At 60.8% G+C, this 69,101-nt stretch overlaps 2 protein-coding genes across 2 annotated transcripts; both read left to right on the top strand.

Annotated features, from left to right (window-relative positions):
• Nucleotides 1-1,467: 1,467 nt before the first annotated feature.
• LOC135974428 (basic salivary proline-rich protein 1-like) lies at nt 1,468-2,559 on the top strand. The gene has a single exon (XM_065562300.1). The coding sequence runs from the start codon at nt 1,468-1,470 to the stop codon at nt 2,557-2,559; it is 1,092 nt and encodes a 363-aa protein (XP_065418372.1).
• Nucleotides 2,560-25,711: 23,152 nt separating this feature from the next.
• Nucleotides 25,712-51,751, top strand: WNT6 (Wnt family member 6). Its single transcript, XM_008167745.4, has 4 exons — nt 25,712-25,966; nt 44,205-44,425; nt 49,395-49,696; nt 50,943-51,751. The coding sequence occupies exons 1-4, from the start codon at nt 25,749-25,751 to the stop codon at nt 51,402-51,404; spliced, it is 1,203 nt and encodes a 400-aa protein (XP_008165967.2). The 5' UTR covers nt 25,712-25,748; the 3' UTR covers nt 51,405-51,751.
• Nucleotides 51,752-69,101: the final 17,350 nt, after the last annotated feature.

Genomic DNA, 69,101 nt, shown 5'->3' with positions numbered 1-69,101 from the left:
AAAATTGTGAAATTACCACAATATTACTTACCAAAACAAAACAAACAAACATAAACCACACTACACTGCACAAACTCCTATATCATTCAGAGTTTGGTTTAACAGAACAAGATCTGCATCTTATGTTTTTAACCCACTCTGGGCCAGAGGGAGAGACGCTAAGCTTCCCTCTGTGGTTCATACACCAATTATACAAATCCTTCCCCGGATTAGATCCTTCCCCGGATCAGAGTGAGAAACACTAAGTTCTCCTCTTTAGCTCAGCCTTCCTACGGCTGAGGGTGTATGTACCTCTACAACACACTTTAAACCTAAACTCCTATATCCTTCAGAGTTTGGTTAATCCTTCCCCGGATCAGAGTGAGAAACACTAAGTTTTCCTCTTTAGCTCAGTCATGAACACAATTTAAACCTAAACTCCTATATCCTTCAGAGTTTGGTTAATTAACTGAAAGTTTACACTCTTTTTCCTCTAGTGCCAGGCTTGCTAAAGCTGGCGGTGTGCACACCAGTTTTATAATAACTGTGGGTTCTATGCTTGCTCCCCCTTTCGCATTCTCCACCAAAATGTTGTACTTAAAGTACTGCACAGGATCTTTTCAGGGGGAATAAGGCAAAATGCCACATTTATTAGTAATACATGTATTCATTAACACTGTATTATATGCATATAATATATTACACTTACACTCACACACACACACACACACACAAACCCATTCCGTCTTGTTGTTACCAATTAGTTGCTCCCCTTAACTTCACTGGCCAGGTGAGTTAGATGGGGGAGGGGGTGGAGCCGGGCTTCTGCCGATCCGGATCGATGCTCCCATGTTGACAAGACGAGACCCGGGGTCCTCTGCTAGACACCTCACTTTTATAGCAGCTTTCCTCTTATGCAAATCTATACCAGATTCAAACTCTGTGTCTGTGTCCATTGGTCCTTTGTGCTGCTTTCTTTTGAGTGTTGTCCCAATGCTGCAAAGAGGGTGTTTCCAAAAGAAGGTGCTTGCTTCTAAGCCCCGAGGCTGTCAGTATGTCTGCTTGTCTTTAATGAGCCCACTTGACACGTTTTATTGTCCTTGGGTCTGGCTCCCAGCCCCTCTCCAACAATTGAGGCTGTCTGCCTTCCATGCCTTGCTCATCCACACCTCATTCATTCAACAGGGCAATTGATTAAGAGGGGGGGGGGGGAAGAGCTCTTGTTCTACTGCTAGCAAAAAGAAATGTTTCTTCTATCTTATTCTATCCATAGGGGCTATAATATTATACCAAGGGCAATGCAAAGTTTCTAAATGAGGCTTTGATACAAAGTTCCATGAAAACAGAGGTCACACGTGGGTAGACCCACCACAAGGTTATATGAAGAGGCACAATGTAAAGTCATATGAAAATTATCAGACATTGATCTACAGAACTCAGCCACCGGAGAGGCCAGATGCCTGTGGTGTAGCTCCCAATTGAGAGACCATGGCAATCGGTGGCCGGCCCGAGGACTGGCCAGACCACCCAACGCCTGATGCTAGCCCGAGCCCAGAGACACTGCCCAGCCTGCCGCTCACCTGTTACCCCGAGGAGCCGCCAGGCCAACCGCGCACCAGTTACCCCGAGGAGCCGCCAAGCCAACCGCGCGCCAGTCACCCCGAGGAGCCGCCAGACCAACCGCGCACCAGTCACCCCGAGGAGCCGCCAGGCCAACCGCGCGCCAGTTACCCCGAGGAGCCGCCAGGCCAACCGCGCGCCAGTTACCCCCAGGAGCCGCCAGGCCAACCGCGCGCCAGTTACCCCGAGAAGCCGCCAGGCCAACCGCGCGCCAGTCACCCCGAGGAGCCGCCAGGCCAACCGCGCGCCAGTTACCCCAAGGAGCCGCCAGGCCAACCACGCGCCAGTTACCCCGAGGAGCCGCCAGGCCAACCGCGCGCCAGTTACCCCGAGGAGCCGCCAGCCCAACCGCGCGCCAGTTACCCCGAGGAGCCGCCAGCCCAACCGCGCGCCAGTTACCCCGAGGAGCCGCCAGACCAACCGCGCGCCAGTCACCCCGAGGAGCCGCCAGGCCGACCGCGCGCCAGTCACCCCGAGGAGCCGCCAGGCCGACCGCGCGCCAGTTACCCCGAGGAGCCGCCAGGCCGACCGCGCGCCAGTTACCCCGAGGAGCCGCCAGGCCAACCGCGCGCCAGTTACCCCGAGGAGCCGCCAGGCCAACCGCGCGCCAGTTACCCCGAGGAGCCGCCAGACCAACCGCGCGCCAGTTACCCCGAGGAGCCGCCAGACCAACCGCGCGCCAGTTACCCCGAGGAGCCGCCAGACCAACCGCGCGCCAGTTACCCCGAGGAGCCGCCAGGCCGACCGCGCGCCAGTCACCCCGAGGAGCCGCCAGACCAACCGCGCGCCAGTTACCCCCAGGAGCCGCCAGGCCAACCGCGCGCCAGTTACCCCGAGGAGCCGCCAGACCAACCGCGCGCCAGTTACCCCGAGGAGCCGCCAGTCCAACCGCGCGCCAGTCACCCCGAGGAGCCGCCAGGCCGACCGCGCGCCAGTCACCCCGAGGAGCCGCCAGGCTGACCGCGCGCCAGTTACCCCCAGGAGCCGCCAGACCAACCGCGCGCCAGTTACCCTGAGGAGCCGCCAGGCCAACCGCGCGCCAGTTACCCCGAGGAGCCGCCCGGCCAACCGCGCGCCAGTTACCCCGAGGAGCCGCCAGGCCGACCGCGCGCCAGTTACCCCGAGGAGCCGCCAGGCCAACCGCGCGCCAGTTACCCCGAGGAGCCGCCAGACCAACCGCGCGCCAGTTACCCCCAGGAGCCGCCAGGCCGACCGCGCGCCAGTTACCCCGAGGAGCCGCCAGTCCAACCGCGCGCCAGTCACCCCGAGGAGTCCATGATGTGTGACCCCATGGAGGACGCCGTCCGGACCCAGGCACCTCCAGAGGGGGAGTTGGGAAGTAGCCCAGGGGCAGCCGACCCGAGTCTGGCTGCAGCACTGCCAGAGCCCATGTCAGCGTGTTGTGGCCAGGTTCCCCACTGACGCAGCACCCTGCCACCCACCTCGCAGCTGGCCATCTCCCCCTCTCCCAGGCCGCTCGGAGCCTGGGGTTTGCTGTTCAACTGTTTGCTAAGCCCCTGCCTGAGGGCCTGAGCTGCCGACGGTTTGCCGTACAGCCAGGCTAGTTCCCCAACAACCCTAACCGAAGTAGCCAGGCGGTCTGGTTCCCCGCCGCCCTGGGGGGGGATGAGCCCCGGCCGAACTGCCCTACCCTTTTGGGTCGGGACCCCCCAGTTTGAGAAACACTGTGTACTTTTGTATACTAGTATGGGGTAAAAGTACACAAAGGACCAGCTTTCACCGAGGAGACCAGATTTCACGGCCGTGAATTTGGTAGGGCCCTAGGAGTGTCCAGAGCCGGTCATTCTCTAGTGGGATGTGGGGGTCTGTAGCAGACGCCAGCTAGGGCCCTATCCTGTTCTGTGTCCGGTAGGCCACTGCTCCATGAGCATGCAAGATCATTTGCTTCCGAGTTGTCAGTGACTCGGACGCAGGTCATGCCATTTGTGACACCGAGTGCCCCTCCCCTCCCCCTTTGCCCACTCGATCCCTCCTAAACAGGTCCTAACCAGGGGGTTTACCATGCCAACAACACGCGTCTTCCCACCAGGGCTCTGTAATGCCCACCAGATCAAACTGAGGGGAGTTTGGGTCCCCTGCTACGGAGATGGGGCCAGCCGCCCTAGACAGGCCCCTCTTCCCACAGAGGACAGATCAGGGTTCCTCCAAGCACAGAGCCCTCTGCTCTACACCACTTACCCAATTCACTCCCACGCGGGACAGGAAGGATCTCCGAGATCCCTTGGCCGTTCCTCTCTTTCAGCGCCCTGCCAAGTTCCCTGGAGTCCCGTATAATCTTTGCGCTGGCCCGTGCAGCAGCATTTCGCTCCTCAAGTTCCCCCTTTCGAATGCGGGTGTCAGGAAGTAAAAGGAGCCAGGTGCCCCTGTAGCACTGATAGAATCCAGGGACTGCGATAATATGACCCTGATGCTGCCCACTGCCCTGGAACCCACTAGCTGACTGCTTCAGCTTTCCCTTGGGGACCAGCTGGGGGCCAGCTCTCCATGCAGCCCGAAGACGCTCTGCTGAGTCCGCGGTTGACCAGTCCTGTCTCCATTTCCTTGTGCGCCCCTGTGAAGTGGGAATTCCTGGTAACGTTTTTCTGAAGCTGGTGTGTGCCTCAGTTTCCCTCTCTACTTTGCATGGCTACCCAGGATTACATTTGCTCTCAGGGCAGACTAAGTGACATGGCGGGGGCGGGAGGTGTCGCCTCCCTGCCTGGGTGGAAGGAATAAAGTCGATAAGGGACTGGTTGAGACCGACCCAGTTCAACAACGGAACAGGGACTCGTGAATCCACACTCGGCTGAGCACAGACAGCAGCTCGAGCCCGAAGAACCGAGACCGAGACTGCCGTGGGGCTTTCGGGAAGAGCCTGGGCTGACGGAGGAAGTCCGAGAGAGACAGGGCCTGGAATTGGAGTCACTGCGGCGTGGCTGGTGCATGACGCTGGGCTGAGCAGAACGGATCATGTTTTAACCTTCATCGCTCGGTGCTGACCTCAGCGCTTCCCCAGCTGACTCATAAATCCTCTGGATTCAAGCTGCTGCTCGGATGTCACTGCTGGGCCGAGGAGTGGACTGGTCTCTGAGCAGGCGTTCGGCTCAGCTGGCCTCGCAGGGCAGAGCTCCCGGGGTGACGCAGGGGGGCTGGCGGCCAGGAGCTCAGTTAACAGGCTGTGAGCCCCGGAGGAAGAGTGGGACCCCTTTGGGGTCTGGCCCACTCAAGGCGTTCCTCCCAGAGAGCTGGGTCAGGACAGCCCCCCCGCTGTCTTGATCCGGCGTCTCTTCGATTGGAAGGGCTTTGTGCTGTTTGTTCAGCACCTACCGTGAGGGGGCCCTGAGCCAGGACTGGGGCTCCTAGATGCTCTGGTAAGACAACAAATAATTATCCCCTCCCCCGGGTCAGGGGGAAACTGAGGCACGGAGCAGGGCAGTGACTCACCAACAGACTGTAGACCCAAGTGTCCTAGCTCCCATCCTTGTGTGCGAACCGGGAGCCTTTGGAATCTGCACTAGATTCCCCAGAGCAACGCGGGAACAAAAGCAAAGCTCTCCCCAGCCCCGCCAGGAGGCAGCTGCAAGGATCAGCATCTCCGGATATCAGAGGCTCTGTCCAGCCCCCGAACGCCCGCTTGGCACCGGTGGGGAGAAGGTGCCAGGCAGGTGGGAGAACTGGCTGGGAGCAGAGAAGTGGGTTTGTTCCTGCCACTCGCCTGGCAGCTCTGGGCCCACCAGGTGGCACTGTGACACAGCGTCTGGCGTCTGGCTGGAACGGACGGTGCTCAGATGGGCGTGCGTGCAAGGGACTGGGCCACTTCCCGAGAGAGCCCACCCAAGCAGCCTCCACCCTAGGTGGCATTGAGGGACCAAGCCAGCAGGGCCAGCCAAGGCGGGGGCAAAGTCTGGGGTCCCTCCTCGCACAAGACACCGCTCGTGCAAAGGTGTGAAAATGGTGCCCGCTCACCCCTGGCTCCAAGACTGTTCTCTCCCGGGCAGGACAGAGGCAGCACGTGGCCCTCAGCCCTAGGGCCCGGGGCCCAGAGCAGAATCTGAGCCAGGCAGATGGGATCAGGCTGGGGAGGGACCCAGGTGGGGTCAGTAGGGGCTGCCCAGGTGCCCAGCTAACAGCCCTGCCGCTGCTCACACAGCCAGGTGGGTCTGAGGCTGGGCACCTCTTGTGATGGCAGGTGGGAGTCACAGAATGAGCCCCAGGACTGCAGATCATCACGTCAGGCCAGAGTCCGAGTCCAGAAGCCATGCTCTGCACAGAGCTCAAAGCTGGGCCAAGGGCAGCCTCCCATTCAACAGCTGGGGAAACTGAGGCACGGCGCCTCACCCAAGGTCACACAGCCGAGCCATGAGTAGACCCCACAATTCCTGACTCACTGCCCTCCCAAATCAAGGCAAGAACCCAGGAGTCCTGACCCCCCCAGCCCAAGCCACTAAACCCCACTGCCCTCCCAGTACCAGGAAAAGAACCCAGGAGTCCTGACCCTCCAGCCGGGAATAGAACCCAGGCATTCTCACTCCTAGTCCCCATGGCCGATTCTCCTGTCAGAGCACAGAGGAGAGTGCAGGAGTCCTTCCTCCCACTCCTCTCTGCTTAACCACTAGGTGGAGCTGAGACAATAACGTCAAGACAGGACAAAGGGGGAGAGGGAAGGGGACATATAGGAGCCGGAGCCTGCTTCCTTACCCCCATGGATTCCAGTGAGCTCAGGATCAGGCCCTAAGGTGCAGCACTAGGAGGACGGGGCCGATCGGCCGTAGCTTCCCCTTCTGCAGCCACTAGGGCTGCACATTGCAGATGCAGGGCCCGATCCTGCAAGGTGTCCCCCTGCCTCCCTAAATGCCTTTGCCATACCGAACTCAGCCAGTCTGGGAAAGGTCCCAGGAGCGACAGATTCTGAGCAGCCCTGTAGCTGAGAATCAGTGAGACATGCGAATCCTCCGGCTCCCCCGGGGGCTGCTCCCAGCAACGGCCAAGCCTGCTGTGTACCGCTGCTGGAGCTGGGTAGTGCGGGGTAGTGCTTAGAGCTGGGGGACCACAGCAGGGATATTCTTGTGGGTACAAGCTGCTGGTCTGGGGACCCCTGGGCGTCACATGGCCCTGGACATTCGCAGGAGAGTTTTCCGCTCTGTGTATATCACGTGTGCTTTGGGTGTGGGAGGCCTCGCTTTCTCAATCTCGGGGGTGGGGGCGGGGGCTGCATTTCTGCCCCGAAAGGCCTGCCGGCGCTGATGGGCAGGGGCACGCTGCGCCGTTCGGCACGGGCGGCGAGAGCCGAGAGGGGCAGCTGCAGAATGAGTCACCAGGGCTGGAGCTGGGGCGGGGACTGGGAACAAGAGAAGCGGCTCGGGCTGCGTGGGGGGTCTGTGCAGGGCTGGCCACAGCCAGCCAGTGCTGATAACGGGGGGCGGAAGGGATGGGGGCCGGTGACTCAGCACGCAGGGGAGGGGCTGGGGAGTTCCCAGAGGAAGTGGCTGACATGCCTGGGCAATGACACATCTCCAGTGAGCGCAGAGACACCAGACCTGGACGCTGAGTGACCTAGCTCCGGATGCCCCCCCGGTCTGGCAGCGGGAGCAGACTCACCGACACGGTCCAGCCACTAGAGGGTGACAAGGAGCCACACGGTGTTAGTGTAGCCGACAGCCACCCCAAGCGTTTGCCACTTCCTTTGCCCGTCTCGCTCACGGGCCCATCCCCATGGCGTCGGGCTCCAGAGGAGTCTCCTGGGAACTGGCTCTGGCTCCAGTACGGGACCCAGGACAGCCGTGTTTGTACCAAGCTGCAGCTGGGTTCCTGTCAGAGGCAAAGGTACCAGCGGCCGGGGCAGCTGAGCTGGCCGGAGTGGGCGGCTCCGAGAGGAAAGGAGGCGACGGAGCGTCCCCCACGAGGAACCTGGGCTGAGGCGTCTGCCAGCCAGGGAGCTACGCAGCCTCCTGGGTCCCGGAGCTCGCGGGGTCACGACAACCAAGGGCCCAGGGACGGTCCCTGCGTTTGGCAGCCTCCAGCACAGGGAGCTGGAGTCCTGTGGGAACTCAGCTAGGTGTAACCCCGCCCCCCTGCGCCGGGCTCGCCAGTGGGGATCGAACCTGCGACCTGCCCATCCAAGCTCACAAGACTAAGGCCTGAGTTAGCGCAATGGCTGCGACAGACTCACAAGCCAAGAGTGGTCAGGCCACTAGAGCGGGACAGAGCGTCACCCTGAGAGCACAGGTAGCATGGGAAGGAAGGGGTTAACACGGGAGGTGCCCCAACGGGACCGGGTTATGGATCACATGGCGTTTATTTCACACACACACACACACACACACACACCGGTTTCCGTTTCACAGCGCCCCAGATGTTTGTGCTGGCAACGCACAGCGGCCTCGTCGGGGCGGGTGGGGGAGAAACCGGGGGGCTGGCGGCTGGATAGGGGGCGGTTGGGGCTTTGGAGCCTGGGGGTGGGGGCGGGTTGGATCTATCTGCTCTCAAGATCAGCAAAGGGATAGTTACCACTGGGGACACTGACAGGGTCACCTTTAGGCTTCAGAGCTACCGTCCCTTGCAGACGAACGGGGCAGCTGACACCGGTCTCCGCTATAGTGCCAGCCCTGTGCAGACTCAAGCAGCGATCCCTGTGCCAGTTACACTCCGGTCACGGGGATCGTCACAACAACGAGGGCGTGCGGCTTCCGTTCTGGGCCCAACCTCACGCCCAGGATTGTGTAGCAAACCGAATGGCTAGCAGAGCTAGGGCCGGGCTAGGAAAGCACTTGTTGGTGAATTAACAAATCGAGGGAGTGAATTGTACTGAGCAGGAGAATTAAAATCTACCAGGGGGGAAGGTGGGGATCCCCAAGGTGCTCTGACTACAGCACCACGGCCGGCGGCTTCTCTGGAGACAGAGAACACAAGGAGTAAGGAGGGCCACCGGCTACAGCCCAGGAGAGGCTGGAATCCGAGATTAAAACCCACCCGAGACTGGAAACAGAAAAGGGACGAAGCAGCGGCAGGGCTAGTCAGAGCTCTCTGAGGCTACAGGGGAAAGAGAAGAGCAGGGGCCAGTGACAGGACACTGGGGACGGCGTGCTAGGGACAAGCAGCCCCCCAAGCGAATTAGGAAGAGAATGGAATTAACGAGGATTTAAAAATGGACCAGATCCTGTACTCAGGCCCCATACAGCAAGCCCCTGTGCCACGGCAGAACAGACCGATGGGCCACGCCCTCTGCTTCCTCGTCCCTGGCACCTCCCAGCACCAAAGGCTTCAGAGGACAGTGCTCAACAACCACATGTAACTGGCCAGCACAGTGCACCCATATGCCACGGGGCTGGGATTTCTTCCTGACCCCAGCTGCGGATCACTCCATGCCCTGAAGCATGAAGGTTGGTAAACCTGATTCTCCTCTCGCCTACAGCGGGTCTACCCCGGTGGAATTCCCTTGGCTTCAGGTGTCACTCCTGATTTATAGTGGTGTGAGGGAGAGACAAACTCACGTTTTCACTAGTGAATGTGACTGCAGCTGCCCCTTCTCTTCCAGGCCGGGTCCAGACCGGTTGCCTCCACTGTCTTCTAACAGTATTTATAAAAACCATGTTAAAAGAAGATAATTAAGGTTGCAAAGTCGAGCACTCGTGAGCTAGGGAATGCCAGAATGAAGGTTGTGGCGATCTGGCCCCCTCGGGCGTCTGCATTAGGAGACAGCCTGTCATTACAGGTTCACACAGTGTTTTCTCCACAGGACCCCGGCTTCATTCAGTGCAGGGAGGGACATGCTCGCTAAATGAGCAGCCCTCTGTGCATGGCCCTATGACCTGTTCACGGCACGCGATTCAACCCCTGCTCTGAGGACAGAATGATTTTTTCTCTGGCGCTTTATCACTGTCGTCTCGGCAAGTTTCACACACACTGATTAATTTACTTCCACAACACCCCTGGGAAAGGAGGGGGTGGAGTCACCTCCGGCTTACGCGTCGCAAGCCAAAACGCAGAGAGACGAAAAAGGGAAAAAGCTCCCACTCATTTTCGGGGCCCCGTTGGAGACCCCAGGCCCTGATTTTTCAGAGCCCTGAGCCTTCCCCAGCTCGCACTGGCTTCGGCTGTCACCGGCAATGCTCAGCGTTTCCGCTGGGCAGCCAGAAAACAAGGGGCACGCAAGGAAAAGCTGGTGTAGGAGCCTTGCCCAGGGACTGTGTGGCAGAGGCAGGGCTGGAATCCAGTTCCCCCGGGCAGCAGCCAACCGTCTCCTCCTGCCAGCGTCTGCGGCAAATGAGGCAGGGCCCCTACAGGGAGCCGCCACCTTCACTGCATGGCCCTGATTCATCCCAGAGCAGGTCTGTGAGGCAGGGTCCCGTGGAAAGAACGGAATGTGATTCTGTAATTAACGACTGTGTCATTATAGAAAACTGGAAATTCTAGTAGGTGGCATCGTACTGGCACCCAGCAGGGTAGGAACCCTTCGATTCACCGCACAGGCCTCTGCCACTTGAGCTAACGGAGTAACTGACAGCAGTAGTAGGTTGTTATCCTCTGTATGGACCAGCCCTAGATGGGGAGGAGACGCACACTTTGGCAGTGGGTTTCTCAGATGTCTGCTGACAGCAGAGGAATGGTGAGGTCCAGCCCAGGCTCTGGAAGGGAATGTGCTCTATGGGGCACAGACCCTTCTGCCCCATCTCCTCTAGCCTGCCCTGGCCCACACCTGGCGCCTTGCCCAGCCAGCCCTAGTCCTTCCTTCTTGGCTGACTACCCCAGACCCAGTTTCGCCCCAGCTCCTTGTCTCTCCCCCACTCCCCACGCCCAGTCCTTGTTCTGCCCCCACAGCCCAGCTTCTCCGATGGGTCTGTCCTCTCCCCTGTGCCTACCCCCGGAACAGGATCCACTCTAGTTCAAACAGGAATGAAGTCAGGGCGGCCCTGTGCCATGCAGGGGATCAGACCAGATGTTCACAGTGGTCCCTTCTGGTCCTGGAATCTATTAATTGACTGGTCCAGGCCCCCCCCCATGCTCCCCCAGTTCCTGATCTGATCTCTGTGGTCCCCCATTCCGAGCCAACTGGCTCCCAGTCCCCCAGTTTCCCTCCCTGGCTCCCCATCTCCCTCCCCTCCCAGTCCCAGTCTTGCTGCCTGGCCAGTCCCAGCCTCCCACCTGGTTCACAGTCCCAGAGTCCTTGCCCAGCCAGCCTCAGTTTCCCTTCCCTTTCCAGCCCCCGTCCCAGCAGACTCCTTGTCCCAGTCTACCCGTTTCTCTCCCCCGGCCTGGCTCTTGGGAGCCTCCTCCTCCCCGCTGCGTGGGCCCTGGTGGGTGGTGAGTCCCGGACCTGCTCTCCAGCCCGGGATGGCAAACGCTGCCGTTCTGCTCTGGTTCACTCTCGCTTTGCAGGAGTGCAACGGGGCCCCAGGGGATTCAGCCCGCCCGTCATCACAGGCAGAATCCCAACCCAGAGCCATCTTCCTCTCCAGCGGCACTTCAAGGGGCTGCGGAGTTATTCTAAGTCAAGTAGGAGAGATTGCCAGCTCCTAATCTCGGCGGCTCTGCTCCCAGCCAGGCCTTCCTCCCTGCCCCCCTGCCCCAGAGATGAGCCCTTAGCCAGGAAGCCACAAGTCAGCTCCCCAGAAGGCTACCCTGGAGCTGGGGGCCGGTGTGGGCCGGCGGCAGGGAAAGCTCCCGGGTCAGGCCCCTGGGGTTCCTCTCTCGGTTCCGAACATGCAAGGGGGGAAAGAAGGGGGAGAGGGAGTCCCTAGCCGTAGCCAGCCCCATGGCGTCCCTGCCCCGGCTGCACATGGCTGTTTACCGTCAGCCCAAAGCAAACCAGATTTTATCTCCCCACTCCAGGCGGAGTTGGCTGCCGTCCCTTGCAGATGCCTCCTACGCAGACGGGGCGCGTGATGCACAGCCGCGGCCCCGGGGAGACAGAGCAAGCCGTTTGTACGCCCGCCTGCATGAGCTCATGTTCACGGCCCTTCCGGGGGCCGCGGCCGCCCCTCGCCATGGCAAACGGCTCCTGGCTTTTCTATGCGATAACAGCCCTGTCCCCGACATCCTGCCCTGCCTGCTGGGGACCAAGAATGCCCAGTACCTCTCTCCCGGCACCCTCAAAGCGCTTCCTACGGGGTGCTGGGTGTCATTAGCCTGGTGATACAGTTGGGGAAACTGAGGCATGAGACGGGACAGGATTTGCCCAAGGGCACACAGGGAGCCAGGCACAGATCTGAGATCACCTGCCTCCCAGTGCTGCACGCCTGGCCATGCGGCTTCCCTTCGCCCCTGCTGGCTTCCCCCAGGAAGCTACTGAGATCCAGCATTTTGCAAGCAGCACCGACAAGGGCCGCAGGGGAAACTCATCTGAGCAGCCCTGGGACTTGGGAGACCTGGTTCAAGTCTACCCCAGACTCCCTGTGTGACCATGGATTAGCCTATCCGTGCCTCAGTTTCCCCTCTGTACAAGGGAGGTGACAGCCCTGTCCTGCCTCCCAGGGATACTTTGGGGATAGCGACATTGTGAGGTGCCCAGATACTTGGGGTGGGGGCAGAGCCACACTGTAGGTAGAACCCCCTGAGATGGCACAAAGGGGAATGTTTTCAGGGGTCACTGAGATGTTTTGCATTTTGGGACAAGAGGACAATTTTCCAGCCCGGGACGAAGTCGCGCGAATTCCCCTGGAGCGGGGCAGAATCTGCTCTGTTCTCCCCATGTCACACCGGGTCTGCTGGGTGGAGAAAGTGACGGGAAAGCAGCGTGAGCTCTGTGGTTTGCACAGACGCCGCCTGGGCGAATGTGTCTCTGCAGGGCTAGCGCACCCGCCACGGGGAAGCTGAGGCACGGAGTCTGTTAATAGATGTTACCTGGCAGGCGCCCAGACACCACGGTGACGGGCAGCTGATAGATGGCAGGTTTCATGCGGCGAGTCCCCACCGAGCAGTACAAACCAGGGGCATTGCTTTGGCAGTAGCCACACGATGCCCAAACCAGCCCCCCGAGGCAGCTGCAAGCACCCAGCCAGCAGGAGACAGATCGGGGCATTGCTGGGGCTCTCTGGCTATGTTCACACGGCCCGTTTTAGCTCCGTACCCCAGCCTGGCGAGCCCCGGCCAGCTGCTCCGGGCTCTGAGACTCAGTGTGTGTGTGGGGGGGGCTTATCACAGTGTGGACGTACTCTCAGGTTCTTGGTAATCCTCAACTGGGATTGGGCCTCGTGATCTACCAAGGGGCAGCAACCCCGGGATTAGCTGGCCCTGCCCAGCGTGGGGGGTTTCTGCCTAGGGAAAACTCCAGCAACGAGCCCCAACCCCGAGGGCCCAATCCTATGCACCCAGAGCTGCCCTCGGTGCAAATGGGCCCGATCCTGGCCCCAGCATGCAGGATCAGGCCCTTTAAGAATGACACGAATTAGGGAGAGTGGAGAACTGCCTGCAGAACCCAAACCTGGGATCCCAATCCAACCCGACCCCCATCTCTGTAATGGGCCGAACCAAAACCCCAGAGCCAGATCCACACCCCCCCATCTCTGTAATGGGCTGAACCAAACCCCCAGATCTGGCTCCACACTCCCCCTTCCACACCCGCCTGCAACGGGCCAAACCAAAACCCTGTATCCAGATCCTCAACCCTATTTCTATAATGGGCTGAATCAAAACCCTGGTTCCGCATCCACACCCCCATCTCTATAATGGACCGAACCAAAACTGTGGCGCCAGATCCACTCCCCCATCTCTGTGATGGGTCAAACCAAAACCCTGACTCTGGATTTCCACCCCACCCCGCATCTCTATAATGGGCTGAGCCAAAACCCCAGATCCAGATCCACCCCCTCATCTCTGAAATGGGCCAAACCAAAACCCTGGATCCGGATCAACCCCCCCATCTCTGTAATGGGCCAAACCAAAACCCTGGATCCGGATCAACCCCCCCATCTCTGTAATGGGCCAAACCAAAACCCTGGATCCGGATCAACCCCCCCATCTCTGTAATGGGCCGAACCAAAACCCTGGATCCGGATCAACCCCCCCATCTCTGTAATGGGCCAAACCAAAGCCCTGGATCCGGATCAACCCCCCGCCCCACAATCCTTTGACATCCTAGATTGGAACCCACCTGCTGTGGGGCTTTGAGGCCTGCGCCTGAGCCCCCCCCGCCCCAGCCCTCGGGTGTCTGGAGCTGGGCCCAGCCTGCAGTCTGGGACCCGAGGTCAGATCTGGAGCTAGGGATTTGCATTAGCCCCATCAGTTATTTTGTCTTTATTCCAAATGAGTTTGACCTCCCCGGGGAGCCACATCTGCTCAGTGGGGGTCCAGCAGGATGCAAGGGGCTAAAACCCCAGTCACTGTCCCTCCCTGGGCCTCTCTCGGGCAGATGGCCTGGCTCGCTGGGTGGTGGGAACCTAGGTCGGCAAGCCGCGGGCTGGCGCCCCAGCTGGTATGAACTGCAGTCGATGGAGCTGCACCGATTGACAGAGCTGTCTAGGCCAGTGCCACGCCGACCTCAGTGGTTTAGGAGCCAAACGAGCCATCAGGGTTACCCCAGAGAGCCACAGCGGTGTGAATTCATTGCTTCATTGACGACAGCACGAGTCGCTTTTACCCAGCAGGACGGGAAACGTTTAGTTTATTTCTCTCTAATGATTCTCACGGCAATTATAAGTTAATAACTTCTCGCAAGGTGATGACTTAATTGGTTAATAACACCCTACAAGCATCCGGATTGGTTAATAAGGTAGATTGGCTAGTCATTAAATCGCACGGTATTTTATGGCAGGCGACACACTGCAGAGCCGGGGGTGACTGGGGAGCCGCAATCGATCACCGCTCCAGGCGAAGGGGGGCCCGTGGGCTGTGGCTGGGGTAGAGGGAGCCACCACGGGGCGCTGGGGCGGGGAATGGCAACAGGGTCCCTCCGGCAGCGGCTGGGTGAGTGACAGGATTTGGGGGTGGAGCAGGCTCGGGTCCCGTTGGGGAAAGGCAGGGGGCACACAGGTATTTAATGCGGGGTTAAGTCACCCCTGCACTGTAGTCTCTCAGCACAGCACCCCCCGCAGCCGCTCACTCCAGCCTCCCTTCTGGGCCATGGCTTGTGGGTGGAGGTGACACAAAACCCTTCGCGGGCAGAGCTCAGCTGGAGCGCCCGGTGTCGGGGGTCCTAGCCGAGGTCCTGTCTCCCGCCCCAGCAGCTGGCCACATGGCAGCTTCGTTCAGCTGCCAGCGGGAGAATGGCTGCGTGGCCCTCTTCTGGGAGGGCTGAAGGGGGGGTGGGCTGGGGGTTGTGCAGGGCTGTGTGACCGGTGGGGAGAGTTTGATGGGGAATGTGTGGGGCTGGGTGATGGACAGTGTGTGCGTGAGTGTAATGAGGGGGGTGTATGTCCGGAGAGCCAGGCCAGGTGTGCACAGGTGAATGGGTGGGTGTATAGAGGTGTGCGTGGGGTGGTTGTGGGGTGTCTGTGCCTGGCAGTGGGGCTGCGTGTGGTGGTTGTGGGGTGTCTGTGCAGCAGTGGGGCTGTGTGTGGTGGTTGTGGGGTGTCTGTGTGGGGCTGCGTGTGGGGTGTCTGTGTGGGGCTGCGTGTGGTGGTTATGGGGTGCTGGTATGGTGTGTGTCCCGGGGCAGAGGACATGGGGTGAGGGGCGAGGGTGGGGCCTAGGGACACAGTCTGGGGACACGGCCTTGTCTAATTCCGGAAGCTTCCCCGTCGGCGCTGGGCGGCCGCTGTGATCTGGAGCCAGGCCCTTGTCTCCCAGATCAAGTCACCTCCCGCCGAGAGCGCTGCCCGCCTGGCCCCACACGGCCGGGCTCGGGCCCCTGAGAAGCCCAGCTGCAGATGATCGCAGTGGCTGGCCCGGCGCTGCCCTGGGGAGAGAGGAGACGCCGTCTGGCCCTCGCCGCTCTGTGCCGATCCCTGGGCTGGGGGGAGCCCAGCTGGCCCCGTCCCCCTCCCGTATGGAGCAAATGACCCAGCCAATGGTGCCAGCCCTGCCTTGTTCCTGAGCTCCGCCAGCGCCACCTTTAGAACGTGCCCCCAGCTCCCTGCCATGGGGCTGCCCCATGCTGTGCCGCTGGCTTCTCCTGGACCCTGCTGCACCGGGGGTTCCTGGCGTCCGGGTTAGTAGGAGAAGCCTAATGCTGAGTCCCTCCCTGCCCTGGACAATCTGGCAGCCAGACCCTGGCCCTGGGTGGACTTAGCATTACCAACTCTCAGTTCCTCAGGGTCAGCATCCCCATGGCAGCGAGGGGGAAACTGAGGCACAGAGAGGGGGCTGGAACTTGCTCAAGATCACCCCTAGGAGAGCTGGGAATGGAACCCAGGAGTCCTGACTCTCCAGCTCGTACTTTTGCCACCCCCCCTCTTCCTGTCTATCGCGATTTCCCTTCCCACGATGGTCACTGACCATCCCCTCCCTTAGGATCCAATCCTGCAGGCACCCGTCGGGCCCAGTTCCACTCTGACACTGAATTTATTGATCCCATATTCGTGCCACTGGCCTCGCTGAGTCTTGAGTCACGCCGGCGTCAGAGCGGGCCCGAGATCAGTCTTCTTTGTAGCCTGCCTGGAGAGGAACCTTCCCATCCCCACAGCTCCCCTCTCGTCTCTGCAATGTTGCTTTCCTTAATGCAGCCCGGTACACCCCGGCAATACCGTTGCTGCACCTCCATGGGAAGGTGGCGATTTCCCCAAGAGTCTCGGGCAAAAGCCAGAGGCTAGCTGCGGGAGGGTAGTGGGGGCAAAAGACATATCTGGCTTCAGGACGAAGCTTGAGAAGTTTATGGAGGGGATGGTATGATGGGATAGCCTCATTTTGGCAATTAATTAATCTTTGATTATTAGCAGTAAACATGCCCAATGGCTGTGATGGGATGTTAGATGGGGTGGGATCTGAGTTACTACAGAGAATTCTTTCCTGGGTGTCTGGCTGGTGAGTCTTGCCCACATGCTCAGGGTTTAGCTGATCGCAATATTTGGGGTCGGGAAGGAATTTTCCTCCAGGGCAGATTGGCAGAGGCCCTGGAGGTTTTTCACCTTCCTCTGCAGCGTGGGGCACGGGTCACTTGCTGGAGGATTCTCTGCACCTTGAGGTCTTTAAACCACGATTTGAGGACTTCAATAGCTCAGACATAGGTTAGGGGTTTGATACAGGAGTGGGTGGGGGAGATTCGGTGGCCTGCGTTGTGCAGGAGGTCAGACTAGATGATCATAATGGTCCCTTCTGATCTGAAAGTCCATGAGTCTATGACTGGGCCTGTGTTATTTAAAGCCACGTTAAAGCAAGAGCCATCAGTCCGTATTAGGTGCCAATTCACCAGAATTCACTGCTTGAAAGGGCTGGATCAGCAGGAGGGGGAAACGGGCTCTCACCGTGGGAGGACGGGGGACAAATCGCTGGTGTGTGCAGAGCAAAATCCACCCAAGAGGTCAAAAATCTCAAGCCAGCATCCCCCGCCCCCCCCCCCATCATGGAATTGGCTTTAAAACATCATAAGTTTTTTTAGAAAATAAACATGGGGTCTTCTTTGTCCTCTGGTTTTTGAGCTCATAGGGGGCTTATTTTCCAGCTTTGCTCTGCAGCCAGCAAGGCTGCAAACGTTGAGTTTTCTTTTCAAACGAGAGCGGAGCGTCTCCCTGCTGGGAACTGGGGCTTTAGGAAACAGCCCAGATCCGGCGACAGGGCCGGGCCCCAGAGCTAACATGCTGGGAGGCTCTTCCCCAGAACAGTCCGGGTCTGCAAGCTATCTCTGGAAGGGGCAGGAAGCACAAGCCGGACTCCGAACCACCGGCCCGACTGGCAGCCAGCAGCGGGGAGGAGAGATTCGTCCTACTCTGGCGTCCAAGGCATGCAGGAGAGAGAGACAAAGGTACAGCCACAAATGGCCGGAAGTGACCCAGGCTTTCCAGTGAGAAGGGATGAGAAAAAACTGCCTCTTCCTAGGAGTGCGACAGCGGGGCCTGGCATCCTGGGGGCAGCCACTGGGTGAACTGGGGCGCGTGTCTGCCCCCCAGACTCTCCCCCTTAGGCGGAGGCAGCGTTTTGCCTTGGAATGCCCCGGCTGCTACTTCTCCACGCTGCCTGCCTCGGGCTCCTGTTGTTTTAATAAGATCATTCTCCTCCTGCCGGGAGGGCCGCAACCCCATGCTGATGACATCACAGCGCGCTGCCATGGAGACGGCGGGGATGTCACAAACACGGCTCTATGACCTCACTGCAGGGGCAGGCAGCGGGGCAGTGATGGGGCCACCCGGGGTTTAATCACCAGCGGCCGTGGTAATAAAGGAGAGATGAATGATGGGAAAGTATGTGCCTGCGGAGCGGCCGCTGTTTGGGTTGGATCTCGCCGCGCTTTCCCCCAGCGGGGATGGCCCGTTTCCCTTCCTCCCTCTGGCTGCCGAGCCGTTGCAAGGCGGGCGATTCCCTGCAAACAGCCAGACCACCTTGGGCTACGGCCTGGGCGGCTCTCGCAAGCTAAGCTGGGTGGTGGTGGGAAAACGTGCGTGGGACACTGCTGGCCAACTGGGGCAGTGCACTGGGGATCCTTTAGGAGGCGCGGTCCTCTCTGGGTCCATGCAGACCCCAGAGCGGTGCTAGGGGGCTCTGTGCTGCTGGGAGCAGTGGGGGGGACCCCGGGCTAACTGCACGGGGGTGCTGGTGACTCTGTGGAGGGTGCTGTCTGGAGGTGCTGGAGCTAGGGGTTCCTGGGGGTGCTGCCATGCCCCCTGGCTTGAAGTGGTTTCCAGCAGTGGTTTTCAAACGTTTTTTCTGGCAACCCAGCTGAAGAAAATTGTGGATGCCTGCGACCCAATGGAGCTGGGGATGAAGGGGTTGGGGTGTGGGAGGGACTCAGGGCTGGGGCAGAGGGTTGGAGTGTGGGGGTGAGGGCTGCGGGGTGGGGCTGGGGATGAGGGGTTTGGAATGAAGGAGGGGGCTCCGGGTTTGAGGGGAGCTCAGGGCTGGGGTGCAGGAGGGGGTAGGGCTCTGGACTGGGAGTGCAGGCTCTGGGGTGAGCCAAGGATGATGGGTTTGGGGTACAGAAGGGGGATCTGGGTTTGGGAGGGCCCAGGGCTGTGGCAGGGGGTTGGGGTGCAGGAGGGGGTCAGGGCTCTGGGCAGGGGTGCAGGCTCTGGGGTAGGGTCAGGGATGAGGGGTTTGAGGTACAGAAAGGGGCTCCGGGTTTGAGGGGAGCTCGGGGCTGGGGTGTGGACTTACCTCGGGCAGCTCCCGGTCAGCAGTGCAGCTGGGGTGCAGAGGCAGGCTTCCTGTCCGTCCTGGCACCACGGACCACGCTGCACCCGAGAAGCAGCCAGCAGTAGGTCCAGCTCCTAGGTGGAGGCGTGCAAGTGGCTCCCCGTGGCTCTCGCCCACAGGCGCCGCCCCCCCCAGCTCCCATTGGCCTGTTCCCTGCCAATGGAAGTTTGGAGCCAATGCTCGGGGCGGGGGCAGCGCACGGAGTCCCATGGCCCCCCTACCTAGGAGCCGGACCTGCTGCTGGCCACTTCCGGGGTGCAGTGTGGTGTCAGGACACGTAGGGACTAGCCTGCCTTAGCCGCCTACGGGACTTTTAACGGCTGGTCGGTGGTGGTGACCAGAGTGCCCTCCATTCCGCGACCCTGTACCGGGTCACAACCCGCCGTTTGAAAACTACCGATATCCAGGGGTTACAGTTTGGTTCAATGGCTCTCAGCACCCCACTATACAAATTGTTCCAGCACCCCTGGAGCTGTCTCCGTAAAGTGAGCATGAAAACCAGTCCCACGGCGGGTGGGCGGGCAGGGCTGTACTTCTGAGAAGATTTAAAACCAAGGTCCCAACCTTTTGGGGTCTTGTTTTGCAAGACGAGGATATTTACATTCTTAAATGCTCCCTGAATTTTCAACGGGGGATTCATCTTCACTTCCTGTCCCAAACTGTGTTAACCAGCTGCCACGTCCCACCCAAGAAATGGCTGCATTTAAGGGTTGTGATCCCTCCCAGCTTACTTCGCTCATCGGCATAACAATAACACCAAACACTTTTCCAACACTTCACTGTGCTTTGTGCAAACCATAACTCAAGTAATAGCTGATAACTCGCTAAGAGCCCAGCAGCTCCTCTGCCTCTGAGCTCTGTGGCCAAAGTATCATGCAGATTAAGCGTCTCCGTTGGGGAAACGCTTTACCAAGACAGAGACAAATCTGGAAGTCCCCTGTCCTAGGGGTCGTCAAGCCTTGTAGGTAATCGGGGCCTGCGAGCAGAAGAAAACTGCTCGGTCATTCATTTCCCTCAGCGGGTGCGGCCGGTCCTCACTTTGCAGGGGCGACTTAGGAACAGGGCGCTCTCCCCGATAGCAAAAATAAATACATTAAAATTCTTGCAGAAGGCAAAAGAATGCGGGACGGCAGGACAAAATTGTTTTATAATTTGCAATAACACAAAAGACGGGGGGAAGAGGGCTGGGAGGGGAGAGACAGGAACCAGCCAGAGACAAAGGACTGGATCTGCTCAGTCGGTGCTGTGGGTGGATGGCAAATGACTGGTCTCTCTCCACACCACTTTGCCCCCCCCCCCCAGTCTATGGCCAGGTCCTCCGCTGGCAGCAGTGAGCGGAGCTCCAGGGACGGAGGGGTGGCGACCCATGGCAGATAAGGATCTTGTTCTGTTTTAGAAAGGCTGGCCTTAAATGCACAGGGCTGGGACCCAGGAGATATGGTCTCTGTTCCAGACTGTGGGTGAGTCCCTGATTCTCTATGCCTCAGTTTCCCCATCTGCAGAATAGGGATAATGACCCCGCCCTGCCTCACAGGGCTGTGGTGAGGCTATGTTCATTCATAGGAGGGGCTCAGGTCTGATGTGGCGGAGAGACACAAACACTCATGAATAAATAAATATAACCCCCTGGTGATCCCATTCACCCCTCCCCCGCGCTCCTGCGACATGCCGGCGTCCCCCAGTGCATTTCTGTCTTTCAGTAGCAATCCCGCTCCCCCCTTTAATCCCAGAGCGGAGGTTGATAGTTCCCTGCTGTTTCACACCAAACTGGAATCCCAAGATACGCTCCAGTCACTTGATACCATTCCCCGGGGATATCTGGGGGCTGCCCAGGCACGGGTGCTGCAGGGAGGGGGGCCTGGGCTGATCCCCCCCATTAATGCAGACATGATGGATTGCGTTTTTGCAATCGGACGCACCTGCTGCTCTGCTGAACAGGCTTTGGCTCTTTTCCCCTTTGAACTCCCCCCCGTGGAAGGAATCAAAGGGATTTTTCTGCCATTAGTACATCAGATAAACGGTTTTCACCTGCCCCGTGGTCCCTTTATGGCAGATACTAAAATGGCTTAGAATGCCAAGAGCTGGGGGGAGCTTTTTGGCATGAGACGTGGCTCATATTTCAGCCCTCCTGGGCCTCCCCCTCTGTCCGGGGAACCTGAAAGCAAAGCCCCCGTGTGATGAGCGCTACCATGCCACAGCCCTGCGAACCCCCCTCCCATGCCCCTGCCCCTTCCGTCCTGGCCTTGGCCCAGTGCCTGATTCAGCTCTGGGGTGGATGCAGAAACTCAGAGGGCTAGATGCCTTCTGGTGGGGGTTAACCGAACCATGCTGGGTGAGGTTGCAGATCTACCTGTCTCTTGAGCCCCCCCCGGTCATTCTCCTGCTGCTCTGAGTTTGGATAATGAGCCCCAGAAACGTGGCGACAGAGAAAACCGCCCAGACGTCCCAGCAAAGACTCCCAGGGCGTCTGGGGCCTTTGCGGTTTGGCTCTGAGGTGGGTGCACATTTTAAAAGCGCAGCGACAGCCCCGTGCCCCTGGGGAAGAAGTTGCAGACAAAGAGCAGGTAAAGGCATGCGGGGAAGCCGGGAACGTGGCGAGAGCCTCTGGCGAGGAGGGGGACGTCGGAGTCCTACAAGCGGAGAGGAGTTAGCGAAGCCCGACACGGTCGGGGGACTAGACATCAGTATATCAGGGGCTTTGCCTTATGCAACTATACCCCCTCCCTGAAAAGAAAAGCCCCCGATTTGTCACACTTGCTCTCTGGTCACCCTAGCCAACGCTCTGGACTGGGGGCGGCCGTGGGAGCCCGGAGTAAAGCAGAGGTCCTGCTGCTGTTCAAACAAGGGACAGGAAAGAGACCCCAGCCATGGCTTCTGTGGCAGTCTAACTTTTAACCCCAGTCACACAACAGGGCAAGGATTAGGGGAGCAAACCTCACCTGAGCTGGTGGGGCCAGATGGGCAGCCAGGCGGCGAACGCAGCGGAGCCGCAGGCCCTGGCTTCAGGGCTGGGTTTAGTTCTCAAGTCAAGTCAGTCCAGGCAAGCAGCTGATCTCTGGCCTCTCACCCATCACCTGGCAGGCAGCTAACTAGCCACAGGAGGTGAGGCTAAGCCCAACTCCTCTTAAAGGGCCAGCGCTCCCGTGACACGCTGTAGGCCGACGGGCTCATCTGCCTGCCTCGCGGACCCCAAACCACCCACCTAGCATCCAGGCCCACCCAGCTCTGAGCAGGGATGCAGTGCTGCCCCAGCGGCCCAGAGCGTCAGTGGGGACCCTGAAATCCAGGACGGAGCTCTGCGCCCGCCCTTCAGAAAGCTACACTCCGGCAGTTCTGCCTGGCCATTGGCAGAGCCGCCCTATGCACGTGCCCTGTGTCTGGGGGCACCAGGGCTGGGGAGAGGGCGTGGCATCGGGGGGAGAAGCTGTGCTAGCCCCATTTGTCATTGCCTGGCTACCCACAAGTTGGGGCCCACCCAAATTTCCACTTCTAGCTACACCACTGCCCCACAGTCCAACCCATTTCAGTCTGAGTGCTGGGGGGAGGAGAGCAGTGACCCCAGGTGCACTGAAGTCAATGTGCGTCTTTATATTGCTGGATTGGGCCCCGGGGGGGGGGGAAGCGAGGGAGAAGAAATAAGGAGTACGGGGCGGCCGGGGCCCCTTCTGAGCATGGGCCCGGCCCCATGGCACCATTGGCTCCTTTGTAGACCCGGTACGGGGGGCTGGGAAGAGTCAGGCCCCCTCAGACCAACTCGCCTGTTTGGCTGGGGACAGGATCGCCAAAGGGAATTGCTGATGGGACACAGTGGAGTTTAGGGGGACACGTGGGATCCTGTTCTCCAGACGGATTCCGATCGGGCGGCTGGGCGCTGACACCTGGCCAAGAGAGGGGGAGGAAAGGGTAGCAGCGAAGGAGGAGGTATTGGGATGAGAAAGGGGCCTGCAGGGGCCCTGCTAGGCCAGGGCTTCTCATGGATGGGGAACCAGAATGGTCCCCAAATGTGCAGAGGGCACTAAATGGGGAGGAGAGAGCTGTACTGGGACCCAGCGAGGTTAGAAAGCCGGGCCGGAAAGAACAACGTGGGATTTGCCTGGGAAAACACAGGGAAAGCGGAGAGGTAGGCAGGGGCTGGTACTGACGTATTCTCACCCCACCCAGCTGGGCACCTTCCAATGGCGCACTGCGTGGCGTGACCGACAGCTGTAAAGTTGTGGTTCATCCTGTCCCCGCGGGGAGAGCCGGGCATGCAAGGGACTGGTTTGTCCTGGCAGGATTTGGTTGTTTTAATGCTCATGTCGCGTGGTGTTTCTGGCCGAAGAGGCTGAGGGGAGAATGGGGCTGGGATGGACCTTGGTTCCTAGGGGAGCTTGTTCCGCAGTCTGGGACTGGCCCCCAAGGACCCTCTGTCTTCTGCCCAGATGGCAGAACGTCCCCCGGGGCCAGAGGAGTGAAGCTGTCATCCATGGGCCCCATCCGATGCCAGGTGCCCAGCCCCACAAGGTATAATGCTCAACCTCTCCATCCCCCACATAGCGTGCATCCTGCCCCCCGCCCCCATGGCTAGGTGCCTGTGCCCTGGTTCCCCAGCCCCCGGGGTGCCCACCTCCCTGACTGCCTGAGTGCTCCATGGTGCTGGAAGAGTGGAGCTGTCAACAATGAGCTGGGTTGGATCCCGGGAATCCTGGCCACTGAGTGCTTGAAGATAAGGACCAAGACCTTGACCTTGATCTGGCAGCAAAAGAGTCTACACTGCCTGGAGCAGAGATACACACCCCCGGCGGTTCCCAGGGTGAACTCCGGCGAGGACTCCTCCAGCAACGGACGAGCAGCTCGCTTCACTTCGCTTCAGCTCAGTGCTCTTCAGCCCCGGGGCCCTCCGACGATGGGTCCGCAAATGAAAAAAGGTGGAAACCCCTGGTTGAGTTTACACCTGGTCTGAAACTAAACTTAAGCCAGAGCGTCCACACCGCCTGGGGCCCTGCATTGTGTCCATTTAAAATCACACCCACATGAAATTGGCCCAACTCTGTGAGGGAGATCTGGGGCATCATCCTGGACTGGGCTGCCTCCCTGTTGGGTCCCCTCCACGCCTGAGACGGGATCGGCTCATTCCTGGGAGCTCCCTGGGCTTTCCGGACAAGGATCCTGCCCCCTCCCCATTCACCCCCTGCCCCGTCCTCTGCTCCAGTCCCTTTCCCTTTCTTCCTCGCACTCTTGCTTTTTCCCACCTTCCGCTCTTCTCCCTCCTTTCCCGTTCTAGCCCTGTGTGTGTGGGGAGCTCCAGGGATATCCCGCTGGGAGGGGAGCAGGGACGCTGGGAGCCAGGAAAATCTCTGGTCAGTGTCTTAGAGGATGGGGGGATTTAGGGGGCGTATCACCTCTGAAGCACCCTGCGGGCCGGCCAGCAGCTCAGGACACCAGGGCTGGTTCTGCCCTGAAGGCCTTGGCTTGGCTGTGCTGTCAATGGTTCAGGCAGGCTTGGCTCAGCTGGGCTGCGAATGGCTGGCCGGCCTATCAGAGCTCACAGGGAGTAACTCCACAGGGCTGGGCGCTAAAGGGGGCATGGGGCTGGCCACTGCTCTGCCAGGCTGGGGCCGGGGGGCCGGGCAAGGCTCTGCCAGGCTGGGGCTGGGGGGCTGGGCAGTGCTCTGCCGGGCTGGGTCCCCGTGGCCGGGCACCGCTCTGCCATGCTGGGTCCCTGGGGCCGGGCACCGCTCTGCCGGGCTGGGTCCCTGGGGCCGGGCACCGCTCTGCCGGGCTGGGTCCCCGGAGCCGGGCACCGCTCTGCCGGGCTGGGTCCCTGGGGCCGGGCACCGCTCTGCCACGCTGGGTCCCCGGAGCCGGGCACCGCTCTGCCGGGCTGGGTCCCCGGGGCCGGGCACCGCTCTGCCACGCTGGGTCCCTGGAGCCGGGCACCGCTCTGCCGGGCTGGGTCCCCGGGGCCGGGCACCGCTCTGCCGGGCTGGGTCCCCGGGGCCGGGCACCGCTCTGCCAGGCTGGGTCCCTGGAGCCGGGCACCGCTCTGCCGGGCTGGGTCCCCGGGGCCGGGCACCGCTCTGCCGGGCTGGGTCCCCGGGGCCGGGCACCGCTCTGCCAGGCTGGGGGGCCGGGCACCGCTCTGCCAGGCTGGGTCCCTGGGGCCGGGCACCGCTCTGCCGGGCTGGGTCCCTGGGGCCGGGCACCGCTCTGCCGGGCTGGGTCCCCGGAGCCGGGCACCGCTCTGCCGGGCTGGGTCCCCGGGGCCGGGCACCGCTCTGCCACGCTGGGTCCCCGGAGCCGGGCACCGCTCTGCCGGGCTGGGTCCCCGGAGCCGGGCTCCGCTCTGCCGGGCTGGGTCCCCGGGGCCGGGCACCGCTCTGCCAGGCTGGGTCCCCGGGGCCGGGCACCGCTCTGCCGGGCTGGGGGGCCAGGCACCGCTCTGCCAGGCTGGGTCCCCGGGGCCGGGCACCGCTCTGCCACGCTGGGTCCCTGGGGCCGGGCACCGCTCTGCCGGGCTGGGTCCCCGGGGCCGGGCACCGCTCTGCCGGGCTGGGTCCCCGGGGCCGGGCACCGCTCTGCCAGGCTGGGTCCCCGGGGCCGGGCACCGCTCTGCCAGGCTGGGTCCCTGGAGCCGGGCACCGCTCTGCCGGGCTGGGTCCCCGGGGCCGGGCACCGCTCTGCCAGGCTGGGGCCCGGGGGCTGGGCACCGCTCTGCCGGGCTGGGTCCCCGGGGCCGGGCACCGCTCTGCCGGGCTGGGTCCCCGGGGCTGGGCACCGCTCTGCCGGGCTGGGTCCCCGGGGCCGGGCGCTCCCTCCGCCCGGCGCGGCTCGGAGCCCCGGGCTCTGGCTGCAGGCGGCCGATCCCAATCGCTGCGCTCCCGGAATTGGCGCTCGCCATCCCGCCCCCCCCGCCCCGTCCCCTCGGGCTCCGGTTTCCTTGGCGGAGGCAGATGCTTTCGCAGCCCGGTCCCTCCTCCTCCGGAGCCGCCTGCGAGCCTGCCCCAGCCCCTGGCTCCGCGCCGCCCCGGACAAGGCAGCCGGGGACCGCGGGTGGCAGGTCGCTGCGCCCTACCTGCGCCCGCCGCCCCAGGATGCTGCCCCCGTCCCGCACCCAGATGGGGCTGTTCTTCATCCTGCTCTGCCCCGCCAACATCATCGGGCTCTGGTGGTGAGTAGCCGGGACCCGGGGGGGACGGGACGGCGGCAGCGCGGGGTCCCCTCCGCCCCAGCCCCTGGCCATCCGCCCGGAGCCCCGTGGCCAAGGAGCGCTGGGAGCGGAGACTCCCAGCCCGAGACCTGCCGGCTTCTGCCCTCAGCCGCGCCGGTGTCAATCCGGAGTCAGACCCGCTGGAATCCGGGGAGCTAGGTGAGGCTTACCCCGCGACGAATCGGCGGAGTTTACACGCAGGGGCATCGGTTCAGGGACATTGTTCGGGAGAGGAGGAGGGAAAGTCGTGTGAGCACATCCAGTTTTACAGCGGATTAAATCATATCCTGCAAAATCGGAAAGGGGGGGGGGGAGTGGCGCATATAAACCTGTGAAAAGTCGGGGGGGGGGGTAATTGCCTCGCTTGCCCCATAGCCCCCGCTTGCACAGCTGCTGGGGGCATTACTCGGGCGTTGGGGTGCTACAGGAGGGTTGGTGGAGTTTCTCAGCGTTTATCCAGTTGCTGGGTGTCGGGGCAGTTACTCGGGTGTTGGGGGAGTTACTCAGGGTTCACACAGCTGGTGGGGAGTTACTTGGGTGTTGAGGGAGTTACTCGGGTGTTGGGGGAGTTACTCAGGGTTCACACAGCTGGTGGGGGAGTTACTCAGGCGTTGAGGGAGTTACTCAGGGTTCACACAGCTGGTGGGGAGTTACTTGTGTGTTGAGGGAGTTACTCTGATGTTGGGGGAGTTACTCAGGGTTCACACAGCTGGTGGGGAGTTACTTGGGTGTTGAGGGAGTTACTCAGGTGTTGAGGGGGTTACTCTGGTGTTGGGGGAGTAACTCGGATGTTGGCGGAGTTACTCGGGTGTTGGCAGAGTTATTTGGGTGTTGGCGGAGTTACTCAGGGTTCACACAGCTAGTGGGGGAGTTACTCGGGTGTTGGGGCAGTTACTCAGGGTTTACACAGCTGGTGGGGAAGTTACTCGGGTGTTGGTGGAGTTACTCAGGGTTCACACAGCTGGTGGGGGAGTTACTTGGGCATTGAGGGAGGTGCTCAGGGTTCACTCAGCTGGTGGGGGAGTTACTCTGGTGTTAGGGGAGTTACTCGGGTGTTAGGGGAGTTACTCAGGCGTTGGGGGAGTTACTCGGGCATTGGGGGAGGTGCTCAGGGTTCACTCAGCTGGTGGGGGAGTTACTCTGGTGTTAGGGGAGTTACTCAGGCATTGGGGGAGTTACTCGGGCATTGGGGGAGGTGCTCAGGGTTCACTCAGCTGGTGGGGGAGTTACTCGGGCATTGGGGGAGGTGCTCAGGGTTCACTCAGCTGGTGGGGGAGTTACTCGGGCGTTGGGGGAGTTACTCGGGCGTTGGGGGAGGTGCTCAAGGTTCACTCAGCTGGTGGGGGAGCTACTCGGGCGTTGGGGGAGGTGCTCAGGGTTCACTCAGCTGGTGGGGGAGTTACTTGGGCGTTGGGGGAGTTACTCGGGCGTTGGGGGAGTTACTCGGGCATTGGGGGAGGTGCTCAGGGTTCACTCAGCTGGTGGGGGAGTTACTTGGGTGTTGGGGGAGTTACTCGGGCGTTGGGGGAGTTACTCGGGCATTGGGGGAGGTGCTCAGGGTTTATACCAGTGGAGTTGGGATCAGTCCACAGGCAGGTGGAGTCAGTGGGCTGAGCAGGGTATGAGGAACAGCTGTGCAAGGATTTCAGGGTTTGCCCCCCTGGATCGGCGCCGTCACGGAGTCCCCTCCCCTCCCTGCCTGCTCCTGTCTTCCCCCCAATAAGTCCACTTTAATTAAAAGGCGGGGGCTAGCGTGAGGCGACCCCCCCAAGGCCGCCCCTGGGCCGGAGCAGCAGGGACACCCCCCCTCCCAGTTTGTAATGGTGCCTGCATCCAAGGCGCAGGCTGCGAGACAGGATCCTGGCGGGGGTGGGGGATTCGTGACAGAGCTGCAGCCGGGACCCAGCCTTGGAAAGTCCAGGGATCTGTCGAAACATGAACTATTTCAATCTCGGAAGAATTTTGCCGAGCCCGTCTTTATCCGCTTTTAAGTGCTTGGATTCCAGCCCCCGCCATGCGGCCCGGGCCATAATTCATGCTCGGAGGCGATTCATCTCCACATTGTCACTGTCCTGACCCCGAACATAACCCTCGCCTCCCCCTCGCCCTGCCCGCCCGGCCAGGGATGCCTTAGCCCGCCGCTGGGTCCCCTTCGCCAGGAAAGGGCAGGTCGCAGCCCAGACGGTGGCAGGACAGTTTGGGAGAAACAGATCCTGGTTTAGAGCAGCACTGAAGGATCTGGGCCTTGACTCTGTAACATTTCAGTAGGACCTACTGTATTTGGCGACCGGGGAAGGAGGCGTTCAAGGGACAGGGAGATGCAGTTGCATTGGAATTTTGCTGCAGGGGCTGGTGTACGGGGCATATAGGTATCCGTGAGCATTTATAAGGGCAGGGTGTACACAGATCCCAGGTATGCAACGCAAACATTTATTTTCCTGGAGGCAGCCTCCCATGGTGACTGACAGATTTACCTTTTTTCCTCCTGGCTAGTTCTCCGTCTGTTGCTTAACGCATCGCTCTATCGCTTGATCTCGGCTTCCTCTCATCATCCTAAGCCTAGCAATGCTAGACTTCAGGAGCGCGGGGGAGGGATAGCTCAGTGGTTTGAGCATTGGCCTGCTAAACCCAGGCTTGTGAGTTCAATCCTTGAGGGGGCCACTTAGGGATCTGGGCCAAAAATCAGTACTTGGTCCTGCTAGTGAAGGCAGGGGGCTGGACTCAATGACCTTTCAGGGTCCCTTCCAGCTCTAGGAGATGGGATATCTCCATGTATTTAGAGCCCCTTGAGCTAGCAATGGCAAACGCAAAGCACGCTGGTGCAGCCAGCTCTGGGGAGGAGCACAGCAGCCAGGCAGAGTATTTAGATAAGAAATCCTGCATGCCATCCAAACGGCATGAGGGATAAAGTGGACAGGGGGTGGAACGGAGGCCCCTTTTCAATGAATGGGCGTTTACCCAGAAGACGATTACTCCAGTTGGAATTTGGCCAGGACATCAGCCTTAGCCCCCACTCTCCGAGAGAGCGCCACAGGGGCTTGGACAGTAGCGGGGTGTGGGTTTTGCGTCTCATCTAAAAGATGGCTCGTATCATTGCGAGGGGTCGTGCTGTGTGTGTTGGCAGTGCCGGCGCGGGGAGAGCAGGGGAGACTGGAGATCAGGCGAAGGATCAGCCAATGTTGTTTTTCGTTGCTTTAAAAAAAAATTAATATAAAAAACTAATCCAGTGGCAAACAACGTGACCCAACGAAACCCCTCAGCGTACAGAGCCCAGTCCGCGGCCCGCCCTGGGTACTCACTCAGCACTGCAAGGGGGAATTCGTCGCAGCAAACAGCCGTTGGGTGTGAGTCCGGATGCTAGAATACAACAACACGGGCCAGACCCTCAGCGAGCGGACATCAATCTGGCCCCCCAGGGAAGAACCTGCCCCCCCATCGACACTCTGCCCGCGCTCGGACGAAGCTCAGACTGAGAAGAGCTTTTCGTGTGACTCGTCCCCCCATGATCACCCAGTCTCAGCCCCCGGGGCCCAGAGACCCAGAACGCTACGACATCCTTACTCCCCCCACCGACCGGGAGAAGGTCGCGGTTCCAGCCGTGGATCTCAGCCTGGATGCTCAGAGGAACACCTGGGTTATCCTCCTCCAATGGCTGTTGAGTTTCCAAGGGCCAGGTCTATGCTGGGATGTTCCCCCCCAAACTCTGGACTCCAGCTTGAACCACTGAAGTCTGTGGCGGTCAGGTGATTAGTGCCCCGGGGCGGGAGGGCAGGTTCAGGGTTTGGCAGAGCAGGACGCCAGCCGGCAGCGCATGTGCCAGGTGTGTGGCCATGGTGATGCTCTCGGGGCTGAGTTTTATACTCTGGACTGATTGATAGCACTTTGCGGAAAGGCAGCGTGGTCCAGTGGGTAGAGCCGGTGGCCTATTTCTGCTTCTGCGCCAGACCTGCGCGAGCCCCCGCCCCACTCTGTGTGTCTGTTTCTCCTTCCACCTTTTATCTGCCCAGGGTATTTCAAATAGAATCCCTTCAGGGCGGGGACTGTCTCTGATGCCCGTCTGTCCAGCCCCTAGCACGGGGGCACTGATCTTGGCTGGCTACTGTAATCGTGGACCAGGCTTTAGCCAGGCCAGAAAATGAATGCCCCGGGGCTTTTCTTCCACTGCCAAGCGGCCTGCCCCACTCCCCCCTGGCTAATTCCATTGGCTGATGAAACACAGGGGGAAAGGGGACCATGACCTTCCCCCCACCCCGCAAGACGCAGCTTGATTTCACGACAGTGGGAGAGGCCACTCAATGAAATCACCATGGGCTGAGCCAGTCGTCACACAGGTGCTGTCCGGGACAGTGTTTCCCTAGGTGCAGCTACCCCCGGCTTGAAGCGGTTCCCATCACATGCAGGGTTCGCGGTTTGGTTCGGTGGCTCTCAGCACCCCTACGATACCAAGTGTGCCAGCGAGCAGGCGTGGAATTGCACGCTGAGCGACAGCCAATTCGCCAGAGACTCGTACCCCACCTTCTTTGAAAGAGGTGTTTTACCTTCAGTAGCCCCCCTGCTCCGGGCTCTTGTTCGCGGGGAGGCTGCAGGGACGTCCCAAGGATGTGCAAGGCTTTGGGAAAGCTGGAGATGAGCGGTCGGGCAGGTTTCTCCTGACAAAATGAAGCAAATCACTCTGGGTTACTCAGAATAACTAGGCCAGGTCCCCCGGCGAGAAGGCAGGCGGTGTGGGGAAAAGGTTCCCCTTGTTCTCCGGCTTACTTCCCCCTCCTTCCCTTTAATGTCTATTTCTTCGGGTCCCTCTCCCTGGCAGGGAGGGAGAGCGGCACCTCCCTGACCGCTGCAGGTCACAGAGAGGTCAGTCATGAGGGGGTTAATTATAGGTGCTCCCAGGTGCGGGAGCCGGACTGCTCCGAATAATCTCCTGTACAGTGAGAACAGCAGGAAACCTTTCACGGTCCGGAACATTTCAACCCCTCTGCCTTTTTACCTGGCTTTTGTGTCCCCCTCTCCTTTCTCACCCTTGCTGAATCCTCTCCTCCTGTAAACCAGCCCCTTCATTTCTCGCTCTCCCCCCTTGGTTCTCTTCGGCCCCTTGCTCCACCGCACACTGGACTGGATTCCGCGCCGTCCCCCCAGTGTAAACCCAAAGGCGCGACTTCAATCAGCGTGGTCGCTGCGGATCGGTGGCCCCCCATGGAACATCCCGACACCATCGCCGGGTCATTTGGACACATGCTCTGTCCTGTCCCTGCTGTTTGCACGGCCGGGTCCGCCTGCGTGCGAGGCTGTATTGGGTTCTGGAGATCCCTAGGAAGGGCGGGGTCACAGGGAAACTCACAGGAAAAGCAAACTCGGAAAGGTTCAGTTTGGGCTTAGGGCAAGATTCAGATCAGTTCTTATTTTATCCAAGCCCCTTTGCCTGGCCCGTAATGTACATGTCAAATACCTGTGTTCACGTACACGCCTTCTACACGCTAACACAGTCACCTGTCTCAGATAAGCACCGATACATTTGTTTCACCTGCACACGTTCCCCCAGCTCCCATATTTCTTGTCTCTCACACGCAGATTCTCACTCAGATCCACTTACGCGCCCTCTGCAGACAGACAAACACAGGTGTACACATCAGAGCTGCAACCCTCTAGTTAAAGCTGCCCCAAGTGTGCTTGGTCCAAATTCGTCTCTCGTTTACATGAGGATAAATCGGGAGCAGGTCCACTGGAGTGAATTCTGATCTGGCTCTGGAGCAATGCAGCACCATCTGCACCCAGTGTAGTCACTCGTAACTTTACAGCACTTTCAACGTCGGGCTGAGATTTTCCAGGCCTGCTCTTAGCCTGGGGGTGAAGTTTTGGGGAAATGTTGATTCTGTGAAAGAAACACGCTTCCCATTGGATCAGAAAATCCTGGTGATCTGCTTTTAAACAGCTCTGCTAATAGGAGGATTGTGTTCGGGCCTTCACTGTGCTGGGCGCTGCACAGCCCCGGAATAACTGCCGGGGCTTGCAGCAAGTTGGCTGGGGCTGAAATTAGTCCTGGGAAAAGCTTTGGAGTGTTGTGGTTCACTCCGGTCGTGATGTACAAGCGTGTGTTGAGAACTAGGCAAACCGCGCTTTTGCCGCTCCAAAAGAGGGCAGAGTTAAGGTTATACTCAGCAATGTCAGCGTTTCCTATCTTCCGTGCTAATTGATGTCGTCCCAGCATAGCGTCGGTGTGTGTCGCCTACCTGTGGCCATGACTTAGCTGTGAGAACCAACAGGGCCACGTGACAGGGTTTACTACATCCTTTCCCAGCGTGTCAATTCCCTGGAACTCACCGACACTTTGCCCACTAATCTGCCTCAGCTGGGACCACTTTCAACACGCCGGAGCTCTGTGCAGCGGCGGATCTCGCCCTCGCGACTTGGTGATCCTGCTGGGCTGGAAAGGGAGCTTGAGACCACTGGGAGAGGGACGCTCCTGGCTTCGCAGTGGGACGCATGGGCTTGCTTCTAGCCCTGCAAGTCCCAAGCAAGAAGGCCCGGCAGTCTAGAAAAGCTACCGAGGCAGTGATGGCTCTTCGAGGCCCTGCACAGCTGGGCTCAAGGCAGCTAAGGCGCCGTATTGATTATTTATATTCCGGTAGCGCCTGGAGCCCCCAAACAAGGCCAAGCTGCCGCTGTACTGGGCGCTGCACGTACATCTAGTAAGGCCCCGAGAGCGTCCAGGCGAGACAGGCAAAGGGCATGGGGAGAAAGAAGGACTTCTCCCCATTTCACAGGTCGGGTCATGGGCAGACTGAGGCCTGGCGTGCCAGTCTGCTGCCTGAGCCGTGAGCCATGCCTTCCTCTCCCCTGCCCGTGCAGCAGAGCGACACAGACAAAAGAGCCCCGCTAACCTTGGCAAATGTTGGCGCTATTGTGCATGGGCCTCTCTGTGAGTGGCATGGCCGGGCACCTGTCACATGGCACGGGAGGTCAAGGCCAGAAGGGACCATGCGGAGCTGCTCGCCTGGCCTCCTGCACAGACACCCCCCATCCCCACTGGAGGGGTCCTAGTGTCATGGGGAGTGGGGGGCTGGTATATACGGACTCTCACTTGCTCCAGCAGGTCCAGTTAAGAACACCACCATCATCAAACTCACAGACCCGATACCACAGTGACGGGCAGCTTAATAAACCCCCTAGCTGGAGACAGGCCACCTCGGAGACCTCGCTACAAACCGGCAGGGAAACCCTTTCCCGAGGCAGGGCACAGCGGAGGAGGCGATCCCAGGCGGGCGGCCCCAGTGGGTGAATTCCACCGTAGCCGTACTAGCTAAGGGTTGGGAGGGTTGCCGCCGGGTGGGTCCTGGCGTACAGCCGTACTCCACACACAGTCCCTAGAGGCACCCGGCCTGGCCCCGAGTGTCCATCCCGCTGCGGGCTGATGATCTTGCAGGTTAGCGCGCCGGGTGGCAGAGCGGGCGAGGGCAGATCAGCGCCGCAAGGAGGGGGATTCGAACGGGGACGGACGCGGCGTGATGCCGAGGGGGCAGGAGGGCATGTTGTCCCTTTTCTTGGGTCCAGCCGTGACAAACCCCGTGCCTTGTGCCCCCTGGACTAATGCCGCTCCCGGCTTATGCCAAGCTTCCGCACACAGAGCACGGCCATCACCTTCGCCCTCTCCTCTGGGCACGGCCCATCGGAGGCGCAAGATGTGTGTTGCCCAACCTGAATCACCGGGCGACTCCTGGCTTCTGCTTCCTCACCCCCTGCTCCTTATTAGTCTCTTACTCTCCACGTGGCATCGTCTCTCCCGTTGCCACACACGCTTGTCAGGGCGGGGCTGCTGGCTTGGCACCTGGGCTGTACGTGCCCAGCGCACGGGCGGGTGCTGAATAAATACCCAGTGGAATTGCCCCCCGGCCATCGCGCAGCCGAGCTCCCCGGACTCAGCTCCTTTTGCCTCTCCTCCGGAGGCAGCCTCTCAAAGCCCAGCTTGGCAGGAGCTCTGGGGTGACGGCGTGCCGAGTGGGGAGGATCGGACGCCAGCCAGAGACTCCGCAGGGCCCTGTACGGAGCGGCTGTGCATCTCCCGTAGCCATCTGAAAGTCCAGGGGCCGACGTGAACCTGGCCAAGCTGGGGCCAGCTAAGGACTCCAACTCTTGGGGAAAGTGGGGCCCTGCAACCCCGTTCATCTAGGAGGAGGGGAAGATTGTGATCATTGGCATATGGTTGGGGACGAGGCTTGGGAGGATGGACTGTCACCGTCACCATGGGCTTCTGTATCCCCGTCAGCCAGCCGGGCGCGAGGCAGGCGTCTCTATGTCCCATTACTCGCTTGCACGTGTCCTCCTGGTTTGCACGAGCAACCAGGGTCCACGTGCACCATGCTCTCGTGGTGGTGTTTTGTGAGCGTGACTCGGCACCCAGAACCTGGCGGAGAGCAGGAAAACAGATGGGATCAGAGAAGGGTCCATCCACCCCCGTGCCCTGTCTCAGACGTGGCCAGCCCCAGCTGGGTCACAGCAACAGGCCCTCTACTGCCCCCTTCTGGAACAAACTGCCTGTGGGGGCAGGTTCCTCCTAAACCCATAAAATGGGGGACTCACGACTGACGCTGGAGGGACTGTCCCACTGGTCATCGGTCTCATCTCATCTGACGTAACCATCCGCGTTTGGATCTGCTCTTGAATCCCGCTAAGCCCTTGGCTTCCGTGATAACCTGTGGAACTCACTGCCACTAGGTAAGCACCAGTGTGAGAATATCAACCCTTTTATCCACTTTGAATTTGGTGCCTCTCGCGTTCATTGCATGTTCCCTTGTTCTCTCAGGAGAGAGCGTGAATAGCAGCCCCTGATCGACCTTTTCTAGCATCTAGAAGATGCATGCTCTAGTGAGTTTGAGCGGGGGAGCCTGTGAGCCAGGACTCCGAGTTCTAGCCCTTGCTTAGGGTGAAGGTATTCTTCCCAGGGCGCTTAATCCATAGGATTAGGAGCCCTGATTGTACCTTAGACTTGCTGTGTGATTTTATTCAAATCACTAAAATTGCCCCGTGCCTCAGTTTCCCCCTCCATAAAATGGGGGCAATAATACTCACGCCACAGGGGTGAAGTGATGACTATTGGTAAAGAGCTTCAAGCGTCTCCGCTGGAAGGCGCTATTGGCAGGAGCTGCTGGAGTTTAGTCCAAGTGATGATCTGCCAGTGGGATGAGTCACCCAGCCACGTGACTTTTCAGCCAGTTGTGTAAGCGCGCGCACGTGACCTGCAGTGAGCCATGTTCCAGTTAGCTGCTTCCCCCCAGCTGCCTTGCGTGTAGCGTCTAAAGAAATGCAGCTGACAGGGCGGTCCCAGCACATGGGAGCGAGTCGCAGTAATTCCAGAGGGCTCCTTGCAGGCCTGTGGGGTTTCTGAACCGCCGGACGCAACCCAGGGGACGATGGAGCCAACCCAGCCTGCTGTGATGCCAGTTCGGGCAACAGCGTCGAGGCTGCGTTGGGCTCCCCAGGCTCCTCCCACATCTCAATGCAATTAGAGACGTCGGCCACGCACCTCTCTCCTCCCTCGTCCGGCGCTATGAGCAGAGGGGGCTAGGCTGGGCTAGGAGACCCAGCAGGGATCTGATGCCGGGAGCTGACCGGAGTCTCGGCGCTGCAAGCCTCGCTGCTGCTTCTCCACAAGATGAGACTGTGCAATCCGCCCCCAGACGTCTTTGGGTCCCCCCTTGACTCCACCCCCCCGTCCAGTCCCTAGGAGCTGCACCTGGTAGGGGCCCGGGCTGGGCAGAAGCCCTTCAGCACGAGTCCTTTGCTGATTCAAGGCCAGGATCGCCTCCCTCCCCCAGCACTGCAGCCACATGGCCTCCCCCTTCAAACCCCTTCACTGGCTCCCCCATCTCACAGTGATGTATACCCGCCCCCCACCCCCTCCAGCCTCGCTCAGCTATTCATCCGCTTCTCCACCACCACCCCAGGCCTTGTCCCTGGTGACCCCTCCCTGCCTGAACGTGGCACCTCTCCCCTCGCCTAGACTCACGTCTGCCATGTGTCCACAAGCCGTTAGCCAGCTGCTCTTGCCACGGGTAGATTGTCCGCAGACCTGGCAGCAGCACCAAGAGCGCCGGTTGCCGGCCACTTGCATTTTCAGACCCTGCCGTCAGTTGCTTATCACTCTGCCAGATTTTACCAAGTCCGGCTGGAAGTTCTCCACACTGGGCGTCTGCTTCCGGCTGAACATTTGGGGGACGTTTTAGCAAGAAATGACTCAGCTGGTGCCAAGAACAAGCTCAGAGGGTTAGACTAAGATTGCCCCATTTCACAGACAGGCTGTAGTCCACGAAAGCTTATGCTCTAATAAATTTGTTAGTCTCTAAGGTGCCACAAGTCCTCCTGTTCTTCTTTTTGCGGATACAGACTAACACGGCTGCTACTCTGAGACAATTCTTGGAGCTGTTTGGTTGAGATGCGCTAACGCCTCCATGCTTTGGAGCAGGGGCTTGCAATTTGGCGGGGGGGGGGGGGGGGGGGAATTTGCCCTGGTATCAGAGATCTGCCTTTTGCCGTCGTGGTGAAAATCCACCAAAATTTGGTCCAGACTTTGAAAAGGAACCCGTTTGCACGCGCTCGGTAGAGACTTGTTAGCATTTGACAGCTAAATTCTCCGAAGATTCCGTCTGCAGTGAGCATGCTCCAGCCCCGTGGCTCCGACACTAGACCAGAGAGCCCAGCACCGTCCCCACAGAGGGCCTGAGCACATTCCAGCCCAGGGCTCCAGCCCAGGGCTGATCAAGACTTTCCCTGCAATTGCTCCTCTCGGCCGCTGTGGTGCTGGGACTCAGAGACGGTGCCGTCCGTGCAGAGCGGCGAGGGGCAGAGACAGGCTGCAGTGTGGTGCTGGGTGGGGCCCAGGGCTATGGGGGAGGGATAGCTCAGTGGTTTGAGCATTGGCCTGCTAAACCCAGGGTTGTGAGTTCAATCCTTGAGGGGGCCACTTAGGGATCTGGGGCAAAAATCTGTCTGGGGATTGGTCCTGCTTTGAGCAGGGGGTTGGACTAGATACCTCCTGAGGCCCCTTCTATGATTCTGTGCTGGAGAAGGAGGCAGCCCCACGCAAACGCAGCAGGGGCTGGGGTACAGGGTTGATTGGGCCAGGCAGCCCGGGCTGGGGAGAACCTGGGCACGATGGGGCTGAGCCGTGGGGGCCATTGCCTGGGGCAGGCTCCTGGGGACGGGTCGTCTCTAATTCCCAGCTCACCGCCTGTCTTGTCATGCAGACGCACCGGGGGGCCAAGCTGAGCGAGCCTTTGGTCTGGCACTTCCTAGCAGCCCCAGCACGGTTCTTGTCCTGTGGGTTGTGTTGTGCCGTAGATTGCAGCCCCTCCCCTATCTATGCTTGTTTGTGAGCTGGCTGGGGCAGGGACTGTGTCTTCCCAGGCTGGGTATGCTCGGCGGGAGTGTGCCCCCCCCCCCCAAGAGATTGTAGTAGCTAATGGCTACAGAAACCAGGGGAGACTACAATGCACTATATGGCTTCCCTGAGGAATCCGATTGTAACTTGTGACTTTGGGAAGATGGCAGATGAGATGATTAGGGACCAGCTCATTGAGAAAACAACCGTGCTCCGTGTCAGAGAACGCTTACTGCTAGAACCACAACTGGCACTAGAAAAAGCAATAACCGGCGCTACTCAGACTGAGTCAGCTACAGCCGAAGCCAAACTCCTGAGCCAGGGTGCAGGAGGCCCAGTCTAGGCTGTGACTCCTTTGCAGAAAAGTTCACTGTCACTGCAGACAAACAATTGCAGGAGGAAAACTAATGAAAAGCCACTGAACCAGCAAGTTGTTAATACTTAATACTTTGCTTGGCGGATACAACAGAGATCTGGCTGGATTAGGGGGAATTTAGCACTCACGAGAGATGTACCGCTCCACACACAGCTCTGCCGGCGCCCCTCGCTCCTGACCCGCAGCCCCCTGCTAGCCTAGCCCCCCACACACACACCTGACAATGTACCAACTTCCTGACCTGCAGTAGCGACGGCATCCAACACTTGGGAGTCCCTGAGCAGATATGGGGAAATAGTGCCCAGCTGCCGGGTGGTGGGCGATTTCTGCTGGGGGCGAGGCTGGGACCCACTGGGGTCACTTGTGACCAAAGTCACGGAGGGAAGCCTGCACCCGAGCTGCAGGGCTTGCCCCCAAGCTGCAGGGCTAGTTCCCGAGCCGCAGGGCTAGCCCCCTAACCTCCGGCAGCCCCTCGTCCCCTAAATGCCCCTGCAGGGCGAGATCCACTTTCACTTCCCAGCCTAAGCGTTCGCGTTGCTGTGAACCGTGACACAGCTGCCGCCTTGCGCCCCAGAGATAGCTGCATCTCCGCTCCTGTGGTGCCCAAGGCTCTGTAAAGGCCCAGGACACCGAGATCGCTCGGCAGCTTGTGCAGAGCGACACGAGCTAACGCTGGGGGTTCTGGTGAGTGAAGCAGCCGGGCAGGGCCCAAGCCACGAACAGGAGCAGAGCGGGCGCTTGGCATGGCCTGGCAGGGCCGTTCCCCTGCTCCCAGGGCACCATCCCAGCCCTGCTCATTCCTGAGCGGGTTCCCTCACCGGGGCAGGGGGAGGAGTGGCCGAGAGGCGGGGGCGGGCCGTGGTAATTACAGATCCCCCCGGGTTCGGAGGGGAACAAGCTCAGGCAAACCAGGCGGCGCCGGAGGAGCCCTCGCCAAAGCGGTAGCAGTTTGGCAGCATTTTTCTCGCCCTCCCGCACGCGCCCCCCCCCCCTAAAAGGAAAACAACTCGCTGGATCCCAGCGACGTCCCCTTGCGAGAGGCAGGAGCCCAGCGGAAATTAATACTGCAGCACGGCTTAGGCCGGGGCCGTCTGGGCAGCGGGAAGGAGGGCACGGCCTGATGAGGGGGGGAGGCAGGCAGTGGGGCAGCTGAGCAGAAGGGGGGCTAGTCCTGGGCTAGGCACGAAGGGCTGGGGGGTAGGCAGGCCAGAGGCGCCGAAGCCCCCAGCGCTGGCTGGGCTGTGCGTTTCCCGGCCCCTCCAGCCCAGCAGGCCGGGGTGAGCTGCAGTTCGGCATTTGATCCGACGGCCCTCGGGCTTGTTCATCATTTGTAGCTGAGTACAAAGAGTCCTCTCTTAATGAAAGTCCGGGCCCCACCGGCTCCGCCAGCCACGCCTCCAGAGAGACCCTGCCAATCCCCAGAGTACCTGACCCCCGCGCCCCCCAGCACTCTCTGGAGCTGGGCAGCTCTGGGGACGTGAAGCCCAGAGAGACCACGGCCCAGAGAGGAACGGGAAGGAGCAGCTTGTGGTTCTGGTGCAGAGTCAGGGGACAGGGGTCCTAGTCCAGGCTCAGGCCACAGGCCTGAGGGTGGTACACGATAGGGCAGACCTGAGGGCCTCACTCCCTCTCTGTGTGCCTCAGTTTCCCCATCTGGAAGCCCTGGGGTGTGATCCCCTTGCCCCGTGTTGGGGAGATGGGGTCACTGCGAGAGAGGCTGGGAGCGTGTTGTGATCCTTGGAGAGGGCAGGGTACCGCAAGCGGGTCTGTCCGCACACCGCTGCGCTCTGCTGGGTGGAATCAGAACAGCGCCACCGTGGGTCATGGGCCCTGCGCACGGGGAGTCGCTAATGCAGGAGAGACGCTCTTACAAGATGCTAGTCCTCAACGGCAGCTGCCCGGGTTCTATAACCCAAGAACTAACCTCTAGCCCTCTTCCTGCCCAGGCACACCGTGGAGGAGTCGGGGTTAACCACATCTCCCTCCCTGCCCTTTGGCCTTAGCGCAGGCCTGTACCGCACTGGTGAGAGGCAGCGGCCACACCCCACCCCAGAGGTGGCTGCATTTTACTGAGCTCAGGAGTGACGGCTCTACTTTGTGTATTACCGGTTAGTTTATGGAGCACGTTGGGGGTCTTTGGATCCCTAGTGAGGGGACAGCAGCACTGCCTTTGGGAGTTAAAGGAGCTAGAGATGTATATACATTGGCCAGACCCCACCCCGGGGGACTCAGCAGGTTCTTACCTCTCTGGCACTGGGTGGGGCCATGCCTCAGTTTCCCTGCTGGGCCCATGGTCTGCAGTCTTGTAGTTGGGTAAGTTCGTGCCTCAGCCCCCAGCCCCCAGCCCTCTTTGACTGTCCCCACCCACAGCGGTCACCCCACTGAGGCAGGCATCCAGCAGACATCCCCTCCCGGCCCCCGGCCCCACCACTTGTATAAGAGCCCAGGGCCTCCCTCTGCTCCAGCCCTCACCCACCATGCCATGGCCACAGCTGCCCCACAGCTGCTGCTACCCACTTGTGCAGGTCAAAACCTGCCTCCTGTCCCAGGGGTGCCCCAGGGACCCACCCGCCTCCGGGCCACCCCCAGGCCTTTCGCCGCAGCTGGCCCAGGATCAGGGCGTGCTCCCAGTCTTGGCTTGTGACTGGTCTTGCCCAGGCAGACCAAGGAAGTTGCATTACGTAGCTCTGCAGTCACCTGCTCCCCTGGCCCCTGCCGCCCATCAGTCCCTGCGGACTACGTCCCCCAGAATGCCCTTGTTCCGGGCCGTGCCGGGACCTGGCCTCTGGGCTCTCTTAAAGAGCCCCTGTAGACCCCTCCAACTGATAGGAGAGCGGTAGGGGCGGGAGGGCTAAGGGGGCAGGAGCGGACACAAGGACAAACACAGCCTGAGCATGTGAGAGCCCCAGCCTGTGCCACTGTCTCCCCCAGGGATGGGGCAGGAGCCGTCAGCCCTGCCCTGGCTCTGGGGGCCCCCACTGGCCTTTTCTCTCTCCCAGGCCCAGGGTTGGTTCCGTGCACCGCTGCCTGCCGGGGGGCGGGGGCTGAGCCGGGCCCAGCCTGCCGAGGGCAGAGAAGGGGGTGACTGCGGGGGCTGCGAAGCCAGAGCCCACCGGGCCACAGTGGTGATGCTTACGGGGCATTGGCTTGGCCACAGGGTCCATGGGGGAGCCAGAGATTGGAGGTGGAAGCCTAGGTCGTCTATAGCCAGGCGTCCTAGTCTTCTCCACCCTGCGGCCTCCCGCCTGGGGGGTGTCGTCTGTGAGGATCGACCTGGGACCTCTCCAGCTAAGAGCAGGAGTTTCTAGTGCCTAGGGTGACCAGATGTCCCGATTTTATAGGGACAGTCCTGATATTTGGGTTTTTTTCTTATATAGGCTCCTATTACCCCCCATCCCAATTTTTCACACTTGCTGTCTGGTCACCCTACTAGTGCCTGCGCTGAAAGGATAGCGAGAGCAGGAACATAGACCAATCCTGGGGTGGGGGAAGCCCCCTATTGTATGAATGAGGGTTACCTCTCCCCACCCCACTGACCCCCGGCCCCTCCTGGGATAGATACAGGCTGGGCACAGCTTGGGTTTTATTTCTGTTATTTCGATGGGTGATATCGGTATTTATTTGTAATCGATTCAAACTGGCACAGCTGCAGGACGTTACGGAGGGTCAGACACTGCCGGGGGCGGGGGCGGGGAGGGGGGCTGCCCAGAATTAGTTAAAGCAGGAGATGGTGAAGCCTTGTTCTGGTGAATTTCAAGCGCTACCGGCGGGTTGTGTGAAATAGACGTTTATCGACATTCACCCCTGAAAATCGAATCCTTCCCCACCCGGTTATACCGTTGGCCGATTCTCCCACTCTGCCCTCTGGGCACAGAGCGGGAAGGCCTGGACTGGTTTGTGGGGAGGAGCTGAGAGCGGAGGGCTGGGCAGCAAACCAGAGCTGGGGGCGGGGGCTGGCAGTCGGGGGTCCCCCCGCGCCCGTCTCCATGTTGGACCCCCTGCTGCTGCTTGGTGTGGAACGGGCACCATGATTCCACGCTGCCACACCTGGCTTATTCCACCACCCCCACCCCGAAGCCCCTCTTGTCCTGACCCTCGGAGGAGGAGAATCGATAATAAATGGTCCCTGAGCCCCCCGCCTTGGGCAGCCGTCGTACCAGGATCCCTCCCGCTCACCCCCCCCCCGGGCTGCAGCATCCCTTGACCTTGTCGCTGGAGGCGATGCTGGGGCAGCGGGAGGCTAGCCTGGGAGCTGGGGAGGAACTTGGAGAGCAGCCAGGGGGCTTCCCAGGGCTTTATCGTGGGCAAGGTCGCTGGGCTCTTCTCCCACAAGGTAAACAGAGAACAGCCCCTGCTGCAAAAGCGCCTCCCTCCCCCGGGGAGGAGACATTCCAAGAATGTGCGGCACGCTGCAGCCTGCCCCGGGCACTGCCCACCCTGGGCCGGGGCTGAGACGCCAGGGAATCAAGGGCCGGGCCTGCTCTGCCGGGAGGTAGAAGTGCCCGCCCCTGGCACGTTCTCGTAATAGCACCTTAGTGCCCGTGCTGTGCAGACACCCGGTGAGACACAGCCCCTGCCCTGAAGAGCGAAATAAACCAGGCAGGCAGAGAGTGGGAGGGGAAACTGAGGCACGGAGCAGGGACTAGAACCCACTTTTCCTGATACTCAGCCTGGTACAGTAGCCGCTGAGCCAGGCTGCCATGTAGGGTGCCCTGCTCGCTGCTTTGCCCTGGCGAAGGGCCTGGCAGGCCCGGCACAGCTCGGCCAAGGGAGGCGGGGCCAGATGTGGAGCTTGGCAACGCTGGTGTAAATCCAGGGCACTGCGATGAACGAGTCTTGATCCGTGAGCCAGTCACAGACCAGGCCCGCAGCGTGCCAGGCGCTGTCAGGACCCAGAACAAGGAGAACTGCGCTGCGGTGACTCCGGAGTCACACCCCGGTCAGTGAGAACAGGATCAGGCCCTCGCAGGCTGCTTTCCTCTTGGGATCGTGGGGGAAGCCGAGGCAGAGTCACTCCTGGTGTAACGCGGTGTGACCTGGGAGGATTGACACCAGGTCTGGCTTTGGCCCCGTGTCTGGTGGGCCAGGAGAGCCCGAAACCACCAGGGTGTCCTGATAAGGCGGAGCTGGGCAGTATTTTCGCGTGTACAAAATACAGAAGCCACACAATGGTCCCTCGCCCCTCCTCAGCCCCCCGTCCCTCTTCCCCCCCAACTGAGCAGTAGCACGGGGAGAGCCCTAGCTCCCGGGGTTACAATGGCCATGCAACAGTCGCTGATATTTCTAGCGTATCTGTCACTCCTCCCCGCATCTACTCGACCCGCTAACAGGGAGAAACACCGCAGCATCTGCCTCCACTCACCTCACCCACCAAGGAAAGGCAACCACCTCTGGGGTGGATTCCGGCAGCTGATCAGCTGTGCAGAGACACTACACAGGAGCAGAGGGCAGGAGGGGCAGAGGAATTCAGCGGCCGGCTGACCCTGCAGGACAGGGGCAAATTAGAAATCAGCGAGTGATTTTATCTCGCTTACCACAGGGCTCCGCCGTCAGCCCAGTGCCCCCTAGCGCCATGCTGGGGCCCTGGCGTCAGCATGAGCCAGAGAGGAGAGTGCCCCCTACTGACTCTCTGGAGCCGCCTCCCGCCCCTAGTTCTGTCACTGGTGTGAGCTGCACGGAGGCAGGGCCCTCCTTTGCCTCCTGCGTCTCTCGGGGCCCGTTCCGGAGCTGAGCTGGGCTCGGGGGCCAGGGGCTGCTCGCTTGGCCAAAGTCTTGCCAGTCCTGCCAGCCTTTGGCACAGCAGGCTGGGAGGGGCTGCCGAGAGACCTGGCAGGGCCGGGCTCCCACCCCTTGTCCGGCAGCTGCCCCAGCTGCTCCCAGGCTTTGAGAGTTGGCCCGGTGGGGCCCTGGAGGCTCCATCCCATCCCGCCACCTTGCTCGGCACGTGGGTGGCAGGGCCCCTGGGGAGACGGGAGCTGACGTGCCCTCCCTAGCTATCACCACCCCCGCCTCAGTCAAGGGGGCTCAGAGGATCAGGGTCTGTCAGGCTCTTGGCTGCCCGCGGGTACCCAAATGGCACCAGTAGCGCCCACCGTCGCTGGGGAGAGGAGGCGGCTCTCCTCGTGGTCCCATGGCTGTGCGCTGTGGGTGGGCTCGGGGAGGGGGCACCCGGCACAGAGACCCATGGCGAGGGGCACAGAGACGATGCAGGCAGGCGGCGGGGCTGGCGGGTGACATGGTACGAGCCAAGAGCGGACACCCTGGGAAGGGCCTCGGAGGGGAGGGCAGGCTGGGGGTGGGGTGCCCCACACCAGGGCATCAGGCTTCAGCTGAGGAGGGCTGTGGCACAGGGCCCGTGCCAGCCAGTTAGGAGGCAGCCCATTGCCCCACCCGCGGTCCACGGTGCCCCAGCTGCTACAGCGCTGGCTTCCCCGGCTCTCTCCTTTCTCCAGGGCAGTGGGCAGCCCCCTGGTCATGGATCCCAACAGCATCTGCCGGAAGACCAAGCGCCTGGCGGGGAAGCAGGCGGAGCTGTGCCAGACGGAGCCCGACATCGTGCAGGAGGTGGCCAAGGGCGCCAAGCTGGGCGTGCGGGAGTGCCAGTACCAGTTCCGCTTCCGCCGCTGGAACTGCTCCAGCCACACCAAGTACTTCGGCAAGATCCTGCAGCAGGGTAAGGCCGGCGGGGCCAAGGCGATCCCTGGGGCCAGTCTCCCCCCGGACCCCTGAGTACAGCCGGAAACTCCCCCGCCCCGTGCTATTGGGGGAGGGGCTGCCCGGCTCCTAGAGACGGGGGCTGGGGAATCGGGGGGGCTCCAGCCCAGGGGAAAGGGGGAGGGCCGAGCCCCACGGCGGAGTGGGGAGTGGGGCCCTACCTGTCTGGAGGCTATCAAGGGGGCTGTGTGCGAGGGGCACGGAGCAGCCTGCACAGCGGTGTCGGGGGGGCTCCTGCCCTCAGGCCGGGGCCGATCCCGGCTCCTCACTTAAGGAGGGCTCCCCGAGGCGGGGGAGGCAGGCTGGTTTGGAGCAATACAGACCCTAGCCTGGCCTCCCAGGCTGCTCCCTTCCACCTCCTCTCCCCGGGTCAGGGCAGCCCCCGCTCAGCCAGGCAGTGTCTCTGCACAGCTGATCAGCTGCCGGAATCCACCCCAGAGGTGGTTGCCTTTCCTTGGTGGGTGAGGTGAGTGCAAGCAGTTGCTGCGGTGTTTCTACCCCTCCAGCGGGCGGGCGCTAAAGCTGCTGCCCCCCAGGAGGACAGCGAGGCCCCTGCCTCCTGCTCGAAGGCCTGCCAGAGCCGGGAAGAAGCTGCCGAAGCCCATCCCCGCAGCACCGGCCGAGGGGGGAATTAACCGACCTCCCTGCGCCCGCTCCCCTGGGTGAGAGCCAGGCCGCGGCGCAGGCCCCCGGGGGCGCAGCAGGGCCGAAGGTTTACTGCCGGGACATGTCTTCCCGTGTTGTAATGAACCAATTACCTGTGCTCCCAGCCACCGGGGGGCTTAATAAAGCTCAAGAATGCCTCCGCGTCTGGCAGTGATTTACGGCGCCCCGAGGAGACGTTCCCCCCCCCACCCCGACGCCACTCCCTGCATGCGCCTGCGCCGAGGGCACCGGGGGCGGGGGAGGCTGGCATGCAGCCTACGGGAGAGGGGCACGGGGGTTGAGGGGGCTGGCAGGGGGCCAGCAGGGATCTGCTCTGGCCTGGGTAGGGGGCACTGGGATGGGCAGTGGGGGTTAGGGACATAGTTTCACTCCTGCCATTGGCTGGTGCATGGCCCAGCTGTAGCCAGGTCTGTCCCGCCCCTGCCCTTCGCCCCCACAGTCCAGGTGTCAGGTAGGCCGCAGCACGAGCGGCGTTCCGCAGAAGGCCCGGATAGCAGGACCTGGGGGGCGCTCGCCCCCCGCCACGCTGTGCTGACCTGGCCCTGTGGGGCCTGGCTGTCCTTCCGGTGTGTGTCAGGCTTGTCCGAGCACATGTGGGACCCCCCACCCAGGCCATCCTAGGTGACATCAGAACCCCCAACCTGTGCCCAGCTGGGGGGGCCACACGGGGATTTAGTGCCCCCTGGCTGCAGCTCAGCAGTCGCCCACACTGGCCATACTGCCAGGAACTAGCAGATGTGCAGGTGCATGTCCAGCCACTGCCCTCTACTGGTGGGACTCAGGGCTTCCATTGTGTGTCATAAGCCCTGTAGTGCTATGAGCTCATGGGGATTCTCCTTTAGCTGCAGTAGTTTGGGTCACCTGGGTTTTATGGACAGACTCTTGGACCGGGTGCTGGGCCAGGCAGGGTGGTGTTCCCTGCTGTCTCTGAGAAACCCCCCGAGGGCCCTGGAGGCACCACAGTGACACCATGGGCAGCAATGGAGATGCCATGTCCCCACATGCAGTGCAGCAGGGCTGCCTGGATCAACATGGAGCATTGCATGCTGGGAGCCGTCAGCAGCACCTCTGGGCTACCCCACCTAGCAAACAGCCAGCCCGTCCCCACGGGAGCACCCGGGCCTGGGTATGCCACTGCTTGGTGCGCCCAATGAGACGCCCACCTTCCCTTTGGGCTCCAGCTGCTGCAAAGGGGCAGGGGCATCCTGCATGTGTTTGGAGCGGCTCCCTGCCCGGGAGACGTTTATCCCAGCGGGGCCAGCGCCCAGAGTTCTCAGGTGATGCCGATTTCCACCCGCCTTGAGGCTAGTAAGTTCTCAGAGGGGGGCATGCGCTGTCCCCAGGTACAGGAAAGACCCGGCCCCACGGGCGTCAGGGCGCTAAACTTCGTAAGGCCAGGCTGGTTCTGGTTCTGACTCGAGGGCTCCCCCCGTGATGAATGCAGCGCCCATGCTTGGCTTGGACGGCCGCTGTCTCCACCACACGGGCACGGCCTCACCTGGCCACAGCCCCAAGCCAGCAGCCCCCCCTCCCACGGGCTCTTTTAGGAAGCAGTGAGGGGCAGCGGCTTGTGCTGTGACCCTCACGCCAGCCCTGCGGGGGCCGTGGATCTGCCTTAGGGCAGGGAACAGGAGGAGGAACCCGCCCTGCTCTCCTGCCCCGCCATGATCTCCCAAGGGGAGAGGTGGGAGCCTCATCCCACACACCAGCTTTCCCACCTGGAATGACTCAGGGTTCTCCTGGTGGTAGGACCATGGACCTGCAGCTCTGGGGGCTGCGGTGACGCCGGGGCCCTACCCCAGAGGACGGGGAACGTCCCAGCTCAGAAGGATGAGAAATGCCAACTCAGTCCTCCTGGATGGGGTCCCATGGGACCAGCTTGGCTGAGTCCCCCCGCGACTCCTGCATCCAGCCCCGGGCGGCCGGTGGAGCTAGCGCCGAGCGTTAGAGACACAGCCAGTGCTGATGGACCGCCGTCAAGCGATGGAGAACCCTGCCCAGGCCGGAGCCAGGGGGTCCAATGGGTAACTCCTGTCCCCGTTAAACATTTGCACCTTACGTCTACTCTGAGTCGCTCTAGCATCAGCTGCTGGGTCTCCTTAGCCCGTCGTCTGCTAGATCAAAGCACCATCAGCTGTCAGAGATCGCCTCTGCGGGCAGGTCCTTCTGAATGCGGATCAGTCACCGCTCAGCCTTCTCCTGGATACCTCGCCAGGTGGAGCCGTGGGGGGACTCAGCCAACCCTAACCCATACCTCGCTGTGGGGCCTCCTAGGCGCCCTTTTCCGAGCCCTTTCCCATGCGGCGCCGTCCTGGACACGGGGCCTCGAGGCGGGTCCTGGTCTGGCTGCTGTCGCATGGCGAGGTGACGCCGGCTCCAAGACGCGTTCCCTACGTGCACGGCTGAAGCTCCCCCTCACCCTTCCGGACGCAGAGTGCGCTGCGGGGAGCTCGCCAGGACACCTGGGTCCGGTGCCGAGTCGCTGCATTGAGGGGTCCGCCCCACGCCGGAGCTAGGTTCTGCGTTAGCAGGCGCAGGACCGGCCCTTTGGCCATATAAGACAGCCCAGCAGAGACGGAGTAGCAAGCGTAGGCGGCTTGGTGTCTGGAAACCAGTGAGGGGGGAGCCCCTGCTTTGAGAAGAGCAGAGTCTGGGGGGCGCTGCTGGGTGCTCTGTGCCCAGATGCCACAGTGACAGGCCCACTGCAAATGCATCCGCTAGGCAGGTCAACTCCGTCGCCACATCCTCTCCCCTGGCTCCCACCACCCCCACGCCGCCAGCCTGCGCCCGCCACAGCGGTGCCCCTCTTTGCCCACTCTCTTGTCTCTGAGCACGTCATCTTTAGCCCAGGGCTGGTCTCTCCCTGGGCATCTGGGCATCACCCAGCCCGACAGGAGCAGCTATCCTGAGCGAGGACCCAGGGGGCTACTGCAATTCCCCCCTGCTGCCAGGCCCCACGGTGCCGCTGGGGCCAGGAGTTGGGGTCCAACATGGGCTGCTAGGGAGCCCCAGGGCAGGGGGGGGCTGGGGGCCCTGCCGAGCGCTGGATGGGCCTCAGACCCTTGCGGTAAGTGCTGCAGTGCCGGAGCCGCGGCCGACGGGGTGACGCTGCCGGAGCAGGTCCGGGCAGGGGAAGGATGCTTGGAATTCATGTCCCGGAGCAGAGACGGGGAGAACACGCTCATAATAAATAATCCCGCAGGGCGGAGGCTGGTGCTGGGAGAGTGGGGGGCGTGAGCGCCCCAGCGTCGCCCCACGGGGAGGCACCAGGCAGGGCAGCCTGGCACGTGCCCCAGGATGGGGAGATGGGCCCCAGTGGGGCCTCCCCGGCCCCCACTTGGACTCTCAGACTTTGCAGCTCTGGGGCAGGGGGGATCTCCTGGCGCCCCCTGCGGGCTCAGAGCCGTCACTGACATGGCGCTGAGCTACGTGCCTCTGCCCTCTACTGGCTGCAGTCAGAACGGCTCAGCTGTGGGTCAAAGGCCCTTTACTGCTTGTAACTCATGGGGAGTCGCCTTTAGCTCCAGGTGGGGACACGTGCTTTTGGGGGATCAGGGAGTTGGGGCGGGAGGACAAGAGATGCGTCGATTCCTGTGGTTGAGGTGCTGCACAAGGGGACAGCCTCTGGCGACTCTGATCTCTGCCCCCCCCCCCCCCCGTTGGTTCCAGAAGGTGCCCCTGGGGTGGGGGATGGGGTTAACCCTCCTCGGAGGGACTGGGGGGGGCGGTCCTAGGAGAGTGAAGGGAACCTGGCCAGGCTGGACAAGCTGCTGCCAGCCTGTCTCCGAGCATTAGTGCAACCCGCCTCGCGGCCCCAGACCCAAGCCCCTGCCCCCGCCTGCCCCACAGAACCCACGTCCCCCGAGGTCTGAGTGTGACCAGTGAGCCCCCGTGCACAACATGGCGGGGGTGTTACATTTTCCAAGCCCCTTTCTCTCAGCAGAGCCTTTTGCAAACCAGACCCAGGGACCCCCCAGGGGACAGGAGACAAACAGCCACCACTGGGGAGGCACAGGGTACCCGATGAACAGCCCGCAGAGCCTGGGGCAGGAAGGGGAGATGCCAGGGCGGAGGTGGGAGGGTTAGAGTGGCATTGTCCAAGCCGGGAGGTGTGGTCATGCCCCAGCCCCTGGGAAAATCCCCCCACAGGGGCACCCCCCAGCCAGTGCCCCCTGCAGCACAGCACCCCTAGCATTGCTGGCTGGCAGGTTGCCTCCACCACCCTGGGGGCCACCGGCTGATGCTGCTTCCTCCCCCCGCAGATATCCGGGAGACGGCCTTCGTCTACGCCATCACCGCGGCCGGCGTGAGCCACGCCGTCACCCAGGCCTGCAGCATGGGCGAGCTGCTGCAGTGCAGCTGTGCGGTGACACGGAGCCGGGCGCCCCCACTGCCCACGGCCGGCCCGGGCGCCGAGGGCTCCGCCTGGGAGTGGGGCGGCTGCGGGGATGACGTGGACTTCGGCTACGAGAAGTCCCGGCAGTTCATGGATGCCAAGCGGAAGAAGGGCAAGAGTGACATCCGCACCCTCATCGACCTGCACAACAACGAGGCCGGGCGCCTGGTAATGCCACCGCCGGGCCGGGCCGGCCCCCCTACCCCGTCCTCCCCACCCCGCCCCACCCGATGAGCAGGGCACCTGTCAACCACACTCCCCCTCTGCCTTGCCACTGCCGGGCCGGGCTGGCCCCCCTACCCCGTCCTCCCCACCCTGTCCTCCCCACTCCGCCCCACCCGATGAGCAGGGCACCTGCCAACCACACTCCCCCTCTGCCCTGCCACCTCTGGGCTGGCCCAGCCCCCCACCCCCATCTTCCCCATCCCCGCCCCACCCGATGAGCAGGGCACCTGTCAACCACACTCCCCCTCTGCCTTGCCACTGCCGGGCCGGGCCGGGCTGGCCCCCCTACCCCGTCCTCCCCACCCCGCCCCACCCGATGAGCAGGGCACCTGTCAACCACACTCCCCCTCTGCCTTGCCACTGCCGGGCCGGGCTGGCCCCCCTACCCCGTCCTCCCCACCCGATGAGCAGGGCACCTGCCAACCACACTCCCCCCTGCCCTGCCACCTCTGGGCTGGCCCAGCCCCCCACCCCCATCTTCCCCATCCCTGCCCCACCCAATGAGCAGGGCACCTGCCAACCACACTCCCCCCCTGCCCTGCCACCGCCGGGCCATCCCGGCCCCCCGACCGCGTCCTCCCCACCCTGTCCTCCAATACTGCACCGCCCAGGCAGAGCCGCATGCTGCCCACCAAGCCTGCACCAGGTACCGCACCTAGGTGCTCCTTTGCTTGACACCCACCAGCACATACCCACCTTCCCCCTCTCCCCCGACAATTCCCTCCCCCATCACCCCGCCCCCAGCAGGGTGCCTGCCCCGCCCTGGAAAACCTGACACCTGCCCCAATTCTAACCTCCCCAGATCTGCTGCAGAGCCCAGCTCACCAAGCCCCACGCTCCTGCCTGGGCACTGCCCCCTCCCGAGCTCTCCCTGGCCGGCTACCTATCCCCAGCCGTGCCCCGGGCCAGCTCTGGTGGGCACTGGTCCAGTCTCTGCTAGGCCGTGGTTGGTGAGGTTGAGTCCCCTTACGGGGCTGCCCCCCGCAGACACTCCTGAACCCCCCCACTGACACACCCTGACTGTCCAGCACCCGCTATACCCCTCTTCTTCCGGGGGGCTGGGATCCGGAGGGGTTTGAGGAGAGGCTTTGGGCAGAGGCAGGAGCGGGGGTGGGAGGCCGGGCAGGGGACCCCAGTGTGGGGCGGGGGGCTGCGGCCAGGCCCCGCTGAGCGGCCCTGTCTCCCCCAGGCGGTGCGGAGCTACATGCGGACGGAGTGCAAGTGCCACGGCCTGTCGGGCTCCTGCACCCTGCACACCTGCTGGAAGAAGATGCCCCACTTCCGCGAGGTGGGCGACCGCCTGCTGGAGCGCTTCAACGGGGCCTTCAAGGTGATGGGGGCCAACGACGGGAAGACGCTGCTCCCCGTGGGCCGCAGCATCAAGCCCCCCGACCGTCAGGATCTCGTCTACTCGGCCGACTCGCCCGACTTCTGCGCGGCCAACCGCAAGACGGGCTCGCCGGGCACGCGGGGCCGGGTGTGCAACAGCACCGCCCCGGACGTGAGCGGCTGCGACCTGCTGTGCTGCGGGCGTGGGCACCGGGCCGAGACCGTGGTGCTGGAGGAGAACTGCCTGTGCCGCTTCCACTGGTGCTGCGTGGTGCAGTGCCGCAAGTGCCGCGTGCACCAGGAGCTCAGCCTCTGCCTCTGAGCCGGCCGGGGAGCCCGCCGGCCCTGGCCACACCCGCCGGGCCAGCCCCAGGGCTCTCTCCCGGACGCGGGCGCTGGGGGAGGGTCTCCGTCCAGCCCCCGGGGAGGGGCTTGGCTGTGCCCCGCCCTGCCGGCCAGGGGCACCGAGGCCTGGGGGCCAGGCTGGGCTGGGGGGCGACGCACACAGACTCAGTGGGGATGAGGCCGGACTCCCTCACTAGTGAACCCGTATCAGGCCAGGATGGCACCCGGGCTGCCCCCTCCCCGCTGCCTCCTCGGGCCCCCGCGGCCACCGGGCCAGGGGCTCTGTGGGCAGGGGGGTGACACTAATAAAGCTATTTAAACAGAGTCCTGCCCCCTTTCCTGGAGCAGGGCTTTTGCCACACCCCAGAAGGGGATGCTGGGCGGGGGGCAGCCAGCCACGGCCGTGCCCAGGCGGGGACCTTCTCCGGGGGCACCCAGACATCGCCACACTCCACAGGGAGATTCGTTCGGGGCCCAGCACATACGCTCGGTCCAGCCCCTGTCTGCCCAGGCTCCTGGGCACGGCTGCCCCCCTGCATCTCACTCGAGCTGAGTCCCAAGTCACAAGGGGGCACGCGGGGGGCGCCACGCTGCAGGGAATAGCTCTGGTCACTCAGTAGGGGGCGCTCTCTGCTCTGAGCGCCATGAACCCGACCCGCCGCTCGAGGTGCATCTGTCGCTCGCAGCAAACAATTCAGATCCTTCCCCTTTAACGAGCCCACGCCACGGCTCCCGCGTGCCAAGCTGTTCACTCCAGGGCCTGGATAATTTCCAAGGGGGGGTGATCGCCGGTAACGCTGCCAGCTAGCACCCCTCCAGCCAAGGAGCGCCCCCGATCTCCACGGCACAGAGGTGGGAATCCAGGCAAAGCGACCTGCTTGAAGGGAGCCCGGAGAGTTAGCGGCAGAGCCAGGAGAGGAACCAGGCCTGGACCCGGGTGAGATTTTTCAGACCCATTGTTCGTTGGAGGGGGAAATGCACTTTCTGGCCACGCGAGACTGAAAGTGGCCAGCAGAAGTGGCACGCCCTCCCCCCTGCCCCCTTTATAACGCCAGCCCAGCCACTGGGGCGCTCGGGGTCCATTGACGTTACAATAAGATGCCCGCGGCTGGACGGTGCCAGGCTGACCGGGCTCGGCCGCGGGGCAGTAAAGCTGCAGCGCAGATGTCCAGGCTCCAGGACCCTCCCCCCTCGCGGGGGATTTTCTGACCCTTCCCCAAATTCTGACCAATTTCAGATTCGGTTCGACATGAACCAACGCTGGTTTGTCACGATTTTTGCTGGCCCTGCCCCGACCTGTCCCACTTAGCCGTTCGCCCGGCCCTGCCCGGGTGTCGGGACCCAGCTGGGAGTGGCTGGTACTGTCCCATGTGCTCCGGGCTCGCCTGTGGGAGGGTTACGCTCCTGCCCCGCCTGATGGGGAGTGATCTGGGCTCGGGGGGCAGCAGGGACTGGGCAGTGGGGCAGAGATGGGCCAGGTGGCTGAGACGGGGGAGATGCCAGGGTGAGGAGCCTGGCCAGCCCCTCCTGGATGGCAGCAGGGCTGGTCAATGGGCCGTTCTGCGCTGGCGACGGTCAATGGCCTGTTGGGGATGCGCCTGCTTCGAGGGAAGGGAGAAGCCCCCAGCACCTAGCCATGCAGTGCTCGCCCGGGGGATGCCTGATCCCCATGGGTGCCCTGAAGCAAGAGGAGCAGGGCTGGGTTTGAGGCCCCCACCTTGGTGGCCAACTTCTGGGAGTGCCCCCCCCCCCATGGTCTGATTGGCAGCTGGTTTAGCTCTGCTGATTGGCTGGCTGTTTTGCTGGACAAGCGGTTGGCTTGGCCGCTCCGGGGGCCCCCATGGGAAAGTTTTCTGCCCTGAGGGGCGCTCTTGAGGAGGAGGGACGGTGGGGGCCAGGGTTTCACCACAGAGGCTGCTCTTGGCCGTAGAAACACCCGACCCTTCGCTGAGTTCTTTGCTTCAACAATGTATCCTGTAGCAGTGAGTTCCGCAGGCTAATTAAACCCCTGCAGAAAGGGGTTTCTTTCTTACACCACACCTGCTAGTCAGGGTGTAGTCTCTTAGGGGGGCACAGCAGGGGCACCGGAGCTGCCCCCCGCTGGCAACGCATGGCTCCGCTAGGCTCTTCGCGTCACACCCGCCCCCTGCCAGTGAGGGAAGCGCCCTGGTGAATGGTTAACGCTGCCCCGAGAGGGCTGGCGGGGGAGCCACTAGCTGTGTCAGCGCTGCCTCTACAGCTTGTCAGGGAGGAACGGACAGCGCCTGCCTCTGTGTCTGCCCAGCGCCGCTGCTTGGAACGAGGTGGGAAAGGAAGAGCCACGGACGCTTGGAGTGAACACCTGGTATTGTGTGTGTGCACACGCATGTGTATTCCTGCATGCGTGTGCACAAGTGTGTGTGAGTGCCTCTGCATGTGTGTGCACACGTGTGTATTCCTGCATGTGTGCAGACGTGTGCGCGTGTGCAGATGTGTGTATTCCTGCATGCGTGTGCACACGTGTGTGAGTTCCTCTGCATGCGTGCGCACACGTGTGTATTCCTGCATGTGTGTGCACGTGTGTCTGTATGTGTGTGTGCACGCCTGTGTATTCCTGCATGTGCACGCTTGTGTGTGTGTGCAATCATGCATGTGTGTATTGCTGTGAGTGCCTGTGTGGGTATTTGCACACTTTGGTGGGCGCTGACCTGTCCCCTCGGGGCAGGGGAGCAAGCCCCCTGCAGAGGACGGGTGGGATGGGTTTGGCGGGTCTCAGGCTCCTGGTGCTAGTGGCTGTTTGGCTGACGCACTAACCCCCAAGTCCTTCAGCCAGCGGGCCCGTCGTGTTCAAGGGGAGCCCAGGGCTGGGCTAGCAAGGGGCCTGCGGGTCAGGATTGAGGGGCACCGGCGGGAGCTGATGGAGGGAGTGAGGGGGCTGGCAGGGCCGGCTCCAGGCACCAGCTTGGCAAGCTAGTGCTTGGGGCGGCCACTCCGGACAGGGGCGGCAGGTCCAGCTATTCGGCGGACGGTCCCTCACTCCTGCTCGGAGCGAAGGACCTTCCGCCGAATTGCCGCTGCAGATCGCGATCGCGGCTTGTGTGTGTGTGTGGGGCTGCTTGGGGCGGCCAAAACCCTGAAGCCGGCCCTGGGGGCTGGGCCCTGTCCCTGTATTTGGCTTGTACCACGGCCCTGCTAAAATGCAGCCACCTCTGGGGGTGCGGCAGCTACTCCTGGGGGCTCAGTCTCCATGGCCCGTCCGCTCTCTGGCTGGCTGGCACCAGCTGCTTTGGGGAGGCCGACAGAGCCCGGCTTCGGGGTGGGGCGGGGGGAGCTGGAGCCCAGCGTGGCGCCAGAGCAGAGCCGGGGTCCCCTCGACCTGCCAGAGGGTCCCCGGGCGGCTGCATGTTCCTTTGTCCTCACTGCAGCATCCTGAGGGTCTCCATAGGAACCCCCCGTAACCCAGCATCACCACGGAAAGGCCCCAGAGCCAGCTGCTCTGGGGTGGGGGGATGCACGTCCTTTTCTGGCCAGCAGAGGGAGCCCTGGGCCGATGTAATAGGCTGGCAGGCGGGGGAGGGGGCACACTAGGGACTTTCCCTCCTTCTCCCCCCAAATGGGGTGAATTCACCCCAGTGTGGTGTGTCCACCGGCTGCAGCCCCTCATGCTCTGGGTGCCCCGGCCTGCCCGAGCTCCCTGTCCAGGGAAGGCCCCTCCACCCGCAGCCCCTCCGGGAACCCGCCTGGCCCTGCACGGTGCCATGCTACTGCCCGGCAGAGGGACGGGTGCCCAGAGCAAACACCCGGGGGCTCACTCGGGCCACCAGCTGAGTCGCCTCCCGGCAGGAGCTTCCCTGGAGCCAATTCCCAGGCGCAGAAAGCGAGTCGGGCTGTTCCCCGGGGCTGGTTCTTTCATCCCGGAGCCAGGCGGGGCTCTGGGCATCTGGAAGCTGGGGCTCCGGCCACTGCAGCCCCCTGCTGCTAACGGGGACAAGGGAGCTGCTGTCCAGCCGCGTGGGGGCTGTACACGCTCACACGTACACAAAGACAGGTGTGCACAGACACAAGCGCACACACCTGCATATGCACAGAGGCACCCGTGTGCACACACGCGTGCACAAGCCCCGAGATGCAAACAGCCGGGTGGGTGCACAGATGTATGTACATACACACGCTCCCCCTCCCTTTCTCAGCTCCCCACCCACTGCAGGCCTTTTGCCCCCCTCTCCCTTCCACATAGGGCCGGGTGCAGGGAGGGGCCTGCTCCGTGCCAGGGAGATGGGACCATCATGTCTGCCTGGCCAGCTCCATCCTGGGTCGCTGTGGGGCCCGGCCCGCAGCTTGGCTGGCCGCTGGGGAATCACAGAACCCATGAAAACAACCACCCCCAAGCAAGGCAGCTGGCGTTTCTGGAGGACCCACAGTGCCGGGCTGCTCCCCCTGCTGCCCTGAGCTCAGCCGCCCACCCACAGGGGCCTGCGGAAGCCGAGGGGCAAAGCGGGGGGTTGTTTCCAGGGTCCAGGGAGGAGGAGAAAACGGGCTGGGGAGAATCTGCCTTTCCCAGCTCCGAACGGCTTCACAGCCCTGCCGACTTCCCTCAATCCCGACTCCTGCTACTCCCGCCCAGAGCTCTCTGCACACACAGCTCTGCCGGTGCCCCTCAGTCCCGACCCGCAGCCCCTGCGATGCCAGCCCTGCGACCCCCTCCAGATGTGCTGGTGCCCCTCAGTCCTGACCCGCAGCCCCTGCGATGCCAGCCCTGCGACCCCCTCCAGATGTGCTGGTGCCCCTCAGTCCTGACCCGCAGCCCCACCTGCCCTGGGCTCCCCCCAGGTCCCCCGATGTCCCTCACTCACATGTCCTTATGCTCTCTTTGCTCCTCCCAGGACAGACCGGAGACCCTCTGACAAGGTAAATTCAAGCTCTGAATCGGCAGGAACTGGCGGCTCAGCTGCATTCAATTTTCCACATGTTTATTTGAACTGATTTCATTAAACCAGTTCAGTTAAAGCAGCAGGAGCCCCCATGTGGACGCTCTGATTCCCGGGCAGGGGAATCCTGTCGCTATGGCCTGGCCTGCGCCCAGCTGCGCCGTGGACCGGCCGACTGGAGCAGCTCTGGGTGTGAATGCTCTGACATGGCTAGAAACCTGGCTGGGCCCCTCGGAGCCCTGTTTCTACCCATCTCCCTGGATACACACCCAGAGTCGCACTGATTTCACTAAACTGGTTTCAAAGCCAAACTTCCCCTAAGCTGGTGCAGCTGTGGGTGTAGCTGCGTGACGGCGGGCGAGACCTGGCCCTCCGGGCAGCCCCGCTGTAACCGAGGGCGGGGCCATTATGATGGAGGAGGCAGCAGGAGCCTGGATTCACTGGCCAGTGGCTACCGAGACAAAGCTCTTGGGGATCTGGAGTTTCCCAGCAGTGATGGAGGTGGAGCCGTCCCGGCGCACAGGAGAGCCAGAGCTCCGGGGATCTGTGTGGCAGCGAAAGGGAGAAAGGGTGGGCGGGAGGATGTAGAGGAAACTGACGGGCAGCGCCATCGAAGGTTAGGGCCAGGCGTGACCCCTGTGCTCCTCTCGTCTGACCCCCTGCACGGCACGGGCCGGAAGGTTTCAGGCAGAGCGCCCAATCCTGAGCCCACACAGGCTACAGCGGGTCAGTTCTCGGGCGGCTGCTGCCGGGCACAGAGAACAGGAGAGACCCAGGTGCCAGCAATGCCCCTGCAAGGGCGGGGAATTGATTAGGTGGGAGACGCCCAGTGGGTGACCCGCGCTGCAGAGGAAGGTGACTCTTCACCCAGCCATCAGGTCCCTGCTGATCTGACCGGGGTCAAATTCTTTCCCGACCTCAGATCTGGGGACGAGTTAGCCTGTGAGCAAGCCCCAGCAGCCAGCCACAGGAAAGGGATTCTCTGACCTGCCTCTGAGCACCCGGTGCCCCGTCTCCAGGGGAAGCCAATCTCTGATGCTGCAGAGAACACCCCCCGCCCCAGCCTGGCGCTGCCCCAGGGATACACCAGACCCATTACACATCCGGGGAGAAATTCCTTCCTGTCCCCGTAGGTGACAGCCGGCCCTTCTGCCCGGCTCCCTCTCGCCTGCACGAGTCCTCCCGCACCCGGGCTGCTTCTGGCCTGTAACCACTGCGTAACCACTTCTCCTGGAGCCGCATTGCCCCTGGCCCAGCCTTGCTGCCGCGCGCTGGGATAGCCGCCCCCGGTGCCCTGCTCCATACCCGGCCCTGAGATCCTCCACTGTCGAGGCCAATCGGGGTCGGGGAGGTGCCACCCACTGGCTCTGAGCAGGGCGGAGCAGGTGACCTCCTCCAGTTAGGACAGACAAACTGGGAATGACCCGGTCGTCCTGGAGCCGGGGCCCCGGGGCCAGCTCCGTGCACAGATTAGCCCTTGTGGCCACCCAGGGCTGCAGCAGTAACTAGCCCAGGTCTGAGTTGTCAGGCAGCGCCAGTGGCCACTGGCAGGCAGGGGAAGCACGCTCTCCAGGCTCTGGGCTGGCACGGGGGGGCAAAGGCCACCAGCTCAGGGGACTCGGAGTCACAGACCCATCGCTCTGAAAGCCACATGTGGCTGAAGGTTAAAACGCCCCAGCAGGGCAGATGGTGCATCTGCCGGGCTCTGCGGTACCCAGCCCTAAATAACAACCCAGCGAGCCAGGTCCTGAGAGCGACTTACCTTTGGAGCATCCCAGAGGATCCCTCCAGGGTTACAAAGATAACTGAGCTCTGGGATGCCACAGCCCGTTTGCCCCTGCGCTTCGGCTACTGGGCCCTGAGTCAGGGCAGCCTCTCCAGCCACCTGACCTGCCCCCCAGCTCTGTGCAGCGGGGTAAGGAGTGTACCATAACAAACCAAAGCCACTTAGGGCTTCCCCGCGGTCACTCGTCCCCTCACCATGGCCATGTGGCACTGGGAATACACTCTGGATCTCCTGTTTCAAACTCTGGCCCTGATCATCTGAGCGAAAGGAGAATCTCCCTTAGAGCGTGCAGTACAGGGCCTATGACACACAGTGGGATAGTTCTGATGCCAGCCAGCAGAGGTGCACATAGACTCTAGCCAGTTAATTATGTTGGGCTCCCATGATCCACAGTGCACAAGGGGGGGCCACTCTGCTGGGACCTTAAGTGGGGCCTTGGCTTCCTGCTGGCCCCCTGCACTAGACCCTAGTTTCAGTCACTCAGTCAGGAAGCAGAAATAACCCTACGTGTTTTAAATGACCAATCAGACGCCAAACCCAGTAACGAGCCGCGAAGAGGAAAAGCCACTAGTTCTCAAACAGCCGGTCGGCTGAAATACTTTTGCAGGATCCCACGAGGCCCTCTGGGGTCTGCCCCCTGTCCCTGCGCCCATCCCCAGTGCAGCTGGCAGCGGGCTCTGTGGTGGCATGAGGCACAGGGCACATGCTGGGCAACACAACACACATTCACTGCACAGATGGCTTGTAGGAATGGGGAGGGCTTGGGTGACAAAGGAGCTTCCCAGTGGAATGTGAGCTGTACTTGGGGACCGGTTGAAGGACAGCAGCCTACTACTGCTGCTGGCTATTAGAGTGTCACGGCGGTCCCGGGCGATGCTCTGGGACTGCTCCCCACAAAGCCAGTCAGGACTCTGGGGAGCCTCCTCTCCCTCTGAGCAGACCGTCTTCAGGGCAAGACGCTCACACGGCTTCACCTCCTGGGTCTCTCCTGGGAGCATTCAACATATGCCCCTCCGTGCGCTTCCCACAGCGAGTCCGCCCCGGCGGGGTCCTGGGGAAGCCAGAGGGTTCTGCACCCCCACTTCGCAGTCAGACGTGACTTTCGGCCAGCCAGTAACACAGAGGTTTATTAGATGACAGGAACACGGTCTAAAACAGAGCTTGTAGGTACAGAGAACGGGACCCCTTGGCCAGGTCCATTTTGGGGGGCAGTGAGCCAGACAACCACGTCTGCACTTCACTCCACGTCCCCAGCCAGCCCCAAACAAACTCTCCAGCCCCTCCTCCTCTGGGCTTTGTCCCTTTCCCGGGCCAGGAGGTCACCTGATTCCTTTGTTCTCCAACACCTTCAGCTGGCACCTTTGAAGAGGAGGGGCCCAGGCCATTAGTTGCCAGGAGACAGAGTGTCGGCCATTTTCTGTCCAGACAGCATCACATCTGCCCTCTAGGGCTCTGCAACAATCACACCCCCTTATCCCACCACCTAGATACTTAAGAACTGCATAGGGGAAACTGAGGCACCCACACAGTATTCAGAGAAAACATTATGAACATTCCCACTTCTTCACAGCTCTCACGCTAGCTCAAAGCTGGCCTTACTTCAGGTTTACACCATCGTAACTGAGATCAGAATCTGGCCCCACGAATCTGACACAGCGGATGCTACGTGGGCAGGTTAGCAACGCTTCGAAACCCTCACTTCTGAATGACTGTGACAATGCGGTTCTGGCGGAACCCAACTGAGAGTGCCAACTCAGGACAAATTGCTCAAATAGGGCAGTTACAGCCCAAGGCTGGGGTTTTTTCCACCTCTAAGGCAAACCAAACCAGCCAGACTAAGAGGACTTCAGTCTCACCCCACTGGCTAACTGCCAGTCTCACAAGCAATCTCCTTAGATACTCCAGTTTCCCAGTATTACCACCAGTACCACTCGTTATGGGGACAAATGGTTATGAAAACCAATACCCCAGTAAAAGAAAAAGGTTCTCCTGATCCCAAAGGACCAAGCCCCAGACCCAGGTCAATATACAAATCAGATCTTACCCACAAATCACGCTGTAGCCGATCCTTTAGAATCTAAAATCTAAAGGTTTATTCATAAAAGGAAAAAGATAGAGATGAGAGTTAGAATTGGTTAAATGGAATCAATTACATACAGTAATGGCAAAGTTCTTGGTTCAGGCTTGCAGCTGCGATGGAATAAACTGCAGGTTCAAATCAAGTCTCTGGAATACATCCCCAGCTGGGATGGGTCCTCAGTCCTTTGTTCAAAGCTTCAGCTTGTAGCAAAGTTCCTCCAGAGGTAAGAAGCAGGATTGAAGACAAGATGGAGATCAGGCATCAGCCTTATATAGTCTTTTCCAGGTGTAAGATCACCTCTTTGTTCTTACTGTGGAAAATTACAGCAACATGGAGTCTGGAGTCACATGGGCCAGTCCCTGCATACTTTGCTGAGGTACAAGGCGTATCTGCCTTCTCTCAATGGGTCCATTGTATAGCTGATGGTCCTTAATGGGCCATCAAGCAGGCTAGGCAGAGCTAATCTCAGCTTGTCTGGGATGTCACCCAGAAGCATAGCATAAGTTTGCCATACAGACAGTATAGAGCCAATATTCATAACTTCGACTACACAACTGATACACACAAAACTGATACACACATATAGACAGCATAATCATAACCAGTAAACCATAACCTTGTCCTAGACACCCCATTTGACCCCCTTTATACAAGATTTGGGTGCCACTACAGGACCTTGGTTGCAACAATGATCTATATGGTCCCAGTTTATGTCAATAACGTCACAATGACCATCATTTCCTGCGGTTAATTTGTACATGCCCTCCTGCAGGCAGTGAAATAGATCCCCCCGGTCAGAGAGAGAGAGAGAGAGAGAGAGAGTGTGTGTGTGTGTGTGTGTGTGTGTGTGAGCGCGCGCGCGCTTTCATGTCGTTGTTGCTCTTTGGCGGAACGCTCCATGGCTCAGGTCATGTAAAACCTCCAGCATCAACCCCAGGGACAACAGAGGAGCTGCTCGTATTCTGATTTTTTTTTTAAATCTATAACGTGAGCATCTTCCCTTGCCTTTCAATCGCCCAGCCTCCAAAACCGCTGGACAGATTATTTTAATCAAACTTTCAGGGGAAAAATTCCCCTTTGGCCTGAGACCAGAGATGGGACATTTGAGAAGAAGACAAAGGAGACATTTTAAGAAAGTTTGGAGTAAATGAAAACGGGGGCCGCTGACGGGAAAGGCGTCTGAAAAATCGAGATCATAATCTGTACTCCGAGGAGACAGGAGCTGAAACTGCTGGCAGAACCCCCTCGGAAAGGGTACAATAGACGATTAGCTTAAAGGGGAAACGCTGCCTTTCCAGCTCAAACAAAGAAATGAACAAACTGGAGAAGAGCCTTGGAAATGACCAGGAGGCTGGAGACGGCATTAGGAGGGGAGGTTTAACTCTGAGTCAGCAAAGGATTAGGCACGTGCTCAAGTACCTTGCCGAATCGGGGCCTAGAAGAGCAAAATCTGGCTGAGCGCTGGCGCGGGAGGGAGCGGGCCTAGAGAGCAGATATCTGGGGAGCGTTACCAGCGAGCCGGACGCTGTGCGGAGGCCTAGCGAGGAGCAATGCGTGGCAGGAGATTGGCAGAGGGAACCTTGACGCTGAGCCTCAGGGCAAAGGCTGGAGAACGACATGCGTGAGGCTGCGCCCTGCGTCCCATCCCACGGGACACCTGATACTAGACTGGGCGAGGCGCTAGAGACGGGCTGGTCCTGCCCTGGGGGGCCAGATTTTCAATGTGCTGAGTTCATCTGACGGTCTGGCCTGGGGAGAGACGGGGGTGGTTTCCATCTCTAACCCCTGGGATTCTACAGCCGCCAGTCTCTGCTCGGAACCCACGTTCGGTCCCGCTGCGGCCCGAGGGGTGAAAGGTCCCTGGGATAAACCTCAGCTCCTGCCGACGCTGGTGAGGCGGCTGGTTCCCGTGGCAGGGCAGCCAGCAGCGTCGTGTCTGGCTCGCTCTGCATGGCTTCGATTAAAAGCAAAGCTCTTTCCTGAGAACAGGGAGACGTCTCCCGGCAGCCCAGCCCCCAGCAGCGCTGCAGCTGGACATCACGACCGCAACTAAGCTCCCAGAAGCCAAGCCCGGCCCAGATTCTCGTTGTCTTCCAGCTCGGCCGCAGGGGAGAGCTCCTGCTAGCTGGGAAAGCGTCTCCTTGGAATGCCTCAGAGTGCGGGACTGCGGGACCGGCCTGGCACCAGTCCCCACTTAGTCACTATGGCCAGGGTCAGAGCAGAGAGACTGAGTCACTGCAATAGCCCCTCCCAACCCCCCCCCCCCAAAAAAAATCGGGCTGCTCCCTCGGGGTTGGGAGTTTGCCGGAGAAGCCCCCGGGTGAAGCTTTCAGGCCCCGTATGGGAATAATCATGTGCTGGGTCTATGGCGTTTTTCCTAAGGACCTCAGAGGGTGTTCGCGCCGCACGGCCGACATGCCCACAGTGCTGAGATGCAGCCGTCTCTGGGGGAGGGCAGCAGCTGTTTGACAGCCACACGGCAACGCTTCTAACCGTTCGGGGCAGGAACAGAAACCTCAAGGGCAAAGTTCCGCCGAGATTTGGCCAGGACCCCAGGGTTAAAACCCCTGTTCAAACGGCCCAGTGGGGGCCACGGGGCAGCCCCTCAGGGCGGTTCATGGCTGCCTAGGGGACCACCTGACGTAGCATCCAGAGTTTTCTGAGCGTTCCCCTAGCTACCCAGTGACCAGGCCTGACCCCGTCGAGCGTACAAGTGCTACGTCGCTCCCAGCTCAGTCCCACAAGCCCGTGTGACGGAACGAGAAGAGCCCTGGTGCGTAGTAACCGGGCCATGCACTAACTGTGCGGCTGTCAATCAGCTGCCGTGTCCCGCCCCAGAGGGGGCTGCATTTCCACGCTAGGTGGCGCAAGCCGCAGTTTGTAGCGCTTAGGGTGCAAGGCGCTATGGAAACGGAGGTTAGTGTCGGCCAATCAGGAGTCCTGGCTTGGCCTCCTGACATCCGCAGCCAGAGGAAGGCGTCCGAGCCCAGAGAACCAGGCACGGTGATTGGCTGGTGGCAAGGTCATGTGATTGATAATCGGTACAAAAGCCGGGCGGCTCGGTTACTTCTGCTGGTCGCGCGCCGAGGCTCCGGTGTGCAGGGTGCTGCACGCGCACGGAAAGAGGCTCCTTCCCTGCTCTGCGCATCCCACAAACAGCTGGATGTTGGATTCTAGGGCTGGGAGGGGGGCAGCGTAAGTCTGGTGAGACACCCCCAGCCCTTCCCTGAATTAACACAGCAATGCTCCCTGCTTGGCCCCCGCGTGCCATCTGCAGCCCAGGGCCTGTCTGCCGCCTGTCTCCTGTCCCGTGGGTTCAGCTCCTCGGCTGCTTTTCTTGTTCTCTCCTGGTCCCGCATCCTTCGACCTGTGCCCCCACGGTGGCCCTCGAGCTGTGCTGAGTAAAGGCCGGGTTATTTTTCTTTCTCGGAGAAGCACGTGCTAGAGGGGGTGGGGTTCCCCAGGGGAAGCTCCAGACACTTCCTCAGCCAGCCAGCAGGGCTTGCTCCAGCCCCGGTTCTCCTCCCCGCCAGGTCAGAACCGCAACTGGGCACTGCTGCCGGGTGCCTGGCCTGGCCTGGCTGGCCTTTCTCCTTGTGAATGACTTAGGGAGGCTGCGTGGCCTGGTGGTCAGCGCAGACAGCCAGGGAGCCAGGCTAAAGCCCCCGGGGGTCTGATCCCCACAGCCCAAAGCAGGAGCGCCCGAAACACAGATGCTGGGTCTTAGCGGAGCGTCCCTGGGGAAAGAGGAGACGTATGATTTGGCTCCCCAGGCGTTAATCCAGAGCAGCTGCTTTGGAGTCTCTGGGATTGCTCCGGATTTACCTGGGGTACCTGAGATCAGGGGGGGCCTGAACGGTGGTGGAGGGGCAGGGGCGGTCGGGTACCTTGCACCGATCTGGCACTGAACAGGGGGTGCAAAGTGAATGTAACTTACACACCTGGAGAAAGGGGTACAGCAGGAAAACCAGGGGTAAGGGGAATCAGCCCCCCCATTCTATCCCAGACCCTCTGTTAGCACCTGCTATATGGCCCCTTTCTTCCCTCAGCATCTATGTTACACTCCGTTGGAACGTCCACTGTAGGTCAGACTGATGCGGTTCGCACCGCTTTGTCCATCACACCAGCTGAGGTCTAGTGGTTAGAGCAGGGGGCCTGGGAGCCAGGACTCCTGGGTTCTCTCCCCGGCTCTGGGAGGGAGTGGGGTCCAGTGGTTAGAGCAGGGGGCCTGGGAGCCAGGACTCCTGGGTTCTCTCCCCGGCTCTGGCAGGGAGTGGGGTCCAGTGGTTAGAGCAGGGGGGGCTGGGAGCCAGGACTCCTGGGTTCTCTCCCTAGCTCTGGCAGGGAGTGGGGTCCAATGGTTAGAGCAGGGGGGGGCTGGGAGCCAGGACTCCTGGGTTCTCTCCCTAGCTCTGGCAGGGAGTGGGGTCCAATGGTCAGAGCAGGGGGGGCTGGGAGCCAGGCTCTATCTAGGAGTTATGGCCATGCTTTCTAAACCCGTTAAAGTACAAATCAGGCACCTGCGAAAGACCCCTACTTTCGCATTACTGAAATTGTCAGACCCAAAGAATACCTCGTTGGGATCTGATTTCCTGTGCGGGCAGGCAGGGCTGTGTTATTGATAGGGCTAATCAGTTGTTGTGGTTTACTACAGGACAGGAAATGATTCCCCGCTGGTGATCATGCCTGAGTGCGGGATGGTCTCCGCAGTGGAGGGGCCAGAACCAGATGAATACAACCTGGACAAATTGCAAGCAGAACATTCACATCGTTCAGAGTTACAAGTCCTAAGCCGCAAACATGCTGGTGCCTTTGCCAAACAGAAAGAGGACTGTGGGTGTATGGTGGTCACTGTTGTTGTGGAAGGAGGAGATGTGCCAGCCCAGAAACAGTGCTCTTATCCAGATCAGCTACACCACACATAGCCAAGACTATTAAGTCTTTACTGGCACAGGGAGTCCTACATTAATGTACTTCCCCAGCCAATTCCCCGATTTGGCCTGTTAAGAAGCCAGATGGCTCTTGGTGTCTCACAATTGATTACAGACGTCTAAATCAGGTCACACCTACTTGTGCCCCTACGGTGGCCAGGACGCCAGACCTCATTAAGTCTGCGTGGTTCACAGTTCTAGACATCAGGAACAGCTTTTGGACCCTACCAGTGGCCCGGGATTCACAGTACGGATTTGCATTTCACTTCCAGGGGGCCCAATACTCCTGGACTCGATTGCCCCAGGGCTACAAAACCAGTCCCGCATTGGTCCACGCCCAGATGCGGCGGGTACTGGCACGATTTTCTAAACCAGCTGTTTTGTTCCAGGATGTCGGTGACTTTTGTCTAGCAACTCGCCCCAAGGAAGAGCATTGGGAGAAGCTGGACGAGCTCCTGCACATTCTGAAAGAAGCAGGTTTCAAGTGTAATCCTGTCAAGGCGCAGCTCATGCGCCCCCCGGTCTCTGTCTCGGGTCTCACCTTGACAAAATTGGGTCGAACCGCAGCGGAGCAAAAGGTGGAGGCAATCCCAAAGTTGCCGTTACCGGAGGACCCAGCTGCGTGAAGATCCTTGTGCGGTTTTACTGGGTTCCACCGGGATTTCATTCCCAATTTTGCTTCCACTGCAGGTCCCTTGTATCAGCTGCTCAAGAAGGGTGTTCAGTGGGAAGGGACTGAGCAGCATACGGACGCAGCGTCCCAGCTGAAACAGGGCACTGTCAAGGCTCCGGTGTTGATCAGTCCAAATCCTGAGATCACCTGGAGGTGGCAGTGAGTGTCAATGCGTTAGCGGCTGTCGCCTCCCAAGAGAGGCACGGGAAGACCAGACCCGTGGCCTATGCCTCACGTTTAATGTCTCCAGTGGAGCTCAAATACCACAACCTTGAGAAGTTCTTATTGGCCACAAGTTGGGCCGTACAACATTTGGCTTTTCTAATTGGCCTCAGCCCGATCATATCTCACTCATCGCACACGCCCCTTCAGTTCTTACCATCCAATCGGGTCAAAGACGGGCAGGTCTCCAGTGCCCGCCTGGCCCATTGCGCTTTGTTTCTACAAGGGAAGGAGATTGCAGTGAAACCTGTTAGGACACCATCTCTGCTACCAACTGCCCTATTGTATCAAGGGGAGCCCCATGTTTGTCCAAACACAGACGAACAGGGGCTAAGGGGGATGGTAGAGAGAAAGCGTTTTCTCCCTTTGATCCAGGAGAAAGATTCCTTCAAAGGATACCACTTCTGTGTGGATGGGTCGAGTTATTCTGATCCAGGGAAACCATGCAGAGGAGTCAGAATCGCTGTCATTCCTCCCGAAGGAAGGAGGAAAACCTTGGGAGAAAGCATATTCATGCACCCCACATTCGGCCCAATATGCTGAATGAGCAGCGGTGGCTTGTGTATTGGAGCACTGTGTCCAGGCCTCCATCAAGACCTCGTACCAAAACACTGGTCTGTTTTCAGACTCAGCATGGGTGTGCCCAGAGTTCCTACCCTGTTGGGAAACCAATGGCCTTACGTCCTCTGATGGGTCGCTGATCACCTGTGCGTCACTGTTGAGAGACATCTGTGACCTGGTGTTAAAAATCACTGTCCCAGGAGGGCCAGTTACAGTGAAAAAGGTCAAGGCCCACTCGAAATCAGACCCCAGTGCTGTTGAGAAGGGAAAGGCTGATAGATTAGCCCGAGAGGGAGCCCGATCGGGGCAGTTCTGGAGGGAGAAGGTCCTAGAACATTCCATCATAACCCTTGGTCCTGAGTGCCCCGTTGCTGCCGCCAGAGCGGTAGGAACTGACATTCCTGACGTAAAGGAGATGCAAACATTAGACAAGGACATAGTGGAAGTAACCCGAGAACTTTCTAAAGCAGAAGGAGAATGGCCACCCGTGTTAAACCCTTTATAGGGGAGATAAAGGCAGTCTCTACAGGTGGTGGATGGAATCCTCATGGACCCAGGAAGGTCCTTCTCCTGTGTGTGGGTCCCAACTCTCTGGAGAAGGGAAATGATAAACATGGTCCATGACACTCCAACTGGAGGACATTAGGGGGTGGACAAAACGGTCCAACGTCTCTTAACTGTGGGGTGGGGGCTGCTCCTTAGACTGGATGTACAACAGTACGGTCACAATTGTTTGGCTTGTGCCCAAGCCAACCCCACGTAAGGATCAGGCCTTCGTCTGCAGCCAGGTTAAAAGAGCAGCGAGCAGCAAACATTAGCGGAGAAGCAGGAAGTCACCTCCTCCCATTCCATCTAATGACATTAAACGATGTACGATCCGGCTGGGAAGAAGGAGACCCCGTCCGAATGACCCCACGATCCCCAGATACAGAAACTGATCTTAAGCTGGTTACAGAAAACTTAGTTTGACAGCATCCTATCTGGCAAGAAACCTCTTATCAACAGTTGTGGATGTGAAATCCTCATTTCTTTCTTGTTTTATCTTTATGGTCCCCACTTCCCTACTGTTTATCTGTCCAGTCTCTGTCTGGTTCTTGGATTGTTTGTGTCTGTTACCTAATTAATTTTGCTAGGTGTCAGTTAACTAAGGTGGTGGGGTAGGATTGGTTAGAGAATTTTGTTAGGATTGGTTAGTAAAATTTTACTAAAATAATTGGTTAAGGTGCAGCTAAGCTGGACTCAAATTTCACTAGATAAACTGGGGTCCAAGAAGGAGACCAGCGGCGAAGGAACAGCAGAAGAAGAAGAAGGAAAAATCTGGAAGAAGAAGAACTCACCCCCAAGACTCAGCCTAAGATCAGCGCTACTAAGAACCCTCTGCAGCAACCAGACTCCAGACGAGACCGACCTTGCCTGGCCAACGGGAGCGGTGAGCACGGCATTGTGTGCTTAGCGTGTGTGTTCTGCTTGGTGATTGTTAACAAAGAGAGGATCAGGATATTACTGTGTAAGGCTCTTTCACTGGTAAAAGGTCCTGCAAACCCGCAGAAAATTACACCCTGAGCCCTAGGAATGGGGTGTGTGTGTGTGGGGGGGGGCGGTATTTAAATTGACAGGATGTGACGAAGTGGGGGATTTTCTTGTTTTTCCAATGGTTTGCATGCAGAGGGGGTGGGACTCAGTGTCCCTGGGGGTTACTGGTTTAACGAGGTGAGGGGAGAGGGAGTTTGTTGGTACACAGGACCGGAGAGGGAACTTGGGACCCCAGCCAATGGCCTGGAGAACAGACACCCCAGCGACTGGTGACCTGACGACCCGGAGACCCAGATCAGGAGTCGCAGACGGTTCTGGCCAGTGGGAGGACAATGGGCTGCGGAGAGAGGACCCCGGTGACTTGACCAGCCGGTTCCAGCCAGAGGGGCCAGAGGACAGAAGAGAGGAGAGGAGGCCCAGGAGACCCGGTTTATGACTCTGTTTACCTGGAGATAAGACCATGGACAGAGGCGGGGCTTGGGGCTGGGGGTATCAGATGCTCAGCTGGGAGCAGGGGGGCTCGGGGCTGGAGAGGGGGAGCAGGCAGAGCCCACCTGGATGCAGGGAGACTGGGATGTGCTGGGCTGAGGGAGGCCAGGCCTGAGGCCGGAGAGTTTCCTATGCTGTGTTCAACGCCCAATAAACCTCCTGGTTTACGCTGGCTGAGAGTCACTCCGGTCTAGAGAACAGGGTTGTGTCAACCCCTTCAGGGGTGGAGGCCCCGAGGGCCCAGAGCGAGGGGACTCCCTGAGGGGGCCCACGGCAGAGACAGACATGCTATGGCTCAGGGAGGTGCGGCTCCAGGAGGTGGAGAGGCCTAACCCTGGGAGAGAGTGGACCCCCGAGAAGGGCTGTCGCACTGAAAGGGGCACCCCCCCACACGGACCGCACGGGGCCAAGAGTGGGCACGATCTGTGAGTCCGTGACAACGGGTTACGTCTGAGCCCTAGGAGCAGGGGAACAGGTGGGTGCCCCTAGAGT

Source organism: Chrysemys picta, chromosome 11 (assembly GCF_011386835.1).
Source record: "Chrysemys picta bellii isolate R12L10 chromosome 11, ASM1138683v2, whole genome shotgun sequence".
In the NCBI taxonomy this organism is placed as follows: Eukaryota; Metazoa; Chordata; order Testudines; family Emydidae; genus Chrysemys; species Chrysemys picta.
This window is presented reverse-complemented; position numbering and strand designations above follow the sequence as displayed.

What these genes read in the sequence shown, in the direction of transcription:
- LOC135974428 (XM_065562300.1), top strand. Translation starts at nt 1,468, where the DNA reads ATGGCAATCGGTGGCCGGCCCGAGGACTGGCCAGACCACCCAACGCCT.
- WNT6 (XM_008167745.4), top strand. Translation starts at nt 25,749, where the DNA reads ATGCTTTCGCAGCCCGGTCCCTCCTCCTCCGGAGCCGCCTGCGAGCCT. An exon ending in AACATCATCGGGCTCTGGTG is followed by an intron (nt 25,967 to 44,204) that starts GTGAGTAGCCGG and finishes TCCTTTCTCCAG; the next exon opens with GGCAGTGGGCAGCCCCCTGG. An exon ending in CGGCAAGATCCTGCAGCAGG is followed by an intron (nt 44,426 to 49,394) that starts GTAAGGCCGGCG and finishes CTCCCCCCGCAG; the next exon opens with ATATCCGGGAGACGGCCTTC.